Here is a 68,673-nt window from a genome sequence, read left to right on the forward strand (position 1 = left end):
CATTGGGAGAGCCCGCTGCTCCCCGTGGGAGCGCAGGGAAGCTGAGGCTTGGGCACCAGATGCCCGCCAGGGCCCTATCTGCAAAATGACTTCAGGAAATTCAACATGTGGGCTTGGGGAGAAAACCCGATGAAGCAATAAATGTAGAAGGCAGGCGAGCGAGAGTAACAGTACTCTAAGTGGTCATGGTGACACCAAGAGTTAATTTTTATAGATCCTGATGGGTGTCGTTTGCTGTCCTACACGCTTTACACGCAGTGAATTATAAAGTGCTGCTGTTAATAATGAGGATGATTAAGCAACTCAACAAAGATCATCCTAACCTTGTTCTGCGGGACTCAGAGGCCCCCACCCTGGGAGCAGAGACCAGGACCCAGACCCTGTATCCGATCTCCTCCCCCTCGGCAGGCGGAGACGTGTTTGAAATAAAGTTTATTGAAGTTTCTGTCGGTATTTACATATGATACACGGCAAATAACAGAGCCAGGCCCCCCCCACCCCTTCCCCACCCCCAAACCCCCCTCCCCCCAGCCTCGTTAAAAATCGCTGCGTAAAGACAGGTTAACTGCTGCGGTCCCCCTCCCCCCTCCCACCTAAGATGCAAACTAAAAGCCCCCGTCCCTCCCCTGCCCCCCTCCCCCCACCCCGGGGGCCTTTCTGGTTCCGTGTACAATACTGTGCTACCTCGCCCCCGCCCCCCTAACGGGGGGAAGGGCGAGTCTCTGGTGACCCCCCCAAATCTGTCCAAGGGGGCAGACGGACCCTTGAAAGAGGCCAGAGTTGGGGGGTCTGAGATGGGAAGAGGGACTTCAATGAGGGGGAGTGCCAGAAAATGGAAGACTTCGAGGTTTGGGGGGTTTCGACCCCCGCTACTGCCTCTCCCTCCCCCGACGGGGCCTCGAGGGGGAAGAGGCCGGCACAGGTGTGGAAATGGCACGGAGGAATTCCCTCCACCCTAGGGTCTCCAGCCCTGTCGTGTGGCGTGCGGGGCTAGATGCACCTAGGGGCTTTGGGTGAGCGGAAGGACGGAGGAAGGGAGACAGAGCTCGAGGAAGAGAAAGAAAAAGAAGCCAAGGGCAGCTGAGAAAGCAAAGAGATCCTTCCGACGGCGCCCCCGGAAAGGCAGGTGACCTTCAGGAGGCCGAGAAGAGCCCAGCTGGTGAGGAAGAACGGGACCTCCCAGTGGAGCCGAGAACTGAGTTGGGGGAGGGGGGACACCGGGTTGAGTACGCCCCGGCCTCCAGCCTCCCACCCCAACCCGCAGCTGCGGGCGCAGCAAGAAGACGGCTCGCCGCACCCGCGGGCCCAGAAGATCCGGAGATGAGATTGGGCGGGGAAATAGAGAAGTCGGGGCCGAGGCGAGAAGAGGCTGGTGGGCATTCCAGGCGGCTGCCCAACCTACTCTCCAGTCCAGCGCCCCTGCCGCGAGCCGGCAGGCTGCGGGGCTCAGGGTGGGTGGGCGCCTGCACCGCTGGCCCCCCGCGTGCAGTGCGCGGGGCAGGGAAATCCGCCGCCCGGAACTGGAGGGGAGGGGAGGGCCAGAGGGAGGGGGCGGGACCAGGGAGAAAGGGGGGGCCGTCTGCGAGTGGCTGGGACCGAGGAGGTCGAGAGACCCCGAAGGGGGGAGGAGCCCTTGGAAAGTATAAGGGACCAGCACGGAGGCGCGGGGCCACCGAGAAGAGGGCGGGGCTAAAGCGTGCGCAGCATCCTTGGGAGGGGGGGCAGGGTCCTGAAGTCCCGAGGGAGGGAGCCGAGCCCTGGAGCCCCGAGACCCCCAAGGGCGGAGGTGGAGCAGGAGGAGGAGGAGGGGAAGGAGAAGGGAGAGCCGAGGGGCGGGCCTCAGCAGGGCGAGGTGGAGATGTGCAGGTGGTCTGGGTACTTGATGGCGGGAGGGTAGTTCTGCGTCATCTGGATGGAGACGTCGCTGGAGATGTCGGAGGGGCTGCGGCCGCGGCGCCACGCCTCGGGCTGCAGAAACTGGCCCGAGTAGTCGGAGCAGTCGCTGAGGCGCGGGCGGTAGAAGGCCGGGTGCGGGCGGTACATCTCCTCCTCCGCATAGCGCTTGGTGAACAAGTACACGGACATCACGCCGGCCCCCTGTGGCAATGCAGGGTCAGGGTCCCAGAGGCCGGCCCCGAGCTCCCAAGGACCCCAAGACTCCAGACCCACCCCCCAGACCCTCCTCCCTCATTCCCTGGAGTCCAAAAGCCCAGCCCCCTCCTCCCTCAGACCAGGAGTCCAGACCCTCAGCCCCTCCTCCCTCAGACCCAGGAGTGAGCCCAGGCCCCCAGCCCCTCCCCCACACCAGGACCCCAGAAGTTGGGAGCTGCCAGACCCCTCCTCCAGGACCAGGGGTTAGGTCCTCAGTCACCACCTCCCTTTTAAATCCAGAGTCTATACCCCCAGTTTCCTCTTCCTCCTGGGTCCAGGAATGAGCCTCCCTCCCCCAGACCCGTCTCCATTCCTGTCTGGGCCCCACAGACATCACCTCTTTGAGGAGGAAGGAGGAAGCCGCAAAGGCAAAAGACCACCCGTAGCGATAGTGGAAATACTGCTCAGAGCTGCTGGGCCTGTTCATGACCTCGTCGTTGATGCTGGAAATGTAGAGAACCAAGCCCACCACCAAGGAGAGCCCTGGGGAGCAGAGGGCGCCCTTAGTATCTTAACGGAGGGTCCCTCTCTCCAGCCCCAGCCCCTCCCCCATCTCACCACCATCCCCTCCCCTTTCCTCTCTGCTCAGTCCTGAACTAAATCCATTTTTTGAAACCTTTTGTGTGCTGGGCCTTGGCCGGCTGCAGGGATTCCAGAGATGAATGAACTTTCTCTTCCCTCCTCCCCTAATCTACAGTCCAGGAGTTCACAGGCAATTGGGGAAAGCAACTAGGGACACTGGTGGGTAGTCACATAAATGGTGATATGCGCAGTCAGGGAAGTAGCAGCACAGAGTCCTGTGGGTCCAGGAGAGACACCAACCCACCTAGGGGACAGGCAGGGATGGTGGGGGTGGTGCAGGGGAAGTCAAGGAAAGCTTCCTGGAAGAAGGGCCTTTGCCCAAGTCCTAAAGGATGAGGCCTGGGGAGAAGAGTACACAGTTACACCACTCTAGCCAGAGGGAACAGCGTGGCCAAAGGGTTGGAGAGGGAGCACCGAACTGATCCATCCATATAGCCAAAACAGCGGCCCCAGCCACAAAATATGAGGCCAGAGAAAGGGGCAAAGACACGGCCATAATGGGCCTCAAATGCCAAGCTGTGGAGCTTGGCATCGATGCCAAGGGCACTAGGGAGCCATGGAAGGTCTGGAGCAGAGGAAGGGCAGGTTCAGTTCAGAGTGTTAGAAGAACCCTTGCAGGATGGTTGGCTCTGGGAAGAGACTGAAGAGAGAGACTAGTTGTGACATGCCAAGGGGACGAGGATGAGGCCCGAGTTGAAACTGTGTGGATAGTAATAGCCACGACATCAGTAATAATATTAATAAAACAATAGCAACTGCTCATGTAGGTCTTGCCCTGCACTGGGCACAGTTCTCAGTGCTGTGTACATATCAACTTCTTCAAACCTCCCAGCCACCCCTCCACATGGGTATCATTTTTATCAACACTGACAGCTGAGGGAACAGAGGCACACAGAGAAGGTGCAGAGGAGATGCCTGCATTGAGAAATCATTACAAGGCAACTACCACTTCTTCAAGCTGAACCTCTTTTAAGCAGCAGCCATACCAAGTGTGGCTTAAGGAGGCGATCAGGTGTCCTACCCTAAATCAATCCAAGTCATCCCCATCGGCATCGTCCTCCAGAATCTGACAAATAAACACTGGTGAGCCCCTGGCAATCTGTATTCCTCCCGCTGCCTACAACGGGGGTCAGCCAACGACCGCCCATGGGCTCCATCCAGCCCACCCCCTGCCTTTGTATGGCCTGCGAGCTAAGAATGTCTTTTCTGTGATTAAACTGTCGGAAAAAAATCAAAAGAAGAGTGGTATTTTGTGGCATGTAAAAAGTATATGAGTTTCATTTGGCAGTTCCTCCAAGTGTTAAAGATAGAATTACCACATGACCCAGCGATTCCCCTGCTAGGTATCTCCACCCAAGAGAATAGGAAACATATGTTCGCACAAAAACTTTGCATGAATGTTTGTAGCAGCATTCTTCATAATAGCGGAAAAGTGGAAACAACCCAAGTGTCTATCAACTAAATGGATAAACAAAATGTGGGATAGCCGTATAAAGGAATATTATTCAGCCAAAAAAAGGAATGCAATACTGATTTATACTGCCACATGGATGAACTCGGAAAATAAGCTCAAAGAAAGAAGGCAGATACATAGCGTATGATTCCATTTATATGCCGTGTCGAAAATAGGCGAATCCGTAGAGAGAGAAAGTAGAATAGTGGTTGCCAAGGAGCGGGGTGGAGGGGAGATTCCCACTGGCTGTCACTAAAGGGTATGAGGTTTCTTGCTGGGGTGATGAAAATGTTGTGAAGTCAGGCCTTGGGGGTGGTCCCAGGACTTGGCAAATAGACCACAACCACTGAATTCTGTGAACTTCATGTTTTGTCCATTGTAGTATCTTGGTTTGCAAAGTATATGGATTCCTCATGTCAGGGTGTGTAAATAAAATGTTACTGGGGGCCCCTGGGGGGGCTCAGTCACTAGGTGTCTGTCTTCCTGCCTTCGGCTCAGGTCATGATCTCAGGGTCCTGGGAGGGAGCCCCAAGGTGGGCTCCCTGCTTGGCAGGAAGCTTGCTTCTCCCTCTCTGCCTGCTGCTCCTCCTGCTTGTGCTCGCTCTCTCTCTCTCTCTCTGACAAATAAATAAGTAAAATCTTAAAAAAAAAAAAGTTTCACAGCATATTCTTTTGATGAGGCCTGGGCAATGAGGAAATGAGCTGTTATGCGTTGCTGGTGGAAATGCAAAATGACCCATCCCCAGTGGAAGGGCATCTGGCCATGCCTGCCAAAACTATGCAGGGGTCGGCCCTTCAACTCCGCCATCTAACCCATAGTAATTACCCTGGAGCTCTCTGTCCATCCACGCAAAAGGACACAGACGCATGCTAATCCATGTCATTACCCGGAACTACAAAACCCTTGGAATGACCTACAAGAACTTACATAGAGGATTAGTGGGATAGACTGGGAAACATCACGGAGTAGAGGACTGTGTCACTGTGAAATGAGAATGAGCAAGGTCCCTGGGAACTGGAGTGGAGTTCAATGATAGTTCCAGACTCTGTCACTCGGTTTAAAAAAAAAAAAAGTAACGCTCAAAAGAGTATACAGGATGCTAGCTTTTAAGCAAATAAATAAGTAAAATAAAATACAAATGGGCATCTGCTTATTTTTGCAAAAAGAGACACAGTAAGGACAGCAAACGAATGAGGCTGGTCACCTACAGGAGTTGGAAGGGAAGGGAGGGAGGAACACTCCTAGGAAGGGAGCGGCGCTCCTCCGATTACATATTTTTGCATGATTTGGACCCTTGGGAGAATGCTCATCGTTTATACATTTGGAAGCTAAGATCAACAAGGATGGGGACAGAAAGCCTAAAGTTGGATACAAACAAAAATAAACATAACTAACTTCCTATCAAATGATGGCACCACCCCAGGAAGGGGTAAAAGTAGCCTAGTAACTCTTGGATACAGTACTTTGATTACATTTCACTCTAAAGACAAAAGATCCGCAAAGAAACCTTGAACCTCACTTCTTTCTGGAGGAGTAGCTTAGAGGCAGCAGCCCTTAAGCAGTTGTAGGGCTGAGCACATTTGCAAATATACTGATATTTAGGGAGCTGGATTCTGGTGCCAAAAAAGGGAAGGCACAGATCAGAATGGCGCAAGATGAAGGAAACCCCGGGTGTCAGTAGCAATGAGCATACTTAGCGCCCAGTCTCTAACAGCATTCCCCACTAAATAAGAAGCAAGGGCTTCCAGAAGAAATCGCTCATTTGAAGCCTGGGGGAGAGGCAGTAAAATTGTACTTGGGCCACAGAGGAAGGAAAAACTCTAAAAATGAGAGGGACACGTCAGAAGAGACTGCAGGGACTAGTTTGAAAGGGGATCCCTGATCCAACTAGGGACAAGTGGAAGAACAAAAATAATAATGGAAGTGAGGCCCGTACCGGGGTACCTGCGTGGCTCGATTTTGGCTCAGGTCATGATCCCAGGGCTGTGGGATTGAGCCCCCCAGGATGGGCCCCAGGCTCAGCGGGGAGTCTGCTTTTCTCCCTCTCCCTCTGCCCATCCCACTCAGTGTGGATGCTCACGTTTGCACCACACTGTCTAAAACAAATCAATAGTGGCTCAGCAGGCTAAGTGGCTGCTTCTGGCTCAGGTCATGAGCCCAGGCTCCTGGGGTCAAGCCCCACATTGGGTTCTCTGCTCAGCAGGGAGCCTTCTTCTCCCTCTGCCTGGTGCTCCCCCGCTTGTGTGCGCTCTCTCTCTCTCTCTCTCTCTCTGGAAAATTAATAAATAAAATCTTAAAAAAAGAAAAGAAACTGCATAGAACATGCTGAATTTACAAAACACCATTTCGCAACCCTACAAGTAATCTTAGGATCCTAGCCAGCATCGTCAGTGGCTTTAAATCACATTAAATCTGTCTGTACGCCCGACAGAAACTTCCCCTGGAATATCTATTAATTATAAAGAGATTTTCTTTTAAACTCCCTTTATCACAAAGGAACCTAACATCCCATCTCAGGCAAGCGACTAAAACTAACGCCACCAAAAGCGGGGCAAACAGACACTGTTCACTCCTGATGCGAGCCTACCATGACTACATTTACGTAGGATTCCTGCTGAAAATGTGTAACCCGAATCCATTCCTAAGAAAACCACGGGCATTCTACTAGACGACTGGCTGCTCTCTTCAAAAAAAAAAGCCAACATCAAAGATATTTCTTTTTTAAAAAGGCACAGGCGCTCCACAAAAGATCAAAGGCCACAAAAGAGACAGGACAAAGACATACAAAGCATGATCCTAGATCGGATACTGAATGGGGGGAAAATGACTCTAAGAGACAACACTGGGATAATTGGTGAAATCTGAGTATGGACTGTGCTTTAGCTATAAGATTGGACAAATGTCAAAATTCCTGAATTTGATTATTACATCATGGTGAGAAGAGGGAATACACTTGTTTTTAGGAGATACTTGCTGAAGTATTCAGGAGTGAGGTGTTTGCAACTTATGTTCCAGTGTGGTTCATAAACTTATGTCTGTAAATATCTCAGATACGATATATACACTTACAGATACATAGAGAAAGAGAGAGAAAGCAAATGTGGCAAAATATTAAAATTTGGTCCAGATGAAGGGTATATGAGAGTTCACTGTTTTATTTTTGCAACTTTTCTGTAGGCTTAAAATTTTCCCCCCAAATTTCAGTAGAATGGGGGAGGGTTTTACCTTCCCAAGGTACCAAAGCATTACCTGGCAAACCACATATTAACTGGAAAGAGGAAAATGTGCCTTATCAGTGAACAGCCCCGATGGTCACCACTTTTATCAAGGGTTCCGACGTGATCTAGTTTCCACCTGACAGTCTTTGTCACCTGAAGGGCTGGGATATAAGGAACAGGCACCAGCTCTGCCTCTGTTTGCTTGCCAAACCTGTTTAACCCAAACCTAATAAAGCTTCTACTCTAGACAGAACTTCCAGGTTACAGAGAACACAAGGAAACAGGAGCAAATCAAATGATGCCTTGGGAAAACAGTCAAACCAACCTAGGATATGGGGCATTCTACATGATGCCCTGGCCTCCAGTCTTCAAAAGGACAGTGACGGGGGCCAAGCTGGTAACCCCTGAACCAGTGATCATCCTTAACATCTCAGGAAGAGAGCCAACTGGGCATTTTTATGTGTCTGCATGCAGTGTGGTAGGATGTAAACAGCATCCCCCATCTATGAAGTATTTTGGGCCCCAAAAAGCACCCCAAAATAGAAACAAAACCCCCAAATCTGGATTGGATCAACAGCAGTTTTATAAGAAAACAGAGGGATGACTGAGTACCTTACACCACAACAGGAGAGAGAGAGAGCACAGTGAGAAAACTCAGGGGTGTGGGCATTCCACAAGACAAACGACCAGATTTCTTCAACAAATAAATGGCAAGGAACCAATAGGGGAGAGACTATTATAAATTAAAAGAGGCTTCTGAGATCTATCAGCTAAATGCACAAGGGGAATTTGAAACCTGATTTGCAACAAACTAACTGTAAAAAAGCATTTATTTATGAGACAAGGGGGGAAGTTGAGCACTGACTAGGTATTAAATGATATTAAGTAGCTACTCTTAATTGTTTGGATGGCTATGTTAAATAACAAAGTACTTATTTCTCAGGGATATACTGGAATATTTGTGCATAAAATGATTTAATGGTTGAGTCTGCCTTAAAATAATGTACTAAAGTACAGAAGGGAGATACGGCAGTATGACTAAAAAAAGATTCGCCATATGTTGATAACTACTGAAACTGAGGGAAGGATACATGGGATTTCATTTATTTATACTATTCCTTCTATATTTTTGTAATGCAATTCATTTTAGAAGTCAGTGTTGTAAAAAAGAAAATAGTGGGGGAACTAGTCTAGAGTAAAGGAGACATGAACTAAATGCCGTGTGTGAACCAAGACTGAATCCCAGTGGTGGTGGTGGTGGGGAGCTATAAAAGGCATTCTTTAAACAATGGGACAGTCTGAAAATGGGATAAATTATACTATGGAACTATGGCAAAATTTCTTGGTATGATAATGGCGTTGTAGGAGAAGAATGTCCTTCCTCTTCAGAGATGCATACTACAGTGTTTATAAATGAACTGTCATGATGCCTGTGACTTATTTTGAAATAGTAAAGACCCAAAAAAGTATGTGTGGAGAGAAAGAGAAAGAGAAAGAGAAAGAGAGAAGGAGGGAGGGGTGCCTGGGTGGCTCAGTGGGTTAAAGCCTCTGCCTTTGGCTCAGGTCACGATCTCAGGGTCCTGGGATCGAGCCCCACATTGGGGCTTGTGCTCTCTGTCAAATAAATAAATAAAATATTTTTTAAAAAAGAGAGAGAGAAGGAGGGAGAATATGGCAAAAACATCAGCAAAATGCAGGATTTAGGTGGAGGAAGGTAGACTAGTGCTCATTGCACTATTCTATCAATTTCAAAGTTTTCATTAAAACACTGGAGTGATTGAGATAAAATAATGCCCCCCATCACTCTCTCCACCAGAATACTTGGAACTAGCCTATTATTTCCTCTTGCACCCCTACCATCTAGCACAAGATCCAACACGTACTAAACACCAGTTGAATGGATAAGTGTACCTGCCAAGCAACTGGGGCTTCTAGAAAAGATCGTTAATTGCTTCCCCTTTTTGAACCCATGCTAAATCCCACCATTCCTTCATTTCCTCTAAGAATTAACCTTGCCTTGCTCTGAACTTCCATAGCACTTTCAGTTTCTAGTATTCCATGATTTTGATATTCAAGAAGAGAGGGCCCACAAAGTATTACGTGATGGAGAAGCATCTGAGATAGGTCTAGAAAGATGAGCAGGTTTAAAGAAAAGAGATAGCAAAGGAATCCCACAGTCCACACTCACTCAGGTACCCTAGTCCAATGCAGGGGAGTCATCCTGATTTTAGTCTCTCTCTCATCCAGCAAAGATGTTCAGTCATCAGGTCAAGTCCATTTTACTTCCTCCATCTCATAAATCAACACCCTTCTCGCAAACACAAGTTTTCTCAACCAGTTAAAACTTACTTTATATGCTTTTACCATTACCCCTAAATCCTTGTCCCCCTGCTTTAGATCCTGATTCTTTCTAAAACCCACACAAACTCAATCCTTCTCTTATCAAAAGTCTTCCTTGGGGAGGGGGGGTGCCTGGCGGACTCAGTCAGTTAAGCATCTGCCTTTGGCTTAGGCCATGATCCCAGGATCCTGGAATCCAGCCCCACTTCAGGCTCCCTGCTCAGCGGGGAGACTACTTCTCCCTCTTCTTCTCCCACTGCCCCTGCTTGTGCCCTCTTGCTCTCTCTGTCAAATAAGTAAATAAAATCTTAAAAAAGAAAAAAAAATTCTTCCTTGGCTTCTTACTGACCAGAGGAGAAGGTTTTTCATTCTTCCGCCTCACATTCTAGATGCTGTGATCTGATTCCTGCTAACCACCCAAACATACACCTTAAGCTCCATGTTTCACATTGTAGTTCTGAGTAACAGTCTCTGCCAGGTGAGTCAGGGACAAGAGTTGATAAGGAAACAAATATTTCCAAAGAGAAAGAACATTTGCTGTTCTTTGTTGCTTTTGTTTTTATTTTTAGTAATTGAAAATCGCATGAAAACAATCATAAAAGGTAAGTTATTCTTGCCATTCTTTCTATTTTTTGGACATTTTATAGTGGCTCTGGTTCTCCAAAAATAATCTTCTTTCCCCCCTTTTCTCCTTTCCTCTTTTTCTCCCTCCTTTCTCCCTTCCTTTCTCTGTAATCCAACTCCTACTCCCTCTTCCCCCTCTCCCCACCTCTGTTTCAGAATTGCACAGTAGGCAAGAATCACCTACATTCCAGGCTGAATAGAAAGAGCCCAGCCTTAGAACAATGGGGTTTCAGCACCATGGAGAGCTGCACATGCGTCTACCTGTGTTCCATACTTTCTGGGGCATTAACAGATGCTGGAATTTCCACCTCCATACAAGGCACTATTCTTTCCTCGCTTGAAAAATTCTCCCTCACCCTTTCAGCTTCATCTACTCAGACGCCACCTCCTCTTGGAAGCCCTCCTAAGTCATTCCCCCCTCTCCACCACCTGACTGTGCCAAGCGAATGCATCCTCCCCTTTTCCAGAATGCCCTAAGTTGTCCTTATCATTCCTCTCTTATACAAATACTTCAGTTCATCTAGGCTCTGCAGACACAAATGCGAGCATGCTTGTAAAGGTCCATATTTGTCGGAGTTTACATTCTAGCAGGAGATGGAAAACGTGTAACATGACAATAACTATGAATCAAATACAAAGCGTGCAAAGTGACAAGGCAACATTACATACTGTGGTCACAGAAAGAAACCCTGAAGAGAGAAAGTTTGAGCCCTTTGAGTATCAGGGGGAAGAGACTTCCAGGCATGGAGGGCTAATGAGTGTAAAGTCCTCATGTGGGGCTGAGATGAGCGTTTTCAAGGAATAGAAGGAGGCCAGTGTGGCTGAGGTTGTAAGCAATGGAGAGAGTGTTAGTGGGTTAGAAAATGAGGTCAGAGATCTGAGCATTAACTAAATCCTAGAAAACCTTGTAAGCTAGCATGGAGAGTTTGCACACGTGCAGTGGGATTGAAGCAGGTGTGTAGTTTTGATGGACAGGTGGCTGGAGCTGTTCTGTCATCGATTGGATGTGAGCATTCACCTAGGATTCAGCCACATAGTCAGTGCTCAGTGCAGGGCCACACAATGTAGGATGTCTGTGTAAATGCTTGAGGAGCAAATGAAAGTGCACATGCAAAGGACGTGTTGAGGGGCAGAGGTTAGGACAGGCTTTGCATGGGAAACATGCTTCTTCTGACCTGGAAAAAGAGAGTCAATGTCATTCCAGCCTCCTCCCTGCTTCTCTCGCCAACCACATCCAGCCAGTCATCTGGTTCCATTGATTCTTCTGTCAATATCCTTCTCTGTCAAAGCTATCCACTTGCTTTTATCTTTCCAGCCCCAGCCCCAGCTACTCGTGCCCAGACCACTGCGTAAGCTTCCTCCTTGGTTTGCCCATTTCCCATCTCTTTCCTGCTTGTCCATCCCTGAAGATGCTTAAATCCCAGGTGTGACCCTGTTCCTCCTCTGCCCCAACCCTCCCACCGCTTTCTTCAGAACTGAATGCCAATGCCACTATTTACCAGCCCTTAGGCAACTCCTGTCTCTCTCTCCAAGTCTTGGGAACACGAACTGATTAGACTAGATTATTCTGTTCCCAGATCTAAGATGCAGGTACTGTCATCCTTCCCTTTCCTTTTAAATCTCCTTCATTTTTCAGGTGCCTGGGGGCTCAGTTGGTTAAGGGACTGCCTTCAGCTCAGGTCATGATCCTGGAGTCCCAGGATCAAGTTCCCACATGAGGCTCCCGGCTCAGCAGGAAGTCTGCTTCTCCCTCTGACCCTTCTCCCTCTCATGCTCTCACTCTCTCTCTCTCCCAAATAAATAAAATCCTGAAAATATAAATAAATCTCTTTCCTTTTTATGATTTTTTTTTAAGTAGGCCCCACGCCCAGCATGGAGCCCAATGCAGGGCTGGAACTCACGACACGAGATCAAGACCTGAGCTGAGATCAAGAGTTGGATGCTCAAAAGACTGAGCCATCCAGGTGCCCCCCCATTCTTATGATTTTTTAAAATTTTTTATTTCTTATTTACTATCCTATTTTTTAAGCAATCTCTACACCCAATGTCAGGGTCAAACTCATGACCCTGAGATCAAGAGTAGCATGCTCTACTGACTGAGCCAACCAGGCCCCCCATTTTTTGATGACATTTAATTGTGGTGGGACAGTATATTGCCACAGGGAAGGCCTGGGTGGGAATCCTCCTTCCACCTTGGAGCAACTTAACCTCTGGGTGCTTCTGCTTCCTCACCTGGAGAATGACAACAACGACATCTGCCTTATGAAATAAAGACAAAGACCTCACGTAAAGCATTTAGAGCTTCCCCCAACCATGGCACTCAACCAAGTGTGTATTATTTTGGTTGCTGTTGTCACTACAACTGTGAATGAACAAATGTACGTTTTTACTGAGCACGGGGTCAGCCCTTCACATCTGTGAGGAGACCAGGGGTCAGCAAACGACCACATATCCCGGCACCTGTTTTTGCACGGTTTTCGAACTAAGCATGGTTTTTACATCTGTAAAAGGTGCAGGGGGTTGGGGTGGAGGATGGAACAAAGGAAGAAGAACATTTCGTGGTCATGAAAATTACATGGAATTCAAATTCCAGGGCCCATAAGCAGGGTCACTGGGACACAGCCACACCCATCGCTGCACCTCTGCTTCCTTTCATGTTATAATCCTACAGCTCACAAAGCCTGAAATACTTACTCTTCGGCCCTACACAGGTCTGCCGACCCTAGACCAGGGTTTGTCCTCTAGACAACTCCACAAACGAAGGCTCATTTCCCCTCTCCTTTCTCTGTAATTCAACTTCCACTCCCTCTCCTTTCTCACCCCACCTCTGTCTCAGGACTGCACAGTAGGCAAGATTCACCTACTTGCTAGGCTGAATGGAAACAATCCGGCATTAGAAAAATAGGGTTTCAGGACCATGGAGAGACTATGCAGTTAAGGGGAAGAATTCGCACCCAGGTCTTTCTAGGTTCGCAATAGCATGAACCATCAATCACTATACCTCGGAACCACGAAAGCACATGACAGACTCCTTGAAGTGGGACGCACGGGCCATAGTCTATGACATGAACTCGAGGAAGGGCTTCCGGAAGTAGGGTTCAATCCCCCTAAATTTCTCTATCGTTACATCAGAGGCCTGACATCCAGTCCCGACAGCACCATTGATCCTCAGTGTGGCCCTGGGAAGTCAGGGCCTAGAGGATCGCGGGAGCGTGAGTTTGGGTTTTGGGATGGGAACACCCTCTGGGCCAACAGCCCCTCCTCCACGGAGCTATGTTGCCCCTTCTGCGAACAGCAAACAATGGGATCTTCCTTCTAGTGTTTTGGGTGGATTGAATTAGAGTCTCCCTGCTTCCTACCCTTGTCCCACTTTCTCTCTCTCTAGGCCACTATTTTTCCGTATGAAAAATGATGAGACCTTTCCAGTCCGACGCTCTGGGATGGTGATATCGTACGTGTCTTATTTTAGCTCCACACACCACGATTCAAGTTTACTGGGAGGTTGCACCCTCGTTTCTCTAGAAAAGGTCTCGTCAGGTTAGGCTGGAGATGCAGGGGAGGTTTAGCTGGCTGAGGAGCAGGGACGTTCAACCCTTTGCCAATTCTAGAGAGGGACCTGGGTGCAGGCCCCAAGGGACAGTATGGAAGCCAGCTGGAAGCGGGGTTTGTTCATAAAATATCAACTGGATGAAGAGGACGTGACCGGAGTTTGATGAAATGATGTTGAATTAATTTGAACGGAGTCAGAATGGACCGGATGGATGAGTTAAATGTGTTAGGCCTAGGCTGACCTGGCCTGACCTGAGCCGAGAGGGACCGAATTGGACCAGATAGTGCTGATACTGGAGGGGGGTGACGCCTGAGAAAGAACTCTGCTCGGGAGCTCAGGACACTCGGTCCCCCCCACTTACTCCCCCCCGCCCCTCCAGCTCAGGCTGGTGTCTTGGGCAACTCCCTGCACAACTGTGGGCCTCGGTGCCCCCGTTTTATCAAGTGAGTTCTAATAATAACTCAGCAGCAGAGATGTTACGGGAAGGTGTGAGATCGCTCACGCACAAGAGCTTCATCTCTCAAAAGATAAAAGAAAAGACAAAGACTGAAAAGTAGCTAATGACACACAAGGTGACATATTCAGGGTGAAGCGTATGACACAACTCACACTGAACCACATAAAGACGTAATAATAAGGTGGGCTGGAATACGGACAGATGGACAGACACAGGACACAGCCAGTCTAGTCACAGGGTAAGGGTACATGGGAGCGGTGGGTACATGGGAGCTCACTCCAAAATGCTTTCCACTTTTCTGTTTGAAAATTTTTCAAATAAAATCTCGCGCAGGAAATAAAGAGCTTTGATGTACGTTAACTGCTAAAATATCAGGAGGGGTGAATGGCAAGTGTGTGAGCCCAGCTCTGTGTCTCTGTGGTTGCGCGGCCCTGAGCCAGTGACTGTTTGTACATCCGCACAATGGGACTGTAAGAGCATTCCCCTCACAGGGCTGTGGTATCAGAACGGAGCCTAATAAGCACCTAATAAATATTCGCTAGAATGGGGTCCCCCCAGCAAGCTGTGAGATGGGTACTGCTATCTCCATTTCACAGAGAAGACAAGTGGGGCTCAGAGAGGTTGGGCAAACCCTCCAGGGTCACACAGCAAAGAAGTGGCTTTCTTAGTGGAGGAGGGACCGCAGGTTCCCAGAACCGAAAACAGTCTCCGGGCCCTAAGTCCTTTCCTTGAGCTCACCGGATAGGATGAAGAAGATGCCAGAAACGAAGGCCAGAATGGTCCTCTGCGGGCGGATGTGGCCGATGTTACTGATGACGAAGGCCGTGAACACTAGGAAGAGACTGACCATGGGGAATGGGGTGGCCGTGCGCACTGTCTCTGAAGGAAGGGTAAAGAGAGACAAGGGGTGAGGGGGGACTGGGAGGGGTGTGTGACACCTGCCACGCCCCTTGCACGGCCTCGCCCCTTTGTGTGGCTCCTCCCCTTCCGATACTTCATTGCTGACCCTTTCACCCAGGCCACACCCTTTAAATTGACCCCACCCCGTTCCTGTGGACTCCACCCACTGCCCAGGCCCGGCTCCTTCAACCTGGCTCCTCCTCCTCATCCAACCACTGCACTTCCTCCCCTCCACCCCACCCCTTTCCTGGTGCTGCCCTTTCTCCCAGGACTCCCCCCTTTGTCGAGGCCCCCTGCTTCCCCTCACTCAGAATATTCTCCGTGTTTTCCGTCACCAAGTTGATCTCCGGTTCAAGGAAATACTCCGAGGCCACACAGCGACCCTTCTCCCGGCCTGGGGGTAAGAATCGAAAGCAAAGCTGGATGAGGGGCAGATGGCACCGTGGGGAGACCCCGGGATGGGTATATGAGGCTTGATCCAGGAATTACTGTCTATACTATTCTTGGGGGGGGGGGGTCACAGAAGGTCTGGGAGCTCCTCTTCTGAGCTTCCCTGGAGACCCATGGATGGAGGACAGGGCTGGAACCCCGGGTCCCAATGAGGAGTGGCTGTGGGCCAGGACTTCTGAATCCCTAAAGAGGATTGGCCGGAGGGGGGTTCCAAGGAGGAGGGTCTCTGTGGTCGCTGGAGGGCATGGATTCTTTATTCTGCCCATTCAACACTGGAACTATTCAGGGGACAAGCTCTGATGCTAGACTTTTGCTTCTAAGTGGGGACTCTCCAGGGATTAGGGGCTTGGCATGGGGGCTCTTAGATCCAGGAAATAAAGGGCTAGAAATTGGGTCTCCGGGTAGAAATTTGCCTCCCCAGGAGAGGAAACAGGGTCAGTTTCTGGATTTCCAGAACCCGAGGGATGTAAGTGTGAATAAGGACCCTCGGGTCCCAGGCAAGTCAAGGACAGCTGAATGGAGGACAGGTAGGGACTGTACCTGCGAAGAAGCAGACTCGCCAGAGGCCAGCATGCAGCGCCATCTTGACCTCCGTGGTCTGGTTCTGCGGCAGCACCGTTCCCTCCTCCATGTACAGCCAGTAATCAGTGCTGACCGCGATGCCCACTAGCAGCAGGCCACACGCACCAAACACGCTGCTCAGCAGGGTCAGGGCGCGGCTGCTGCAGTGACTCATCCTCAGCGGCGGGGGGCGCCCTGCGGGGCCTGAGACACGAGAAGAAGCTGCGGCCTTGGAGAGCCCTGCTGGGACTAACTAGAGTCCCCAACTCCATGCAGCCACCTGGGACACCGACCCCAAGCCAGAGACACCATTTCTAAAAACTAAAAACTTCTCAAATCTGACCTCTGTGCCCTGACCCATGACCCTATTTCTGGATTTGAACCGGTGACATCAGCTGTTGACCCTCAACCCCAGAACTGGTCTTCCCAAATCTGACACTTGTGTTCTGGCTCTTGGTCCTGATGAGAGGCACCACACTGGATCCCCGACCCCAGGTTCAGCCTTCCAACCCTAACCTGCAGCCCAGACCCACAGACTGAACCTTAGCTCCAACCATGTGCTGGACCTGGGTCCCAAACTTCATAACTATGAATAGGAACTCAGTTTCCATATTCTCAATGCCAGAAGTAGGCCCTCCAGACCTCACCTTGCACCCTGACCAGAGACCTTAACCCTAGACACCAGACCTCCCCAGAATCCTTAACCTTGAGCCTGGGCTCAAAAACTATTACACCGATCAGGCATTTCAATACTGGAACCAAGCAGATTTCCCCAATCCTGCCTCCTGGCACCCTGGCCCCTTTCTTTTGGACTCTGCTAAATAACTATCAGAAATCCCCTAAGTAGGTCACTAACCAGAACCCTAAGGGTCCTACTAATCAAGGACCTACTAACCAAGACCTGAGCAGAGGTCTAAACCTAGGTGTAAACCCTTGGACTCTCATCTTGACCTTTAATAGTTAAGCCTAACACCAGGACTGTGACCCATGACCTTCTAACTTTGATCCTGTGCCTTGACCTTAATTTGGTACCTCAATCTGAGATCGTGGCTCATGACTCAGATCTCAGGTTTCAGAACCTGAATTCCCCCCATCCCAGATCCAGGCAGGGCCCTGATGCTGGGACTGTCCTGGATCCCAGGACACTGGGACCCTGAGACCTGGAGCCTGGATTTTGGCTAGAGATTCCAGAAAGTCAAAACCATGATCTGGGATCCCCTTCCCCTCTAACTCAGCACTCTAACCAGAGTACCCTAGGCCATCCTTGAAACTAGGGATCAGGGCTCTGAACCCTAAAATCCCAAATCAGGAAGCCCAGGATCCTCATCCTCCTCATCCCCCTTGGCCATCACAAGATCCCCAAATTCCCTATCAGAGATTTTGGACTCCAACTTACATGCTAGGACTCCCAATTACAAAACTATTTTCAACATCTAGCCTGGAACTCTGACCCCTTTAACACTAGGCCCTCAAAACAAGAGAACCCCAGTTCATAGCTGTGGCCTTGCGAATTCCAGTCAAATATCTAGAGATTCTAACCCGGGAGCTCCTAATCTCTTATCTACCACCCTGACCCCCCCCCAACTTTTCCCCAAACTGCACAATTCCAATTTGCGGGACTCAACTTGGCATCTCCATTCTATCTCATCTTATCTCAGCCAAAGACCATCCCTGAATACCAGTAATCCCCATCATCTTTTCTAACTATGAAGGTTAAGACCCGAAAACACTCCCCAAAAATGCAGCCAAGACTTGACACCTGACTAATCGGAATTCTCAGAGCCTTAAACTCTGCCCCATGCCAGTAAGGATCTTGGAGTCAGACAACTTTCATCACCCCCGCCCCTCCCCCACCCCTCAGCATCGAGAGCCCCCATCCCACCAGGCCCCACCCCCCAGCCTCCTGGAGGAGTCAGGGATCCGAGTCTGGCAGAGCTCTGACCAGCTTTTCCTCCCATCCCCCGTCCCAAGGCTTGACCGCCAGCTGCCTCCCGTTCCAGCCCGCTCAGCTCGGAAACAAGCATCGAAAACCCAGTCACCCCGATTGCCTGGTCCCAAGTAGCTGACCTCAGCTCCCCCCGCACCCGCCCCCCCCCCCCGGGGGGCTCCTTGGACTCCCAGCTGGGACCTTGCCCCTTGACACCTTTCTACTTCCCCTTTGAAACCCCCTCCTTCTTCGTTCCGATTCCTTCTCACTCCAAATGGCCCGCCCAGATCTCCTCATTCTCCTCCAGCCCTTCCTCCTTTGGGACCCTCCCCCAGGCCTGGAGCCACCTTCTGACCCTTCTTTATCTAATGCAACCTCTCCTGATTCAGGGATTCGGATCCCAGGAGTCCCATTCTCCAAGCCTCCAAACTCCGTCTCCCTCCAATCTCTTCGGGAACGTATTCCCCGTTTCTGGGGACCCCTTCTCAGACATGTCCTGCTCTCACCGGGCCCGGGCCCTCCCCCCTTCCTCCAGGACCGCCTCCCTCAAGGACCTGGCCGGCACCCTCCTCAGGGCCCACGGTCCCTAAGACTCGGACATGAAGAGTCTTGGAGCCCCACTCCAGGACTCTAGGACCCCGTCCTCCCGGATTCCCTAGGCCCAATGTCCCCTCACCCCCCCCCCCCCCCCCCCCCCCCCCCCCCCGGCCCCCGCCCCCCCGGCCCCCGCCCCCCCGGATCCCCCCGCCCCACTGCCCCCCCCCCCCCCCCCCACTGCCTCCCGAACTCGGGCGTCCTGACCGCCAGAATCCCACACCCCGGGGCCCTCAGACCCCTTTTAGCCCCAACCCCCGGCTCCCAGCCACCTCAAGAGGAGCCCCCACTCCTTCCAGGACCCTCCCCTCGCGCTCACCTCGCTCAGGGCTGGGCGCACGCTCCGGGCCGCGGGCCCCGCAGCCGCATGACCGGCCCCGCGGCTTCCCCCGGCCGCCGCCGCCGCCACCGGGGTCGCCGGTGCCCGCGCCCCCCGCCCCCGCCCCGGAGCCCGGCGTCCCGGCCCCCTCCCGGCCTCCCACCCCCCACCCCCCGCGCCCGCGGCCTCACTCGGCGGACAGCGCCGGGAGCTGGGACCCGCGGCCGCTCATTGGCTACTGCGGAGGAGGGGAGGGGCGGGGAGGAGGGGAGGGGCGGAGAGGGAGGGGGAGGCTGCAAGGAGGGAGGGAGATGGGCCTTGAGAATGGGGGAGGCAGGGAGGGAAGGAGAATAGAAACAGAGGCAGAGAGCCCGAGAGGGGCAGGGGCACCCAGAGAGGCAGACAGACAGAGCCGAGGATCTAGACTCCCACCGAGACCTCGAGGCTGAGGAATGCTGAGACTCGCAGGTCTGGCGACTGGGGGAAACACAGAGGGGGCCTGAAAGAGACAGAGAGAGAGAAGGAGAGGCAGAGATCAGGTCTAAGACCCCGCTGTCCTCGGGCTCAGAGCTTCTGGGGCTCTGGAAGTGGACAGGTCAGAGAGAGACAGACAGAGAGACAGGGAGACGCTCACAGGCCCTGGGCTGAGAGATGCTGAGACCCAGACACCTTGAGCTAGGGAAAGAGACAGACACAGAGAGAGACAGGGGGAGAGAGACACCCTGAGAAGGAGAGAGAGCAGGGGCAATCCTGGGGCTCCCCTGATAAGGACTGGGGCTCTGGCCAGGTCTGGGGCGGAGCCTGGGGTCTGGGCGGCTGGAGGAGGCGGGAGGGGGCGTCCCGGGCCGGGGTCCCCAGAGCAGCAGGCGGGCGCAGAGCGGAGCCGGGTCCTGCAGCAGCCGCGGAGCCGGGAGCCGGGCCAGCCCCCCCCCCCCGCCGTGATGTCAGCGGGGCCACTCTTAAAGGGGCAGGCCGCCCGCCGAGGGTCGGAGCGGGGGCTGGGGGCGGCGGGCAGAGCACGGGGGTTACTGCTACGGTGCTGTGGGATCCAAGGGGAGCCCCAGCATCCAACTGGGCTGAGTCCCGGAAACCCAAGAGCCTGCAGAGACGAAAAGATGCCGGGGCTCCCCGAGGGAGCCTGCGAATCTTTGGGGCTCAGTCCCCTCCAAACACACAGACACAGACACACCATTCAACTGGCCTGCCAGGGTCCGGGACTACATTTTCCATCAGCCCTGGCGGTGAGGGGCCGCACTTGGGGGGGAAGGGTCCGCCGCGGTGTCTGCTGGGAACTGTAGTCTGTTGGGACTGTTCTTTGCGCGCACACCCCCCACCCCCACCCCCGCAACTGGGTCAAGGCGAAGAGGCCCGTCTTCTGGCTCGCTGGCTGACTCTTAAGTTCGTGGGCTCTGCTTGTCTGGTTTCTCTGTCGTGGAGTCTCCAGGTCTCTCAATAGGAGGCCAGCCTTTGATCTCCCCTCTCAGGACTGCGCCCTCCCCCGCCCCAGTCTCTGGGTCTCAGTGTGGGTCTGGGAGCTTGGGTAGGGCTCTGGGTGAGTAGGTGCATGCCTGTGTCTCTGGGCCGGGGGTCTCTCCCTGACACTCCCCGTGGTCTGTGTGTTCACCTCTACCTCCTTGTGCACGTGCCCACTTGGGTCCTCGCGGCTGCACTCACGCCTCCCCCCACGCCCGGCCTCTGCTCTTTCTCTCCGGCGCTGTGGCTACCTTCTCCCCACTTTCTGGGTCTCTGTGCTTTCCCTCGCTCGCTGCCGCCCCGCCCCGCAGCCTCTGTGTGTGTGTTTCCGTGTACAGTCACCGGCCCACCTCCACACCCCCTTCATTCTGCGCGCTTAGAAGAAAACATCCAAACACTTCAGCATCAGCATCCCAAATTTATTCTCCGGCAGCTGTGGCCGGGTGGGAGAGCCAGAGAAGAGTGGGCGCAGGGAGGAGGAGAGAGTCCCGGAGAGTGGCAGGCACGGGGTGGGGCGGGGGGAGAGCAGGAGGGAGGAGGGGTTCCGAGCAGGACTGGAGCCATGCACCTGGCAGGCGAGCAGCGATGGGTTTAGGGTGGGGGCGTCTAGAACAAAAGCTGATTGAGAACAGCTGGGGTAAGAATCCTTCACACATCCCAGGAATCCCTAGAGTGTAGAAGAGGAGTACTGGAGCATGGGGGCACAGCCTCCCACTTACTCCAGAATGGGCTGGGGGAGTTCGGAGGTGGGGGGTTATTCTGGAATCCAAGTCTGGAACAGCCCACCCCTTGAGACTATTTCCCAGAAAGGAAAATAAATAAATAAATAAATAAATAAATAAATAAATAAATAAGAAAAAGAAAGGAAGAAGGAAAAGAAGAGGAAAGAAAAAGAAAAACGAGAGGCACAGATTCTACCCAAATGGAGTCTAGAACCCCGTGGAACTGGGAGAGTGGTGGCCTTTCTGGAACCTGGTGGAGCAGAGTCCCGAACACTGAGGTGCGGGAGAACCCAGGGCTCAGCACAGCAGAATCTAGAACGCGGTGCGGCTCTAGAGGCTGTACGGAGGTTAGAACGCCAGGAGCGCTGGGGAGGGGCGCCTGGCCCCCGCAGGGCAGAGGCGAGAATGCTGGGGAGCAGATCTAGAGTGGGAAGGGGGTGAACAGGGGGCTAAGGCCGGCCTGGGGAGGGAGCGGTGGGGACACCTAGTGGCGGCAGGAGAGATTACATGACTGGCACAGGCGGTGGGCTGACGGGGCTGCGGGCGTCGGGGTGCACGAAATCCGGGTTCACGTAGGTGAAGCCTTGGAAGTCGGCCTGGTCGATGCTGGCCAAAACTAGGCGGTCCGGCGGGGTCAGCGCGGGCGCCGCCCGCGTGAAGAATTTGTCGAAGTTCTCGCCGCTGCGTCCACACTTGGGGGGAGCACAGGGAGGGAAAGATGAAATTCTCTCCGCTCCTTGGGTGTCCCTCCGGGTCCCCCTCCGTCCATCTCCTGTCTCGCTTGGGACCTCTGCACATCCTTCATGGCCTCTGCATACCCCGTGAGGGCGTCTCCACAGAGGGACCCCCACCCCACCTCCACATATAGGAACTGGAGCTCTTGGGTACCACCCCAACCCCCTCCAACCCGAAGGGCCAAGAATGTTCCCGCAAGGTGGCTGACCGGACGGGGTCTGAAAGGAGGCGCTATCTCCAGCCGTTCCAGGCGCTCCCAGTCCATCCAGCGGAAAAAGCCATGAGCACGGATGGCGGGCTCCCCGTCGGGCCCTGAGCCCAGGCGTTTCGCTGGGTGCTTAGTTAGGAACTGTGGGAAATACAGAGACAGACAGACAGACAGAGTCCCAGACAGGGAGGCACAGAGAACGAGCAAGAGAGAAAGACAAAAACAGAAGAACAGAGACACAGCATAGAGACCCAGAGAGAGGAGAGCAAGGGGGAACAGAGTGGGGGAGGTGGGGGGAAAGAGGAGTGGGGGAGAATAAATGAGAATGAGATGGATGAACTCCAAACCCAGAGACCCGGGGACAGACAGAGAAAGAGGAAAATCATAACATCAAGGTATGAGGGGCAAGAAACCCAGAAAGAGGAAGGGCACAGCAAAGAATCCCCGAAAGAGAAGTTGGAGGGAAAGAGAGAAGGAGAGGAAGAGGGAGAGATGAAGGGAGGGAGAGGGAGAGAGACAGCAGTTGGAGACCCAGAGCAAAGGGCGAATAGAGAGCCCGAGGGGGAGATAGAGACCCAGGGGACCGGCAGAGACCCAGAGAAGGTGGGAGATAAGACGCAGAAAGAAAAGATGGAGATTCAGCAGACAAACCCCCAGAGAGAGGGGAAAAGACACAATGTGAAGGCGGAGACTCAGAAAGAGAGGAGGAGAGTTCCAGAAAGAGGACAGAGATTCAGAGCATGTGTGTATGGGAGTTGGGGGTAGGAGGGAAATAGACACCCAGAGAGAGGGGCACAAAGATGCGAGAGGTCGATGGAGATCCCCAGGGACACAGAGAAAAGGTGCAGACACAGGAAGCCCCATCGAATGTAGATGGAGGCAGAGGTAGGAGACAGAAGCCAGAGAGTGACAGTCAGAGAGAATGGAGACAGGAGCCGGAAGCAGAAGGGTGCTAATGCTTGTTGAAAAGCTGCCACGGGCTAGGCTCTTTCTCCTGCACTAACTCCATAACCCTGGGAGAGGAGGCAGGCTCCCGGAGTTTGGGTGGCTGGCCCAAGATCCCACAGGAAGAGAAGTGGCAAGAGTTAGGTTCACCTGACCCACCCGGTTCTGGAGAAGAAGGCCCTGGCCTTCCAGCACTGCCCGCAGTGAGCTGGGGAGTGGGTGCTGCAGGGGGAGGAGGCTAGAGGCCATCCTTGGACCAGAGGTGACAGCAGGGCAGTCCATCAGTGTTCTAATGACATCTCTGTATGATACAAACTTTTCCAGCAGATGGAAGGGCAGTAACTTCAGGGGTGGGAGCCTTTTTCTAATGAGCACAGAGCCACTGTATGGGAAGCCCAGGATGGTGGTGGTGGGGCACAGGGGTTGTCTGGAGACTCTGGGGGTCAGGGGGCTCTCACCCCCTTGCAGATCGCCACGGCTTCTCGGGAAAGCGACTTGGGGTAAGTGACAGTTTGTTCCATGATGGCCTGAAACAGCTCTTCCTCATCCTCCCCATCAAAAGGGGGCTGAGAAAATAGAGGCATAGAGTCAGAGACTTGACAAACTGGCCCTCCCCAGCTTCCACACCCTCATCACCCAGCATGAACACGAACACCCCCCTCCAACATCCTAGGGAAAAATTGGACCAAGCGACCAAAGATTTCTCTCTTTTCTCTCAGACTCTCCGCTTTCCTATCTCAGATGCACCAGTTCTCTGCACCTCCTTGCTGTTCTGTCTTTCTCTGCTATGCAAATCAGCAGGACATTAATTAGACAATATGTCGCTTAAATAGAAGAGAGATAAAAAATACAGGTAAAAAAAAAACTGTAGGGGCACCTGGGTGGCTCAGTGGTTAAGCCTCTGCCTTCGGCTCAGGTCATGATCTCAGGGTGCTGGGATCAAGCCCCGCATCGGGCTCTCTGCTCGGCGGGGAGCCTGCTTCCCCCTCTCTCTGCCTGCCTCTCTGCCTACTTGTGATCTCTGTAAAATAAATAAAAGTCTTAAAAAAAAAAAAAAACTGTAAAATCATTCTCTGGGTTGAATGAGTTGCTTCCAGTCTTCTGGGATTAGGAAAAGCAAAGCCAAGGGAAGGATTCTTTTCTTTCTTTCTTTCCTTCTTTTTCTTTCTTTTTTTGTTTTTAAGAGCCTGCAGGAGCAGGGGAGGGGAGGACTGAGGAGCAGGGAGAGAGAGAGAGAGAGAGAGAGAGAAACCCAAGCAGGCTCCATGCCCAGCATGGAGCCCAACACAGGACCCTGAGATCATGATCTGAACTGAAATCAAGAGTCGGATGCTTAACCAAATGAGCCACCCAGGCGCCTCCCAAGGCAAGGATTCTTCATGTGGGGTCTAGGAAGTCTGTTTATACAACTGAGGGGGTCCCTGAGCTTGAACAGGGAAAAAAGTACATCCTTATTTTTTAAAAATCTCTAACTGAAATTTAACATTCCTGTATAAATGTAGGCAAAAACCACAGTGTTAGTACTTGTGACTTCATCACCAACAGAAATCACAGATATTTTCTTAGCACATTAGATTTGCAGATTTCTCAAAATGTTAGTCATCTCAACTTCAAGATTACTGGTAGACCTTCCTGGTTATATCCCGTCACTGTGAGATAATAGTATTTAGTTCATTAACAGGAAATCACATACGTGTCCACATCCCAGTGCTTAATATTTACTTAACTGTATACTTTTAAATTAAATTTATCTAGCTGGCTGAACTGTTAAATTAAAATTTTTGTTTTGATAGCCATTTCAATGCGATTGGTTTCCTTTGTAATCCTATTAATTTATTTCATGTATTTAAACACTTTGTTCTGAGAAGGGGTCCTTGGCGCCAAGAAACTTTTAAGAACCTCTGGCCTGTGAGAAAATAATGCTTCAGGACCAAGGACAGCACAATCCAGGCAGGGCAGACATCCCTTCCTAACCTGCTCCTTTGAGATAAAGGCCCTGGGACAGGGGGCGTCCCACGTGGTGCTGCCTTTAGCCAAGCCAGCCTCTCCGCCCCCCCCCTTCGCTTACCTGTCCTGCCAGCATCTCATACAGCAGAACCCCAAAGGACCACCAATCCACAGACTTCCCATAGGGCTGGTAGGCAATGATCTGGTGAGGAAGGGTGGGAGTCAAGGAATCATGGTTTGGGCTTCAAGAAGCCTAAGACCCCTTCTGGCCTCGCCCCCTGGGAACCCTACCCACGTTAAGTGTTTTCAACACAAACTTTCCCACTCAGAACACTTAGGCCAGAGCTCCATCTTTTTGGAAAATTCAGATATAAAATTTACCTATGTAGAACATTCCTTTGGTCCCCAAAATAAAGACTATCTAAGGACCAAGTCAAAAGTTCCAATCAGCTCGAATATTTAGGTAACCAGACCTTCTTCTTAAGGGGAGGGTAACTAAGGGCTAAATTTCAGAGACCAGAGAGTTTTAAATCTGATGCACTTAAATCTAGGAGGCTGTTCCTAGCCCTAAGACTTCCAGCCTCAATAGGTCAGTCAGAAATATGTGTGTGTTTTTCAAAATCTCCACAGGTCCTGAAACCATCGACACTGATTACCTGGGCATTAGCGCTGAATCACCCTGAGAAATTAAGAATGGCACCACCAATACCACTTCCTCCCTCAACTGAGAAAAGTCAGGACCCTCTGTCTCCTTATACATGGTCAGATCACTAGCTCCAGTCCCTTAACAAAGTCAGAGTATACTCCCCGGATGTGAAATATTCAGAGGACAGCTCAGGGCTCTGGGGGGATGGCCCCCACCCACTCAGAGTACACTGGAAGTTGTCTCCACCCTCTAGAATAGTCTAGAATAGTCCTGTATCAGGTCCTGCTCTCTGAGAATTCTTAGGAGCTCAGCGGGTCCCACTCTGTTAGCACACTCACCTACCTGGCCACCCACATTGCCAGCTCAGAGACCCAGCTCTGCCCACTGGGAATGTGGGGCACACGGGCCCCTCTGCGTTGCCTGCTGCTAGACCCCCCAAGACTCAGGTAAAGACCGCAGGGGCAGGACCCCCACATTCTGAGTGGTAACCAACCAGCCACCCCCAGCGGGCAATGGAGGGCAGCAAGAGTGACAGAGGGAGGCTACCTCAGGGGCTATGTAGTCTGGGGTCCCACAGAAGGTGCGGGTCGTGGTCCCCGGGAAGACGTTCTCCTTACACATGCCGAAGTCAGTGATTTTGATGTGTCCTTCGGCATCCAGCATGACGTTGTCTAGTTTCAGGTCCCTGGGGGTGGGAGGCAGGACGGGGAGGAGTTGAGGGAAGGGTGGAGTCCCAGAAGCTGGGGCGGCAAGCGTTTATGTGTTTTCTTTTAAAGTAAGCTCTTCGCCCAAGGCGGGACTTGAACTCACGATTGACCGCGAGATCACCCGTCCCTCGCTCTACCCACTGGGCAGCCAGGTGCCCCTGGAGCCGCCTGTTGGATCCCTTTCCCTCTTGGGGACCTGCTGGCCTCCAGTGAAAGGCCAGACCACTCACCGGTAGATGATGCCCTGATTGTGAAGGAAGAAGAGGCCGATGGCGATTTCCGCTGCGTAGAACCTGGAGAAGGGGTCGGGGAGCCAGAGGTCAAAGGCTGGGGCCCTCTTTCCCCCACCCCTCCTCGTCTCTTGGCCAAGACTCACGCGGCATGGGGCTCCTTAAACTTGCCCAGCTGCTGAATGTGGTACATCAAGTCGCCCCCGGTGACATACTCCATCACGAAATACAGGCGATCCTGGGGCGGGCGGAGGGGTGTGGCTCAGTGGAGGGGACACGCGGACCGGAGGGTAGGACGGATCCGTTCCCGCCCACTCCAGACAAACTTGCATCGGAAACCCAGAGCGGCTGGGCGGTCTGAGGACTCAAGCCTGCCCCCCAGAATCTCCACCTGCCCCTCCACCCGCCACTCCGAACTGGCCCCGCCCTCTGCGAATGGAGACCGAGGCCCGCCATTCCCCGGAAATCCCAGGGGCGCCGCCGCCTCTCCGCGCACCTCCGCGTGCAAACGCGACCCCGACCATCTGTTAGGGAACCAGCGGTGTTTCGGCCCCGCTTGCAATGCACGATAACGATTCTCGAAATCCAAGAAGCTGGCTACGTCTCTCCAGAGCTTTTTGAAGGAGTCGCGCCCTCTCCAACTCGGGCGGTTCTCACTCCCTGCCCCACCCCACGAACTGGAGGGAGCGCCCCGTGTCTGACGAGACCTTCCCTCAGTATCCGAGCGGGACGACCTCGTTCCGTGGAGCCAGCTGCTGGCAGCCGCTCGGAAGCCATCCTCCTCCCGCGCTCCCTCTACTCCAAACTCCTCGGCTCAGACCACACCCACCCGAGACCCCTCGGGTGCAGGCCACGCCCACCAGACCCCCAGCCCTCTGGCCACGCCCACTCAGCGTGCGGAAGGTTCTTGGCGTCGCGTAGTCTCAGAATCCCGGCGCGGAAGTCTGACCCGAGCCAGCCTCTCCACCCCTCCTTTCTTACCGGGGTCTGGAAGGTGGAGTGCAGCTGGGTGAGAAAGTGGGGCCGGCCCCCCGGGCCTCGGCCCCCCAGGGCCAGCACTCGCTTCTCCACGAGGGTGCAGTCCACGTCGTCGTCCTGGACAATCACGTCTTTCTTCAAGATCTTGATGGCATAGAGCTCATCGGAGCCCCTGCGCTCAGCCAGCATCACCTAGGGACAGAGGTCCAAAAGGCCCAGTCCATCTTGGGAAGGAACCCAGAGATGCAGATTCCTGCCCCTCCCCTTCAGGGACACAGAGAAAGGGAATCCCCGGTCCTTCCTCTCTCTCTCTCTCAGGGGACCGGGTACTCTGGTTTTGCTGAGCACTCCCTCCTGAAAGCATCCCAGTCTTTATGCCCGACCTCTCAGGGGCACTCAGGGGTCCCATCAAGCCCTCTTTGGCGACTCAGTTGCCTAGTGTTCCTCCCCAAAGACCAGGAATCTGATGTCCCCCCAAGACATCCTCCCCTTTCCCCCCAGAACCCGAGGAATCCAACCTTCCCAAAACTGCCTTTTCCTAGAACCATGAGGAAGCTGAAGTCAGAGATGTGGAGACGTCCGGGGCTCGTCCCAAAGAAACAGCGCTTGGAGTCGGTGGGACTGGGGGATGGGGAAGGGATGGGAGAAGAAGAGGGACCCATCCGCACGCGCTGTGAGAAAGGGGAGAGATCCGGAGGTAATCAGACTCCAGATGGGGAAAAGGAGATGCCCCTGAGAGAGACAGCATCCAAGAATGAAAGGGATGGGGAGAGACAGAAAAAGAAAGTTGTCTCTGCCACCCCCCACCCCCGCCTCTTGGCGTAAGACCTTGCACCGATTTTCCACAGCCTGGAGGGCTGATCATTAAAATAACACTTAGACAGATTACTATATGCCATTAGATAAGCTGTTAGCACCCCCCATTTTATTTTTTATTTTTTAAGTACTCTCTAAACCTATCGTGGGGCTCCAACTCACAACCTCAAGATCAAGAGTCTCACACTCTACGGACAGAGCCCACCAGGTGCCCCTACCCCACCCCCACTTTGAGAAGAGGAAACTGGCACAGAGATATCAAATACCTTGCCCAATGTCACACAGATTAAAGAGCAGAGCCAGAATTCAAAATCCATGAAAGCCAGAGACTGTCTGCCTCCTTTTTGTGTCTTCAGCATCACCCAGCGCAGAGAGCGCTGAATGGATGAAAGGCTTCCACGATGCGCATGCATTTCCTATTGTGCAACCTTGAGAGCACACCCAGAGTCTGAACACCTTTCCCACCACTGCTTCCAGCTCTTCCCACCCGAGTCTCCACAGAGCCTCCTCCCCACTTCCCCTTCCGCCTCTTTTTCTATTCTCCACACAGAGCCTTGTCCTGTTCAGACGGAAACCACCTCTGGCCACCTTTGATGCTCCCACCCTCCCACCCCATCTCACCCAGTTTAAAAGCTACAATCCTTCCAGTGAATGACAAGTCACACCCCTTCCCTCTCTGATTTAATTTCCTACTTTTCCACACCCTGTCCCCCTTCAGCCCGTTGTCCTCCTTGCTGTAATACTCCCAGCCTGCTCCTACCACAGGGCCTTTGTGCCTGCTCTTCCCTCTGCCTGGAAGGTTTTCCATCCTTCAGCCTGGAAATCTGGTCTCCCCCTCCTGTGCCTGGAAAATCCTACACTTCCTACTGGATTCACCACCCCCCTAAGAAGCTGTCTCTGGCTCTCCCAGGCTGTGCTTCCAGTACTCCCCAGGGCCTGAGGCTACTACCTCCATTACCAAACCCATTCGTTCCTGGTGGATGTCTCTCTATGTAACTTTCTCCTACTTTAAAGTTGGAGCTCCCCAGGGAATGGACTGATTCTACCCCCAGAACAGGTTTTAGCTTCTGCGACACCTCAGGAAATAGGTGTGAGTGAGTGAGAAAACAAATGGAAGAGAGAAGGCCGCAGAGATAAACAGAAAAACTCAAGGATCAGTCAGGTGTAGCTTCCTCAGGGAAGTCCCTCCCTAGCCATCCCCATACCCCAGGCTGGCTTGGTGCCTCCTCTAGGCTTCTCTGTGGCCTGGGGCACCTCTGATACAGTACATCATCCTGGAATTTAAGTATCTGTCACTGTGGGACTTGCTTAAGGGTCAGGTTCCCCTTTGGGGTGCTAGGTTTAACTCAGCAAGCACGACACCAGCCGCCAAGTCTGTGCCCGGCCAGATTCCAGGGGAGGGAGACGTGGGAAGAGACAAGCAGACCACAGGAATGAAACTGTCTCCGTTCCAGGCCTGAGCTCTACTCACCTCATAGAGTTCCAGGGGGTAGTTACAGGCCTGGGGGAGAAGAAAGCCAGAGTCAGAGGCCCCAGAGAGGTAGGAGGTTGCCCTAAAACAGAGGGTGGGGACTCCAAAGCCCCAAGCCATGGGAATGGATAGGAACTCTAATTCCCATCATACCCTGGGGCAAGAGTCCCCTAGAAAAGCAGGAGAAGGATCCCCAGGGCCTTCTGGGAATTGTAGTCCCAGGACCCCTGGGCACCCAGCCGCTCTGAACTGTGTGTGCAGGGCTGGACTCCCCCTGGGGGAAGTGGGGCCCGAGTACCTCAAACTTCTGGAGGAGGCTGCAGTTGTCAGCGTCAGCCACCGGCACATTGTAATATTCGCCCTCCTCCTGGTTCAGTAACTTGTACCTGACACACAGAAGGAGACCAGAGCGGGCCGGAGGTGGGATGGGGGTGGGGGCGCGGTTGAGGGTTGGTGGGGATGCACCCGAGGGGGAAAAGAGACACAGAAAGAAAGACACAGAGATGGAGAGAGAAAGAGTGAACTAAGGAGAGAGAGATGGGATGCGGGGAGACGGGGTTTGGGGGGGTGGCGACAGGGGAGGAGGGAGAGAGAAGGGCAGGGAGGCAGAAGGCGGCTGTCCAGAGGAGAGAGACCACACACAGACCTAGATGCAGAGGCACCCCTGCGACCCTGCCCCACCCTCACCAGCCATCCACCGGGGCCTTGAGCAGCTCTGAGACCCCGAAGGACATGGCACCCATGAAGTCGTTGCGGGAAGTCCGGTCCCAGTCCCACACCTCCACGCTGAGCCGGCGCTCCACGTCCCCTGGCTTCAGGTTGCTGCGGGAAGGGTGGGGCGGAGTGAGGGTCCAGCTCCCCGCTCCTCTGCTTCCCTATCCTTGGTCCTGGAGAAGGACACAAGTCCTTCTGGGGTGAGCTAGGGTCTACTCCTGCTCCCTAAACTGCCCTGTCATCTTGGACCCTCCCAAAGGGGGTCTTCCCCAATAGCGGGACCCTGAGTACATCTAGACAGCGCTCAGTCTCTCTCCCTTCCTCCCACATTCTTGGCTCCTTCCCATCCCTGCGTCCTGTCCTTTCTTTCCAGATCTCTCTCCTGAGTCTCTGTGGCCGCTCCTTCCTCTGGGTCTCTGTCCTTCTGTCTTTCTATTAATTGGCTTCTCTTTCCCTTCCTGCCACCCCCCCCCCCCCCCCCTGCTTACACCCACCCCCCTGCATTCTGTCTGTGTGTCTCTCTGGGTTTGTGTCTCTTCTTTGGAACCCTCCATATCTGTCTCACTCTAAAGTTGTGGGCTTTGATGGATATTAAATGCACAGATCTCTCTCTATTGGCTTCTATAACTCCATCCCTCTCTGTCAGTCACTCCATTCCCTCTCCCACCACCTTTCTCTGCCCTTTTCTCAGGTTCCCTCTATCCTAACACCTCCCACCATCTGCTCTCTGGGGTCTTGTGGGCCACCAAGACCCTCAGATCCTCTCTACCAGCCATCACAGCATCCCCTGCACCCGAGGCTCACAACACAAAGGTCTCGTTCCACACAGGGTTTAGTGTGGCTTTCACCGTCCGGGTCTTCTGTTTTGTCAAGTTCCGAGGGTCTGGGATAAGCTTCAGCTTCACATAGGGATCCGACAGACCATTGGGATCCATTGGGATGAGATTACGGGCCTCACCAACTGAGAGGAGAAGTGAAGGAGGGTAGACAGGGTTACAGATCCAGGAAGAGGCCCCAAAGTCTCCCCAGTTGGCCATCAAAAATCCAAGCTCTCTGCCTTTCTCACGACCCAGGTGTCTTTGGCCTGACCTCTCCAGTATCCAGAAGACAGCCTAAAGACCTGTCCCCAGCCAGGGACCCAGAACTCAGACTCAGAGCCCCCTCCTCCCTGAGGTCCAGGAATGAGGACCCTGGCCTGGGCATATCACCAATAGTAACCCCAAACCTCCCTCCGAATCAGGTTCTCTCTCCTCCCTCCCTCTCAAGGACCTTGATTTAGAGTGGCCATTAAGAGACGCTGAAAGGGGGTGCCTGGGTGGCTCAGTCGGTTGGCCATCGGCCTTCAGGTCATGCCTGGAGTTCGAGCCCCCACATCGGACTCCCTGCTTAGCAGGGAGTCTGCTTCTCTCTCTCTCTGTCCTTCTCTCTGCTTGTGTGCTCTCTTTCTCATTCTCTCTCAAATAATTTTTTAAAATATTTTATTTATTTGTTTGAGAGAGAAGGAGAGGGAGAAGCAGACTCCCCGTAGAGCAGAGAGCTGGATGTAGGCCTCCATCCCAGGACCCTGAGATCGTGACCGGAGCCGAAGGCAGACGCCCAACCGACTGAGCCACCCAGGCGCCCTAATAGATAAAATCTTAAAACAAACAAAAAGGCTCAAAGTTTCAAGAGTCAACTTGCAAGGAGCATTTGGAAGGGACTGGCGCGGCCGGGGCGGTGCTCAGCCTTTGCAGGTGGGGTCAGGAGTGTGGGCGTGACCCGCAGGGGGCGTGGCCCTCCCTGGAGGGTTGGGCGGGCACAGTTGGAACCCCTTGGGCCCTTCCTCCTGGGGCAGAAGGGTGGGACCAGACCCAGGAGCCGGGCTTCACCTGTGACGTGGATCTCATCTGCCGTCGGTGCTCGGATCTCTAGCTGCAGCCGCCCACGGCGCTCCGTGTGGTCCACCCCGCACAGAGAGGGCACGCTGCGCACACAGCGCCGGTGCACGTTCATCTCGCAGCCTGCGGGGACAGAACCGGAGGTAGGGCATCCGGCCCCGCCCAACTCCAGACTCCATCCTCCAGCCCCACCCGGAGAAACCCAGACACTGCGCTCTGAAAGAGGCCCCGGAGCGCCAGGTTCCGGCAGGAGCCCCAAGCATAGACTCACAGGAGCATTTCATGCCCTGGTGCACCAGCCCGTAGAGAAGGGAGCCGCAGTGGTCACAGAAGGTGGGGCTGCTGTAGCTGTGCAGACGGAACTTGTGCTTGTTTCGGGGGTCCTGGGGGCAGAGAGGAGACATCAGACGGGGCCAGGAGCGGGGGTACCCTAGAAGGGGCCGGGAAGTGGGGCGCCCTAGACCCTGGGAGGGAAGCCCTTTGAACTCTGCCTCCTCTGCCTTGCGCTCTCAGTCTTCATTCACTCTACTGCATTTATGGAGTGCCTGCTGTGTGCCGGGCACTGTTCTTGGTGCCAGGACCAGCTGTGGACAAACAACGAAAAACTCCCGCCCCCATGGAGTTTACTTTCTAGTGCGGGGGGGGGGGGCAGAAAATAAACGCTGAATAAGTAAAACAGTGATGGATGGTAGCAGGTGCTGCGGAGGAAAATGAAGCAGGAAAGGGGACTGCCAGGGCCGGGGACTGAAATTTGCAGAGACTGATAAGAGAGGCTTCACTGACAAGGTGGCATGTGGGCAGAGCCTGAAGGAGGTGGGGCTCCTAACGCTCCACAGTCCCTGCGCTCGGCCCACCTCCCCAAACATGCTCTCCAAGGACGTGTGGGCCACGTTGAACTCCAGATGGCTCACTGTCAGCCTCTGTCAAGGTCTGCCCACTGTTGATCTGCCTTCTCTGAGCCCCTTGTGAGATGGACAATATGACCTCTCAGTTAACGAAGGACCAAGTGTAGGGGTGCCAGGCTGGCTCAGTCGAGGCAGCATGTGAGTCTTGGTCTTGAGGGTGTGAGTTCAAGTCCCATATTGGGTGCGGAGATTATTTAGAAAGGAAGGAAGGAAAGTCGAGTGTAAAGTGCATAGCAGGGCCTGGCATGCTCACTGCGCCCAGTACTGTCATTTGGGTTGCTGTGGTTACTATCCATGATTTTATTGCCATGTCCACAGAGCCCTGGGTTTAAATAAGAGCTGGGCCATTTACCAGCTGTGTGATTTGGGGCAAGATAGTGCCCAGTTTAGAGCCTCGGGGTCCTCTTCTGCCCAGTGGAAATCAACAGTCCATATCTTGAAGCAGTGCCCAATGTCCAGAGTCCAATTAAGCATGAATTTAGGGCACCGACAAAGCATTCCTTCCCTGCCCCTGGCAATGTCTGAGTGCTCAGTAGTTTGGTATCTGCCTTTTCCTAGGCATGCATCGTGAGCTAGGGTGAAAATTCAGGATATTCTTGGGCTTTTATTTATTTTTGCAGTTTAGCGGGGATCCTATTTTGAGCGACACTTGGGGGGGGGTAGGGTGTGATGATATCTTTCAACGCGGGGCCTCTAAAGATCTTCCGCTGACCCTAACTCAGAGGGTACCCGCTGCTCTAAGCGCTCCACTATGTCAGGTCCCAGCAGGATGCCGGACTCGCAAGCTCCACCGCTCCACGGAGGTAAGCTGCTCTCATTCTCAAGAAATCACAACCAAAAAGGAGACAGAGCTGCAGCTCTAAGTACACAGACCTGCGTCCCCACTGGACTCTGCCCCCTCCCCAGCTCTGTGCCCCGCCCCTGGACACCGCCCCCTTGAGGAGTCTCAGCCTTCCTTCCTGTAAAATGGGACCACGAGGCCTCCCTGAAAGGGGCCGAATGGAAATCATGCTCGCCAAGCCCTTGCCATTTCTTTAGCCCTTGATCCATGTGACGGCCAACAAGATCCAAAGCATTAAGAAAGAAAAAAATAAAAGAGTGAAGACCCCTTCCTCTGTTTCATCAGTGACAGCAACAGTTGTACAAGGATAATAACCCATATGAACCCAGCTATCATCCCGAGCATTTGACTCATTTAGTCCTCAAAACCGTCCTGTAAGGTAGGCGTGGTCGTCATCCCCATTGTGCAGATGAGAACAAGAGGTACAGAGAAGTAAAGCAACTTTTGGAAGGTCAGAGAACCTCTATGTGGGCGAACTGGGAGTCAGGCCCAGGGCTTCGGCTCAGATGGGGACAGGGACAACACCTCACCTCCTGCTTTGTGTGGACTCATTCCTGGACCGCCTGAAAGACACCTGCTGAGTGCGTGCAGTGAGCCCTGGACAATTCAGAAGTCGCGTGGGGGATGCAGGCGGGCAGGTGAGGCGGCCAACCAGTGACATACATGGCGGCCAGTAGACAGTGGTGCTCAATGTATGTGCTACGCCATCACATCCTCTACATAAACGTCAACTTTCATCACCTAACCAGCTGGCAAAATGTCCCAAGGACTTCTGGAGAGCTCTCTGTCCCTTTTTCTCTCTCTCTCAGCTTCTCATTCTGTCCCTTTCTTCATCGGCTAATCATAAAGCGGGCTCGAACGCTATGTCAAACCCTGGGCTAGGCCCTCAAGCCTCGGGGCTTTGTTGGACTATCAAAACAAGCCGGGGTAGGTGGGGGTGTTTGCTGTCCCAGCCCGTAGCCACTAACCACATGTGGCTATTTAAATTTCCATCAGTTCAAATTAAATGGAATTTAGATTTCCCTTGCTCAGTCCTGGTAGCCCCTCCCAAGGGCGCCTCCAGCTAGCTGGGCGTGGCTGGCGGCTGCCATACTGGATAGAGGGGAAATGGAGGCTCAGAGAGAAGAGCCCTAAGGCCAGACAGAAAGCGAAGGAGGGATCGGGAATGGGCCACAGCGTCAGCTGTTCTTGGAAGCCCACCTGACATCCCCCGGATGGGAAGCAAAGGGAGAGAGAGACAGAGGTGGTGTGGATCTGTGTGTGCGCACGAGGGAAGCTGTATGTGCACCTGTGTGTGCTCCTGGGGGTTTTGTGCGTGTGTGCACTGCAGGTCCCCTGGGCCTCCCTCTTGGCATCTCAGAAACCATTCTCGGTATCTGCCATCTTCTACCTTAGTGGGTCTCTCTGGGTGTCTGCAGCTCTGCTTTTCTGAGTTTCTTGTCTCTGTCTGTCTCAGTCCCTGTGGCTCCTGGTTTCCTCCCTCCTGGGTTGCTGTCTCTGTTCCATTCCTCTTTCTCTGTCTCACTCTCTCTGGGTCTCTTTTTCTGCATTTCTGAGATTCTCTCTCTGCCTTACCTCCGTGCCTGCATCAATGGTTGTCTCTCTCTCTGTCCCTCTACTCTCTGTTTTTTTAATCTCTTGACCCCTGGATGACAGCCCACCCCCTCCAATGCTCATCTTCAGTCCCCTTCCCACTGCCTCTTCTCTGTCCCCCACCTGTGTCCCCAGCCTTTCTCAGCCCCCTCTCATTTCCCCTTTCCAGGCCAAGGGCAGGGAATCTGGGCCAGACTAGCTCCCCCTATCTCTCCAGCCCCCCTCCCCTCCCAGCCTTAAAAATAGCAGGAGAAATTGGGACGGACGCCGAGGGGGTGAGGGCGGGGGCGTGGCCCAAGGAGGAAGAATCAGGTGTCCGGGCACTCACATCCGTCTGGGGGCCCTTCCCAGCGCCTGGACACTCGAAGGTCACAAATTCGTGGCATCGTCGATGAACCACAAAGCTGCAGACTGAAGGTGAGAATCATAGAGACACAGAGACAGAGAGAGAGAGCCCAATGGACAGAAATTCAGAAAGAGAGAGACCCCAACAGAAGGAAAACCACAGAGAAGGGGACCCCAAAGTCAAGAGAGTTTAATAGAAAATCAAAGGAGAGGCCCCAACATGGAGTGGGGGAGGGAAACCAGGAGATAGAAATTCGGGGGTTGAACCCAAAGACAGAAACAGAGACACAGAGCATCACAGAGCAGAGAGACCCCAGTGCCTACACACAGCCAGAGGGAGACACAGAGAAAGACGGAGAAAGACCGAGACCCAGGGACACAGAGAGAAAACAGGATCCCATGGACAGACGAGCCCACCGAGGTGAGGCAAGAAAGCAAGGAAAGAGGCAGGCTGCGGAGAGCAAACAGCAATGTCCTCCGACCGCACAGAGAGAGCAGCGACTTGGGCAGAAGTGAGTCTGGGGGCCGCGGGAGGCCTCCCCCTCCCTGACTCACTCTGTTCTCAGCAGTAGCAGCTGGTGCTTCAGGACTCGCCCCCCTCTCCCACCCCGCATAACTGTCAGCCCCGCCTGGCCCCCACCCGCCCATTGGTGACCCCACCCGGCCTGCCCCTGCCTAGGACTGTTGGTGTTGTCATGGCGACAACAGCTTGGGGGGGGGCCTCTGACTCCGCATCTCCAGCCCCCCCCTTCAGCTCCCCTTTTCCAAATCTCCCTGTTGCCATGGCAACAGATTCTCCAAATATCTGTCCCCACCTGGAGCCGGCCGAGGGAGGGGCCCCCAGCACCACCTCCGCGGTGGCCCCACCATCAGAGCTCCCTCCCCACAGCAGGCTGTGTCTCTGCCACACCCCCCGCCCCGGGCTCCCCCGCGCCTCTCTGGGGACCAAAGAACACGTGTGTCAAGCCTCCTGGGCTGTGGGGCCCCAGCCTCCACCCTCCTGAGGGTCCCAGGAGTCCAGGTCCCCAGGTCTTACCTTGACATTGCAGGCCCTGTTTTCCAATCCCCCTGCAAGATCAAGGATCCGAGGTCAGTGCAGAAAAGGGTACGGGGCCTCCCACCTCTGCCAGCTTTACTGCGCCTTCCTCCCTCCATGAGCAGGACCCCAGCTGCCTCTTGTTCTAGAGCCCAGAAATTCTGGCCCTCAGTCTTTCTTCTCTCAGTGCCAGGAGTCCAGGCCCCCAGTCTCCTCCTCCCTCAGACCCAGGAGTCCAGGCCCCCAGCCCCCTCCTCCCTCAGACTCAGGAGCCCAGGCGCACAGCCCCTTCTCCCACGGACTCAGGAGTCCAGACCCCCAGCCTCCTCCTCCCCCAGACCCTGGAGTCCAGGTCCCCAGCCCCTCCTCCCTCAGACCCAGGAGTCCAGGTCCCCAGCCCCCTCCTCCTTCAGACCCAGGAGTCCAGGCCCCCAGGCCCTCCTCCCTCAAATTCAGAGGTCCAGTCCCCAGCCCCTTCCTACCCTAGGACCAGAAGCCAGGGCTGCAGGCCTCTCCCTCTCCATCCCTCAGGGGCCTGGGGAGACATGAGTCTCCATCCCTCCTTCCATCTTCCCTCAAGCCCCCAGCCCCTTCCCTCACCAGATGAAGTCGGTGCAGTGGCTGCAGAAGGTTGGCTGCTTGAAGAAGCGGGCGGTGAACTTGTGGCTCTTGACTTCGTGGACCACCTTCTGCCTCAGAGCCCCCTTTCTGCAAAACAGGGGCCGGGGTCCCCCCTCTGAATCGCCTCCGCCGGGGCCCAGGCCTGCCATGGCCCCAGGAACGTAGCAGGGACCAGGATCCTGCCTTTCTGGGGAAACAGGTGGAAAGGCGAGGAGCCGGAGACTCGGGAGAGCACTGAGCCACGGGGAGATTGCGAGGAGGAAAGGAGAGGGGCGAGGCACCTCCAGGCGCGGAGCGCAGGGCAGGGAGCGGCACCCCGGGGCGCGCCGGCTCCACCAGGGGGAGCGGGCGGGCAGGGCAGAGAGCCGAGGGCAGGGGCGCCGAGGAGCCGGAGGCAAGGGCGGCGGCGGCGGCGGGAGCTCCGGCTCAGGCACCTGCTGAAATGTGGGAGCCCCTGCTGGGGGGAGGCGTTGCCATGACGACCGAGGGGCGGGGTTTCAGCTTAAAGGCGTCCCCCCCTCCCTGAGACTCGGGACAAACGCCCTGCCCCCGACACACACGTGCGCACACCCACTCTGGGGGCTGGCTGGAGGGAGGGGGCATCCTCTGAGCAGTGCCCTGCCTCCACCTCCATCTGTCGCCCCGGCCGGGCGTCCTTCCCCACTTGGGACCTCGGTGGGTCCCGTGAGCCCGCTGAGACTGCACTCGGATCCCTGGGTTTCTGACGGTGTCACTCTGCTTCATTACACAAACTTTGTATTCAGTGCTGGGGACCCAGTGGTGGACGCGGAGACCTGCTGTCTCTGCTGCTCTTCAAGTCTTGATTTCTCTCTGGGAGTGGGTGAAATTTCTATGTCCGTGTCTCCCTCTGGGGTTGCCCCTGGCTCTCTCAGTCTCTGTCCCTGTCCAGTGTTGCCGGCTCCCGGTCCTGTGTCCCCGTCCCAGTGTCCCCACCTCCCTGTCCCGTGTCTCTGTCCCTGTCCAGTGTTCCCAGCTCTCTGTCCTGTGTCCCTGTCCCAGTGTTGCTAGCTCCCCGTCCTGTGTCCCTGTCCCAGTGTTCCCGCCTCCCTGTGCCGTGTCTCTGTCCCTGTCCCTGTCCAGTGTTGCTGGCTCCCTGTCCTGTGTCCCTGTGTTCCGGGCTACCTGTCCCGTGTCTCTGTCCCTGGCCAGTGTTACTGGCTCCCTGTCCCATGTCTCTGTCCCTGTCCCTTGCCTCTATTTCTCTGTTTTGTTTTGTTTTGTTTTGCTCTGTGTCTCCATCTATGCCCGTGGCCATCCTGTGACCCTCTCGGGGTCTTGGCGTCGCTCTTTCTGTGGCGTCTGTCTCACTGGGAATCAGTGTCCCTCGGCCTCTCGGCGGCGGAGGTCTCATACGTCCCGTCTTCGGCCTCTCTTTGTCTATCTCTGGGCTCTCTCTCGGCCGCTCTCCGCCGGGCTGTGACTGTGGGCCTCCGTGTCCCCTCCCTCTGCGTCTTCCTCTCTGAGAGCCAGTCTCTGTGTCCCCCCACCCCTCCGCCCTCCTTCTCCCCGGCTGTGTCCGCGAACCTCCCTGTGCTCGTCGCTCTCTCTGACCCACTCCCTGGCTCTGCCAGCCGCTCCCTCCGTCGCCGGGGGTCTCCGAAGGTCCGAGCTCATCGGCCCCCAGCTTGATCCCTCTCTCACCCTCTCTGGCTAGGAACCTCTCCCCGTGCCTGGGGGTCTCCCCGGCCCTCCCCGGGCCTCCCTGACCCTGGAAAACCCTGTGCACTCCGGCCCTCCGCACGTCGGCCCAGTGGGGCTCCCGTTCCGGCTCCGTCGCTCCGCCCGCGCCCCTGCCCCTCTCCGCCCGGCCCTCCCCCGACACGCGACGATACGGGTTCCCGGCGCCCGGGCCCCGCTCTGTTGCCAAGGGCAACCACGGCCCGCCGCGGGCCGCGGAGTGCGGTGCATCCTGGGACTTGGAGTCTGAGCCTGCCGACCACCTGTTGTGGCGACGCGGTCGGGAACTTCCTCTCCCGGCGAGCCCCGCGAGCGGGGGCGGGGCGCCGCCGCGGCGCCTGGGGACCCCGCCCGCCGCACCTTCTTTGGGAATTCTGGAGGTCCCGGGCCGGTTTCCCGAAGCAGAAGGGGAGGTGAGGGAATCAGGCTCTTCTCCAAGCCCCTCGGAAGTGGGGTGCTGTTGCCTGCCACCCACCTCCAGGTGCCCGGCCTTCCCAAGGGCAGGGATATGGTGGGGGGGGGGGGCGGCCCTGGAAACGGACCTAAGGATCCCACCTTTCCCTGCTTGGCTGCTTTTCCCGCATCACCAACACATCACCCCCGGGTCCTAGAGCTGTTCTCTCTGGTCCCTTCCAGAAGGGGTTCAAGCATGGGGTGGAGAGGCGGGGCTAGGCGCCCTTGCTGGAGGCAGGCTTTGGTGTGGGTCAGAATTCCGGGGTGGACGCCGCAGAGCTCAGAAGAAGGCCTCTCCTGGAAAAGGAGTGCGCCTGCTCCCGGTGGCCCTTCCTTCTCTCCGGGGAACCTCCCTGGACGTAGCGCTCGCCAACTGCTCTTGCGGGTGTAAGTGCAGAGGATGGGTTGCTTGATCCTGGGATTTTTGCGGATTTATGTTTATGTATTTGTGACTCTCCTCAGGCAACAGGGCCTTCTGTAGGACAGAGACTCATTGTAAGAGTAATTCGTTTGCTCTTTATCGAGGTCTTCTGTGGACCGGTTGTGTCAGGGAGCTTAGAACTGAGGGTAAGATGGAGCTGGTGGGAATGCAGGCAGGGCCAGATCCTCAAGTCCCAGAGGAGCTCTGGTATCACCTGTAGGCACATACAGGATTGGAGCCGGGAAGGGCAGTGTCAGAGGTTAGAAGCATCCCCCCTGGGCCAGAGTGGGCAGGAGGGAGCCTGGGGTACTAGCTCAGGACAAAATGATACCTGAGCTGGGTCAGGAGCTGGCATTGGGGACAGTTGAGGAAGACTAGACAGTGTCTGGTGAGCAACAGATAGAGTGGATGGGAAGAACCAGAGCCTGGGTTTGCAGGCTGGGGAGCCTATTACTGAGAAGCGGAACCTGAGGAGTTGATTTTGGGGGGAAAAATGTTGCACTCAGATGGGGACACTGTTTCTGGAGTTGCTCATGGGATTCCAAGGAGGGACCAATCTCATTCATTTCAATCCTAACTAATTCTCCTGGCTTTGGGAGATCCAAAGGCCAAAGTTGTCTTGGCCTGGTCCCAGGCCCCCTCTCCCACCAGACCCAAGAATCTGGACCTTGCCCTCTCTCCTGGAGTCCTCCCCAGCAATAAAGCAAGCACAGTTTTTCTTTTATCTTTATATTGATGTAAAAAAAAACAAAAAAACAAAACATGGATGTGGGCGTGAGGGAATGGACAAGTCTTCCCTCTGTAGTTGATGGCAGGGACTGATGGGAACCAGAAGCTCCAGGGAATTAAAAAAAAATAAAAAATATATATTTATACATTTATATATATGACGTTGCACATGTGAGTCCCAGAGAAGCAGGAAGCAGCTACAGGAAGCAACTAGCATGCAGAAACACACGTGTGTGTGTGTGTGTGTGTGTGTGTGTGCGTGCATGCACCACACTTGAGCAAGCAATTCCTCTATGGCGATGGCACCCCCACCTACCCAACCCACCCACCCCCAAGAAAAACACATTGAAAAGAAACTTCCCTTTTAGAAGAGGGCCACCCAGGACGTTTTGCCCTTGTGACCAGAAAAGGAAAACAAACCAACCAACCAACCCAGGTTCACACTGCCTGCCTTTAAGGCGGGCAGGTAGCCAACCTCTTCTCCCAGCAAAGGCAGTATATGCTGTTTTTAACACTGAGATGGGAGGGCCATATCCCTGCCCTCCCCCTCCACTAACACTTAGACAGTCGTCCTTAAGACCATATGGTTCTTTGCTGGCCACCACTTTTTCAATAACCCAGAGAGCAGTTGGGTGGGAGGCTTCCACCCTTTACTTCCTGTAAGATGGCCTCCAGGCAGTGGGATGTTAGTAAGCCTGGCCAAAGTTCTGGAGCCAGTCTCAGGCGAGGCTGGGGGCCAGGCAAGGCCCATGGACCCGGGCCCTGTGCTTGAAGCCTCATGCCCGCTGGAGATCATTGGCCTCCAGAGATGAAAGGGGGCATGCACTGTACGCACCCCCTACACTGGGAGAAAGGGAGCCCCATTCTCAAGCTGCCCACCCCACCCCCACAAACACACATGTACACACCAACTAAGGCACAGCCAGGGCGGGTAGGCATGCTTTGGCAATGAGGCCCCTTGGGAGGCCCAGGGGGGGAACAGCTGCAGGAGAGGGAAGTGGGACACGGAGCTCAGCACCTTTGGAAGTGGGGGGCAGTGGGGTGGAGGCAGAGAAGAGAGAAGTCTCAGAGCTCCCAAGGAAATTTGAAGAAAGAGACTGGGAAAGAGGCGGCTGGGACAGAACAGGGAGGAAAGAAGAGGTGAAAACAGAAAGAGGCAAACAAGCAAAACAGAATGTGGGCAACCCAACAAAACAGGAAGGAAAGGCGAGAGCAACAGGAGAGAGGCAGGAAGCTAAAGGAATGGTGAAGAGCAGGATGGATGGGGAAGGAAACAGGAAAGGCAGGAGAGAGGCAGCCAGGAAGAGGAAAGGAGGACTTGGGAAAAGAAACCTCGGCCAACAAATGGGACTTGAGAGCGCCGGTCATGGTCAGAGCCTCAGACCCTGACGAACACCAGGCGGGCCGAATACACCAGGTCGGCCAGGTAAGCCAGCAGGTTGATGGCCGTGAGGACGGCCACGGCCAGTCGGCGGTCCCAGTCGCACACGTAGTAGGCGTGCCGGTGGCTGCAGCCCACGTCGGAATAGCGGCGGGGTTGGCCTCCGTGCCTCTCGCTGAACTGGTAGAGCGGCCAGAGCACAATAGCCGTGGCATACAGAAGGACGGAAAGCAGCGCCAGTCCCGACAGGAAACTGGGGAAGGAGATGGGCAGAATGTTGGTGCAGTCGCCCAGGTTCAGCAGGATGGCGACGGCCGCCAGGATGAAGCAGATGGAGTACACAGCCACACACCACTCCAGGGCTGGCTTGTCCTGGTACAGGGAGGGGCCGCCGATGAAGGCGAAGATGACGCAGGCCACAAAGGTCTCCAGCACCTTGAGCAGGCCTGGCACAGTGGCCATGTAGCCGGTGATCTCCCCGGGGCGGGCCCGGGTCCAAGCTACTTCAGTGGCATAAGCCACGCAAGCGATGCAGGAGAAGGTGGTGGCAGCGATGGCGTGGTCCCGGGAGCGGCCGTGGGGCAGGAACTGGACGTAGGTGGTGGGGTAGATGATGGAGGCCGACAAGCAGAAGAGGGCGGCGTAGCAGGCGTAGGTGATGGGGAAATTTCTCCAGGACAGGGGGAACCGGGTCTGGAGCCCACATAACTCAACTATGAGGATGATGAGGGTCACAGAGAAGCAGAAGCACCAAGTGAACATGGACCAGTTACCCATGGGCCCTGTCCAGGCGCCCACGCTGGCCACCAGGGAGAAGGCCACACAGGTGGACAGCAGCTGCAGCAGGCGGAGGAGGCCCAGGGGCTGGGTCAGTGCTCGAGGGGACCCCACGATGGTTGGGGAGCCCAGGCCTGAGGATAACGACGTGGTGGTCGTGATGGTCGTGCGGGTCACGGTCACCGGCATGGCTGGGATGGAGGGAAAGGAAGTGTCCTAAGAAGGTTCCAAATGTGGGAATCCAGGCCCTCGGCCTTTCCTCCCCCCAGGGGCACAAAGTAACCTGGAGGCTAGCTGGGGGGCACCGAGAGTGCAGGCTTTTCAAAGTGGTACAGTTGCGGGCCTATGGGGATCAGCTGGTCACCCAGGTCCCAGACCCCTCTCCACTCTGGACTTGGATTCCCCACCTCCCCTGTCAGAACCCAGGAGTCTAGGCTGCCTCTCTCCTCTCTCTGCAACCCAACGATTGTAAAACCATCTATCTTTCAACGCCCCCCCCCCCAGACACTCAGAGCTGCCATCAGTCCCCCAGGGATCAGCCACCCAGCCACTCAGGACTCTGTTCTAAAACATCTTCAACCATGCATCAGAACAAGAGGCCCTGCTTTGTGTGCTCTACCTCCTCCCTCTGAGTACCCAGGGCTCCGCATACCTGCTCCTGCGCACACCTGCCTTCCTTCACCTAACAGGCATTTCCAGCCTCCAGACATCCAAGAGTCCAACCTCCATGTGGGAACCTTCTCAGGGACCCACATGTGATCAGAGCTCCTGAACTCCCAGCCTGTCTCTGGAACTGGGGCTCAGCTCTCGGGAACATGCCCTCTCAAGTCCACCCTCTACCAAAGAGATCAAGGGTCTGTGACCTCCGTCGCAACCCACCTGGGATATCGGGCTGGAGTACTACCCCCAAGGACACTGAGCTTCCTTCTGCCTATGCCCCTCCCCCACATGGAGTCCAATCTCCAAGTTCCCTAACTTCCAAGAAACTCAAGCACTCCGGATTCTCTACTGTCTGGTGCCGCAGCCCCTTCCACTGAAATCCCCAGGCCTCTCACGTCTGGTTACAGAGCTTCAGACCTCAGGACTCTGGGCCATGGGCCTTGAGTTCACCAGACACCTGCAGTCTAGAAGATCAGCTTCTTTTTTCTGTCTCTCCAGAACCTACAACTTCTATCTCCTTGTCCTAGAGACCCTCAGGGAGAGAGGGCCCAGTGTGTTGGGGACCTGGTGTCCAAATCCTCCCTCAGGCCTCTGACATCTACCCTCTTACCCTCCACCCCTAAAAAGCTCAGAAGGCTTCTCTCAGCTGCAGGGAAATAAAACTTCCTCCTTCCATGGGCAGGCACGGGAGGGCCTATAGGACAGTAGAACAGGTTCTAGCTTGCCCAGCTGTCCCTGCAAGAGGTCCCAAGGACCTGGGAGCCCATTTCCTGGATACACTGTTTTCCCAGGTAAACAGGTGTCTGGGTCTCTTTCCATGGAAACCCAGCTCCAAGGTCCTTCTCTCGGAATCTCAGAGTCCAGGCCCCAGATGCCACTCCCTCCGACACAGAGTCTAGGTGGGAAGCTCCCTCCTCTCTCAGACCCAGGAGTCCGGGCCCCCAGCCCCTCTCCCCTCCGACGCGGAGTCCAGGCTCACTCACCTGCGGTCTCTGCGGAGAACCCCGATGGCTAAAGATCCGGCTCTGGAGTTGGATTACGTCCGACACCTGGAAAAGGCTGGTCAGAACACAGGAGGGAGGGGGAGAGAGAGAGTCAGCGCCCAGCTCCCTATGGCTCCGCCCCGCCGGGACCCAGGCCACCAGCCCGCCCGCCGCTGGGGCTTGCCCAGAACGCGCAGCCAGGCTCCGCAGGCCGGGCGCCCTCCCAGCCGAGGCGGGGATCTGGCCGCGAGCCGGGAGAGGTCCCGGAGGTGACCGCAGCGAGCCCCACCCCCTTCTCCCTCCCCAGTCCCCAAACTGCGTGGGCGGGAATGGAGGGAAACCGGAGAAAGTGCACGCCCGCGGGCGGGCGGGGGTTGTGAGTGATCTGAACCCGGCCGCAGCCCAGGAAGGCCGCGGGGCGGACGGGCGGGAGGGCCCTGGGCGGTGGCTGCGGGGGCGGACGGCCAGGCCCCGCGCAGCGTCTCCGGGCCTTATAAGGGCTTCAAGTCAGCCCAGCCATCTGGAATGTGGCGGGGACCTGGGCGGAGGGAGGCGGGGCGGTGCTGGGACCTCCGCACCCCCGCCGGCCTCGGGAGGGCCCGCCCCACTCGTGGATCTTGGGAGAGGAAGGTCCACCTAGGACGTGAGGCCCGAAGCCTGAATTTCTGGGTCCTTCAAAATGTGAGTTCTGGGTCCCCAGAGCAGGGGCTGGGAGCCTGGACCCAAGAGGGTCTGTGAGAGACCACTGGCTGGGAAGCCGGACCCCTGGGATTTGCTTAGCTGACCCCCCTACCGCACCCGCCCCGCCAGCCCCTCGAAGCCGGAACTGCGGTGTCGGAATCCGGGCCAGAGATTGGTAGCCACACCTCCCACCACCCCTCGGAAGTCAGGTCTATGGGTAGGGGCTGGGCCTCCCGGGCCACCTGGGAGGTGCTACCCGGGGCTCGGCCGCCTCCTGCTCCCCCGACACGCCCTTCGAAAACCCGTTAGGAGGAAGTCAGGACTGGCCTACACTCTGGCGTTCTAGAAAGCGGGTACTGCCGGGTCCCAAGCAGGCAAGGAGGAAGAGCGCGAGCCACAACAACACAGAAGTGCCCCAAGGAAGGAGGTGGGTAGCGCAGGGACCGCGCGGAGGGGAGGGGTCCGTCGCCTTCCGCCCGGCGGCCGCCGCCTGAGGTCAGAACTCAGGAATGCACAGCCGGAGACAGCCGGAGAGAGAGGAAACACCCCTTCGGCTTCTCCGGGCCGGTTCAGGACTTCCCCCCGGCCACGCCCATCCCCTCTCGCTACCTCCACGCCAAACACCACACCCCGTCGCTCAAAATGAGAATCGCGTCCCTAAACCCTAGCCTGCTCCACTGTCAGTAACCCAAGGACGCTGGCCTCAGCCTTGGCTTCTCTCCGGCTTAGGACACCAGCTTCCCAGTCCTCCCTTTTTGGCGTTTGGGGCCCAAAGTTCGAATTCTGTCCCCAGAACGGAGGGGTGGGGAGCGTGGAAGGCCATTCTCTTTCCCAAACCCAAACTTCCAACTCCAAGCTCCTCCCCTCCTGAAGACCTTGTACTAGATATCAACCCCCTTCAGCCAGGGCACATAGGGGTCCCCATCCCTCTCAGACCCAGGAGTCCAGACACCCACGTCCCTCCTCCATCAGACCCAGGAGTCCAGACACCCACGTCCCTCCTCCATCAGACCCGGGAGTCTAGGCCCCAGCCCCTCCTCCCTCAGACCCAGGAGTCCAGGTTCCCAGACCCTCCTCCCTCAGACCCAGGAATCACGGCCCCAGCCCCTCCTCCCTCAGATTCTGGAGTCCAGGCCCCCAGTTGCTCCTTCCTCAGACGCAGGAGTCAGGGCCTCCCGTTCCCCTCCTCTTTCGTATGGATGACCTGTATGAGTGCAGGTCTCAAGCCCTGTCGTCTCCAGAACCCGAGTCCTGATCCATGCCCCACTCTGCCTAGAGACTCAGACACTCGGGACCCCAGCCCCTTCCTCCCTGAGCACCCAGGAATCCTGACCGCAGTTTCCACGCCGGGGGGTCCCTGCAGCCTCACCTCTCAGGCAGCGGCAGCAGCAGCAGCAGCAGTCTGTAAGGGTTTGCTTACTGGGTGGGGTTGGCGGGCTGGGGCGGGGGCGGGGCCGGGGGCGGGGCCGGGGACCCTGCGGGAGCGCGGGTTTCGGGCTGAGAAAGGGACTCCCGGAACCAGGAGGGATATCCCAGCCCCACCCCCCGAGGCGGGGCCAATACAAGACCACGCCCCTCCCCGCGTAAAATGGACCGAGACTCCCCCGCCAAGCCAGTGGTGGGGGTGGAGGGCTGAGGTCACTGTTGCCGTGGTGACAAAACAGGAAGACACAACAGCTGGCGGTGTGGGGGCTCCTGGGGGCCGCCCTCCCCGACTCGGCCTTAGCGCGGTCTCCAGGCGCGGCCCGGGAAGGCCGTTGCCATGGCAACCCGCCTGTTTAGCGTCTGTTTAGGACGGAGCCCCCAGCCCAGGTCCCCACCCCAGTCTCACCTCACTCCACTCTCCCTCTCCCTTCCGGCCCCCTCCCATCCCCGTCTGCTCCAGCCCCGCTCTTCCAGGACGGATGGAATCTTGGACATCTGGGTGGCGGCGGGCTGGGAGACCAGGCCTCTCCGTTTAATGGGATCTGTGGGATACGGTCTCTGTCTCCTGCGTCTCTGAAAGGCGAAATAGTTGAGGCTGCCGATCCCTAGGGTTTGAGGGGCTTCTGGGCTGAGATCCCCGACTCCTGGGTTCCCAAATCCTCATTTATACTGGGGCTCGCGGTGTTAGGGATTGGTGGGCGGGACTCCTGGGTCCCAGATGTCACAGTCGATGGGGGCAGGGGAAAGGCTGCTGATAGCAAAACGCCTGGATCTAGGGCGGTGGGAGTGGAACGCACGGCCTCCCAGGTTCCAAAGGACGCCTAGGCTGGGGGCCTAGATTCTTGGAGCAAAAAGCAATGGAAGCTCCGACTCCCGGGTCTTCATCTGCTCCGCTGTGGTTGCAAGCCGAGCCTCCCAGGACTGGAACCCAAGGATATTTTTGGCCTGCATTCCTGGCGCCCGGATTGAGGGAGGGGCTCGGGAGCTCCTGGAGGACCGGGCTGGGGGGCAAGGGGCGTCAGATTCCCGGCTTGGGCAAAAAGGGAGGGGCCCGAGGCGCCGGACTGCCAGAGGCCCAGAACAGGGAGGGGCTGTGGGGTCCTTTCTTAGGCCGGCTCTGGGGCCCTGAAACGGAGTGACGGAATGGGGAAGCAAGCTGAAGCTGAAGGTCGGGATGCCTGCCCGGGGTAGGGGCGGGGACCGGGACGCCTGGGTCCCTCCCCGCTGGCCCTGCTCACTCACCGCGCTCTGCAGTCGTCCCTGGCTCGGCCTCGCTCGCGGCTGCCTCTGGGCGGGGCCTGGTGGCGGCTGCGGCTGCGGCGGCTCCACCACGCCGAGCTAACGGGGCGCTGCTGCCGCTGGGTGCCTTCCAGAAGGGCAGCTAAGCTAGCAAGGCAGCCGCGCAAGTCGCGGCGGGGTGGGGTGGTCGGACGGGGTCCGGGAGCCTGTCTGGCAGACTGCACGCCCTGCCGAGGTGGGAGGGGCGGGCGGGCGCCAGGAAGCGGCGAGCGCGGCGGTATGGCGGGGGATGAGGAGCTTGCCTGCCCACGTCTGTGCCCCCGCAAAGGGGATAGGCACAGACCCTCCTTGTCATTCTGGGTCCTGCATAGGGGAAGGGGTCTCCGTGCCCCAGGCATCCGGCCCTGCCTGAGGGGTCAGGACCCGGTGCGAGCTGCCACTCACACACCTCCAGGTTCCACTCACACACCTCCCTGGCCCCCGGTGCAGAGGCGTCTCTCCCTCCTTCCTGCCCCAGTCAGTCACCCTCTTTGCCTGACCCCATAGCCGCACTCCTCAGATACCACAAATAGTCCAGGGGCGGCCTCCAGTCCCACAATTTTACTATGTTGTGCTCTCTGGGGGAAGTGTTTTCCTTTAGGCACGAAAACCCCAAAACAGCAGAGTTCAGGGTGGCAGGAAGAGGAAACAAACATTGAAAGAATGAGTCACCGGGTGTGATCTTGAGAAGTGATACCTTAGGGCTCCTGGATGGTATAATTTGGCACCATGCATGTGCCCCTGGTTCCGAGTGTTTGTCCATCCTGTAGCCCCCCCACACACACACACCAAGGACGTTGTCTCCCATCTGGCACTGTGATGCTTTCCCAAATGGGCTGTACCTCTGTTTTGTGAAGCTCACTTTGGGGTGATGGGGTACATGGGCTGCCCACTGACTTCCTAATAATAAATGGGGTTCCTTGATCAGAAGCAGTAACGTGTGAGTCAACGTGACAGCGAATAGGGCCGTTCAGTGGGCGCACAGATGCTGCTGTTGGCAGGAGTGAGTAAGGCCAAGAAAGCAAGTAACAACCCAGATTTAATTATTCCAGGGAGGAAAAAGTCATTGCTCAATTCATGATGGAGAGAGCCCAACATAATTCTCAAGTGACCAGGTATTTGGCTGGTCTCCCTAGGAAACCTACCATGTAGGGGGCTCAGCACTGGTCAAGAAAGCACTTTACAGGCGCACCTGGGTGGCTCAGTGGGTTAAGCCTCTGCCTTCGGCTCAGGTCATGATCCCAGGGTCCTTGGATCCAGCCCCGCATAGAGCTCTCTGCTCAGCAAGGAGTCTGCTCTTCCTCTCTCTCTGCCTACTTGTGATCTCTTTCTGTCAAATAAATAAATAAAATCTTTAAAAAAAAAAGGAAAGAAAGCACTTTACTTAGTATTACTGACTTATTACAAAGGATACAACTCGAGAGAACAGCCAAAGAGACTTGTAGGGCAACGTATGGGAGGAGAGATGCTGAGCCTCCATATAGACATACCACCTCCCAGCTCCCTGATGCCTTTACCAACCTGGAAGGTCTCTGAGCCCTGCTGTTTAGGAATTTTATGGAAGTTCCGTTACATGGGATGGTTGATTAAATCATTGGCTTTCCACAATCAAGTTCCAATCAAGTTCCTGGGGGGTGGGGCTGAAAATTCCAACCTTCCAATCACAGGCTTGGTTTCTCAGGCAGTCAGCCCCATCCTGAGCCACCTAAGGGCTCACCTAGACTCATCTCATGAGCATAAACTCAGGTATGATTGAAAGGGGCTTATATTGCACAGAGGAGTCTCCTCTCCCCCCCACCACTCAGGATTTACAAGGCTCTTAGGGAGCCCTGTTGTATCAATATCACACGGATCTTTCCCTACATACTCCAGGTCCAATTTGAAACTTGAAGTCATTGTCAACAAATACAAGTGCCTCCTGTGTGAGCACAAAGCAGCCTAAGGAATGCCTCCTCCCGTGGAGATTTTATCTCATTTGTTAGTAGTGAAGTTAGCTTCATCTGAATGGGATGTTCCCACTGTCCTCAGACAGCCTGATTCTCAGGAACCTCCTTGAGGCGACAGGCTCCCCGGTTTTCAGGGTGTTTATCTCCCATGCTCTGGCATGTGTGTGTTAAGAGAGACATGCAGTGTACCTGTCTGCTCCTTCCTGCTCTACAGGTCTCAGCATTGCGTCATATATGCGGTTCCATTATCTCAAAGAATAGTCAGAGAATTAGTGTGACCCCCGGGGAAGGTGTGACTTGTGGCGGTTTACTGGGGCTACAGGAACACTACCATAATCCTGGTGACTCAGGAGGCAGAAACTTACTCTCTTGTGGTCCTGGAGGCCAGAAGTCTGAAATCGAATTATCAACAGGGCCTCACTCTGGAGGCTTTTCTTCTCTTCAGTCTGTCTCAAATATCCCCCCACCCCCCACCTCCGTTTTTAGGATATTAGGACTTTTACCACTGGGTTTTCTTTCCTTTCCCTTTTTTTCTCTGCAAGATCCCTAAGTTCATCACATCAGCAAAGACCCTTTTCACAAGTAAGACACCATTTATAGGTTCCAGAAATTTGGATGTAGATGTATCTCTGGGGCTAAACCTACACCATCCCTAGTGAAAGCAAACCGCTTCGAGTTCCTCTGTCTACTGTGAGAGAGAGGAATGGATTTGCCATTCTGGATGCGAAGGGCTGGGTTGATTTCATCCAGCAGGGAGCTCACACCTGGAATAGTCGTTGTGGTTGGGGTTACCCTGCCGGTGTCCTGTATTTCCAGTAGTGAACGTCATGGAAGTGGGGAAGAATTAGGGTCCTGTGTGTCCAGATCTCAGTTTTCCCCAGGGAGGTTGGGTTTCTTGAGATGATGGAAACCCATGACTTGGGCACCATCTAGGAGGGAAACTCTTAGACAGTGGCTCTCTCAGTCACCACCACCCCGCTCCAGCACCTCCCTCCTCAAGTTGTCAGAAACCCTTGCTTTAAGTCCTCTAGAAGTTCTCCACAATCAGCAAACCAAATTCCCCTATCAAAGCAAATTCAACAACAACTTCAACAACTTCTCCTCCTCCTCCTCCTTCTTCTTCTCCTTCATCCTCTTCTTCTTTCCCTCCTCCTCCTTTTTTTCCCCTACACCCAACATGGGGCTTGAACTCCTAACTTTGAGATTGAGAGTCACATATTCTACCACTGAGGCAGTCAGGCACCCCAAAGCAACAACTTTAAGTGTTCTTCTTTTGCCTCCAATGAAACAAACACACCCCTGGGGCACCTGGGTGGCTCAGTTGGTTAAGCGTCTGCCTTTGGCTCCGGTCGTGATCTTGGGATCCCAGGATGGAGCCCCACATGGAGCTCCCTGCTCAGCCGGGGACTGCTTCTCCCTCTCCCTCTGCCCTTCCTCCTGCCCACCCCACTGCTGGTGCTCTCTCTCTCTCTCTCCCAATAAGTAAAATAAATAAAATCTTAAAAGACAGAAAGAAATACCCCCTAGCGTGTTCTCTGGACATACCACCTTTTTGTCACCTCCTGGTCACTTGCCCTCCTTTTCCACATGGTTTCCTGACATTCTCTAAAGAGCTTCCTGACTGATGTGCCAAGAGCAGGTCACAGGTGGGCTGGGGGACATTGATTTCCTCAGCCTTCAGAGTGCCTGCGTGCCCCTGTCTGTGGCAGGCTTATCTGTTTACCTCAATGAGCTGTAAAAATATCATTGTGTTTCTGTTTGTCCCATGATGGGAGGGTGTTGATGGTGCTCCCATCTCCATTTGCTCAGTTTTGCACACCCCTTGGACCTTAACCACTTCTCCTTCCACCTTGCTTTCTCAGCAGCGCCCACCGTGATCTTTCCTTAGCTTGATAGGAACCCGCATCTTGCCAACCCTCTCTTTCCTCTGGATATGATTCCAGGGCCCATCATTTCAATAATACTTTTGCCACGTTAGGCATCTAACACTCCTTTGCCCTTCTGTCTTTGCTTCGTTTTATTTGTTAAGATTGATTGATTGATTGATTGATTTTAGAGGGTGGGGAGGGGTAGAGGGAGAGGGAGATAATCTCGAGCAGACTCCCCACTGAGTTCAGAGCCCCATGTGGGGCTCGATCTCACCACCCTGAGATCATGACCTGAGCTAAAACCAAGAGTTGGACACTTAACTGACTGAGCCACCTAAGCGCCCCTTCCCTTCTACCTTTGTAAGGCCCCAGTCTTGGAGAAGAAATAGCCCATCCACCAGGAGTTTTGTTTCTCCAAGTTTGTCCCAAGGCAACTGAGCGTCACTGAAGAAAGTCACCTTACAGGGCAGAACAGTTCCACTGTGAGTAAGTGATGGCTGAACTCCATGAGCTCTCAACATGGCCCTCAGTCCCACTGCTGTCACCCAGTCAACTCGTTCTCATTTCCATGGTGACAAGTGCACTATTTTTATCCTCTTTAATCTCCGACACACTTTCTGCCTCCAGCCCTTCCCACACCACCATTCTCAGCCTATGACCTGCCTCCTTTATTTAGGAGATGTTAGAAGCCATCGGCTGGGAATCCCTCAGACTCCTAAAACCACAGAGCTGACTCTATTTCCATCCCAGTCCTTCCTAGCTTTGTGATTTTTAAGTACATCCTTCTCATATCCTTGCTGTTGCTGTTGCTATTCTGCCTCTTTTTGGATAGTCAGTATCTCCCACTCAAAGAATCTTTCACTGACTTTTCAAGAAATGATAGTTCTTTTTAATTGTGGTAAAAGTGCATGTAGCATAACGTTTACCATTTATTTATTTAAAGATTTTTATTTATTATTTGACGGAGAGAGAAACAGTGAGAGGGATCACAAGCAGGGGGATTGGGAGAGGGAGAAGCAGGCTCCCCGCCGCAGAGCAGGGAGCCTGATGTGGGGCTCGATCCCAGGACTCTGGGATCATGACCTAAGCCAAAGGCAGACGCTTAATGACTGAGCCACCCAGGCGTGCCTAAGGTTTACCTTTTAAACTATCTTTAAGTGTATAGTTCAATGGCTTTAGGTAAAGCCACGCTGTGACCACGTGAAGACACAGGCAAAAGATGGTGGTCTACAATCCAAGGAGAGGAACCTCCGGAAATAACCAACCCAGACAACATGTTGATCTGGGGTTTCTAACTTGCAGAACTGTGAGAAAGTAAATTTCTGCTTACTTCTATAAATTCTGTAAATCTCTGTCTCACGCTGTCCACGGTACTTTCTTATGCACCCCCCTCAGCGAACTAATACGGTTTCCCATCACTCTGAACAATTTTTTTTTTTCCCAGTTTTTAACTTTCTGATCTCTCAGGGAACTGAAGCTTCTGGTATTTCCTTCCAACCTGAAACTGTTCTCAGGGATCTCGTAGCACATCATTCTCCTGGTTTTCCTTTTGCTTCTTTGGGCTCCTTCTCTGGCTTCTTTGCAAGCTCATGCTCCTTTGAGTCCCTCAAGACTCTCCCCGAGCCCCTGCTCTTCTCATGACCCACTCTTGCTAGGGGATCCTGTACACACCAGACTTCGGGTGGCACCAGTGGGTACACAAGCCGTGCACGGCTGAAGACTCTAGTTCAGCAAAGGCAGAAGGCAAAGGCTCACACAGGGGCTGACGAATAACAACAATAATGGGAGCTGTGTGTGCAATTTTAAATTTTCTGGTAACCACATTAAAATGAAATAGAAGGAAAGCGTTAATTTTAAGAACATATTTTATACAATCTAGTCCATCTAAAATTTCGGCATATGATGCTAGCCACGTTTCCAGGGTTCAGTAGCCCCATGTGGCCAACGGCTGCCATATGAGACAGTGCAGACCCAGGCAAGGTAATGATGTACTTCTCTCTCTTCTAGCAGTCCAAGAGTTAGCAATCCAGGGTTGACATGATACCTCCACCGTCTCAAGGAACCGTCTCCCTCGTTGCTCTGTCCTCTTCAACAAGGGCTTCTGTCTGGGATGCAGCATGTGACCCAATCATACCACTGTGTTGGCATTGCCCCCAGCAGGAAGAGGGGAAGGGGAGAGGTTGGCATGCTTCCTTCTTTTCGAGGGAGTATTCCTGAAATTGAACACATGCCATTGTCCAGAACTTCGCTGCATGACCATGCAGAGCTCTAACGGAGACTTGGGGGATCTAGTCTTCATTTGGGGAGATACATGTCTAGATAAACCTTCATTACAAGGAAGGAAATTGGGGGAAACCACTGGATAGGAACAGACCGCAACTCATAGGATTAGACCACAACCCAGATCTTTACTCTGCGCTCCAAATGTATGTATCAGAGTGCTCGCTGTGCCTCCGTTTGGAGGACACCAAAGTCCAAACTCAAAACATCTATAGCGCACAGATGACCTTTCCTTCAAACCTTGTGGTTCCCAGGGCAGCACACACTGCCAGCGAGCAGAAGCCAGAATTCGAGGGCATCACTGATTATCTCAGCTCCCACATCCAGGACACCAAGTCCTGCCTTGTTTTCTTCCCATATTCCCTCTCGGATTCATCAATTTCTCTACATCTTGGTACTAGTCACACATTGCTGGATAATAAATTTCTCCAGAACTCAAAAACTTTGTTTTGTTTGTCTTTTATAGATGTTGTTTTAACAGCGAGAGAGTGGAGAAGGGCAGAGGGAGAGGAGAGAGGGAATCCTAAACAGACTCCACACCCACCATGCTGCCGGACTCAGGGCTCCATCCCAGGACCCTGAGATCGTGACCTGAGCTGAACCCAAGAGTCGGGCGCTTCACGGACGGAGCCACCCAAGCACCCCCAAACTCAGTGTTTCAAAGGAAAGAAATTTAGACATCTGCTACAACACAGATCACAAAAGGACAAATACGGAGGGATTCCACCTGTATGAGTCCCCTCCAGTAGTCAAATGTACGGATACAGAAAGTGGAGTCGTAGTTACCAGCCAGGGGCGAGAGGCAGGGAGGAGTGGGAGTTCGTGTGTAAGGGATACAGAGTTTCAGTTTGGGATGTTAAAAAGTTCTGGAAATGTGGAGTGGTGAAGGTTGCGTGACCACAAGAATGCAGAGGCTCCTGGCTGGCTCAGCCGAAAGAGTGTGCGACTCTTGATCTCAGGGTCATGAGTTTGAGCCCCATGTTGGGGGTAGAAATTACTTGAATAAACTTGAAAAAAAAAAAAAAAAGACTTGCTTATGAAACCACATGCTTGAGCGAGTGTGGTTTCGGTACAAAGCGAGATGAAGAGGACAATGGAACAGACCGCAGCATTCAGAACAGAAGAAAATGGAAAAAAGGAAGCTCTCTGAACCTCTCTCCCCACCCTTTTTTAAAAAGGAATGTTTGAGTATTGCAGTGTGATTTGTAAGAAATCTATATCTAGTCCCTCTGATGACCGAATACGTATTTCTCCCATCATCCACAGTTTCCAGATCACAGCTCCTGAAACCCTTGGGATTTCCCGTGATAAGGATGATAAATGCATCTTTTGTTAAGTTAAGGAGGTGATTTTTGGATGCCACCCAAGGGCGGGCGCTGGTGGCCTGGAGGACCAACCGTGGGATGGGAGGGCTGGAACTCTCCCTTCCCCGGACCTCGGGGAGAGGAGAGGCTGCAGGTGGAACCAGCCAGTGGCCAATGAGTCAGTCAATCAAGTCGATGTAATGAAGCCTGCAGGAGCCCCTAGAGGGCTGGTTGGCTTCAGAGAGAGCTCCCGGGTTGGTGAGCTAGGGCCGTCCTGGGAGGGTGGTGGTCCAGAGAGTGGCACAGAAGCCCTAGGCCCTTTCCCCACACCTGGCCGTATGCATGTCTTCCATCTAGCTACTGGTAAATATCCTTTATCATATCCTTTGAACCTAAGTGTTCCCTTGAGTTCTGTGAGCTGTTCTAGCAATTTCAAAGAACCTAAGGGGGCACCTGGATGGCTCATTTAAGCGTCTGCCTTTGGCTCAGGTCATGATCTCAGGGACCTGGGGTCGAGCCTGCATTGGACTCCTTGCTCAGCAGGGAGTCTGTTTCTCCCTCTCCCACTCCCCCGGTTGGATTCCCTCTCTCAACGTCTCTCTGTCAAATAAAATCATAAAAAATATATATATATTTCTCAATAAGACCTAGTTATTTGCCATGATAAAGATGCTGGCCTGTACTCCCTTCAAAATTCAAGGGCTATTTTGCATTTCTTTTAAAAAAAGTTACTTATTTATTTGAGAGAGAGAGTACAAGCATGGGGGGAGGAGCAAAGGGAGAAGGAGAAGCAAATTCCCCCTGAGCAGGGAGCTGGATCCGAGGACCCTGGGATCATGGCTGAGCAGAAGGCAGACCCTTAACCGACTGAGCCACCCAGGCGCCCCACTATTTTGCATTTAGAACACATCTCAAACCGGATGCTAAAATTTTTAAGGGAAATGCTTCCTCTGTAGGTAGAATTCATAAAACAGCTGAAAAAGTAAATCCCTATGCCCAAGTTGCCCAAACATACTTCCGAGTTATCTAACCGAATCAAGTATCAGCCTTTAGCTTAAATTAAACATCAGTAAAATGTTAAATCCAGTTCTATAGCCCCACAGGCCACCAGTCAAGACACTCAGTGAGGCTCTCGGATTGGGAAGCTCATCCTTAAAACGTCACTGCTTTGTGCTCAGAGTGGAACTCTCCATTTTTTTTCGGAGTGTGCCAACCTAAACCAGCAAACGGATTCCAGCAGCATTTTAAAAAATAATATATTGTGTCCAAGTGGAGTTTACTCTCGAAATGCAGTAGATAACGGCTAAATGTAGAAATGGCTCAAGTTCAGAGACTGTTCATGAGAGGTTTCACGCTCGCAGAGCAGGTAGGAAGAAAATCATATGATGATGCCATCTATGCAGAGAGTATCTGGCAAAACTGAATATCTATTAGTGCTTAAAACAAAACAACAACAACAAAAAAAACACCCAAACACCGATTAAGTAGGAAGTTGCAGTTGCCAGAGCTCTTAGACATCTGTGGCCCTCCAAGGCTGCTGTGCCGTGAAGGGGTTTTCCTGGTCCCTGGTATCAAGGCCCGAGTCTACGGCCCCTATAAACGCTATAGACGACACCAGATATTTTGGGGGCTTCCCAGTATCTAGGCCCCAACCCTATTTTGGATGTAGTTCCCCACCTTGGGTACTATGGTGGGGGCTGGTGTCTGATTTTTTAGGAAGCCTAGGGGACCAGACCTGCCTTCCTCCTATCCCTGGGAGGTAGGTAGGGGTCATGAAATGGTTCCTGCTGGGACTCTGATTAGGCGGGAAAGAGGCTAGGACGTGGGGAAATTCAGAGTGCAGGGGGAAGTGAGAAGGCTTCGTCCATTGGTCAAGAATGGGGAGGAGGCAGTGTCCAGTGGAGACAGTGGTGGCCCCGGGGCAGCTTCCGGGCTGGCTGCGGTTTCGCATGACTTTAGGGACACTCTGCTGGTCTGTTTTTGGCTTCCCGCCAAATTCCCAAGCTTGATTGTCTAGCCTTCCCATGCAGCATGTGATTTACTCAGGGTCCTTCCCTTAAATGCCTCCCCTGCTTCTTAGACCCAGAAAGATGGCATTTGCAAAACAGGACCTCAGTGGGGAGGAGCTCTGGATGCCAGTGCTACCTTGGAGGAGACCCTCAGGAACTACCCTCCGTGGGATCTGAAAGGAGATGTCATGCCCATGAGACGATTTTCCTTTTCCTCCACAACGCAGATTGAATTAACAGATGGTGACTTTCATCCTCCTTAAGTAAAACAGACTGGAGTCCTCTGTTTTGAAGACGTAGGTGGCATTTGTGTGTGGGGAGGAGGTGAGGAAGGAAATCTAGTCGATTTGTAAAACTCCCCTGCTAAATGTTCCTATCAGATGGGAAACAGATCAAGTCCCCAGCTAGAGAGGAACGGACAGACAAATGCGGATGCCTCCTGATAATGCAGCCCTGTGCATATCTTTAAAAGAAAAAAGTAAATAAAGGAATTAGAAGAGCTCTGTTTACCTAAATGGAAAATTTTCCAGGGTATGGACTTAATGAAGAAGGCAAGACGCAGAATGGTATAAGAGGATTTAACCTTTTGTGTGGGAATACTTAAAATTAGAATAGGTCTATTTGCTGTTTTTGTTTTTTTTTTTTTTTCTTAAGATTTTATGTATTTGACAGAGAGAGAGCACAAGCAGGGGTTGCTGCAGAGGGAGAGTGAGAGGCAGACTCCCCGCTGAACAGGGAGCCTGACATGCGGGGCTCAGTCTGAGGACCCCAGGATCAGACCTGAGCCCAAGGCAGACGCTTCACCCATGGACCCACCCAGGCACCCCTATTTGCTGGTGTTTGTTTAAACACTGTGAGGAGACACAAGGGTCTGCAAGGGCAGGCAGAAAGTCAGATGGGGGCATGGGGGTGGAAATGAAACTTCTCCGCGTCTATGGATACATTTTAAATTTTAAACCTATTACCCTATTATTTCCTATTATATCTAAGCGTAGATTACACGACTCAACGCGCGTGAAATGCTTAGAAGGATGGCTCCACAGCAGTAGACTCTAATTACGTACAGTACAATACCTAACACATCCCAATATCATCTACAATACACCCGTGGAAAGTTCTGGAAAGATATAACAGAAATCCGGTCGGACCAGAGGGACAGGAGAACGGGGCAGCTGGCACGCGGGCATGGGCAAGAGACTTATTTTTCAGTATCCACCCCTTTTCTGTATTTTCTGAATCCTCTGCGGGGGTAAATATATTACCAAGTCAAAAACGTGTAAGTACGCATGCATGCATTTTAACGGGCTATTTTTAATCTTCCAGGCAAGGAGCCTTATGATGATAAATGAATACAGATTCCTTTTCCTTACTGAGCTCCCTTTCTCCGATTAAAATAGTGGGGATCAAATGCACACAGTTGGAAGGCTGGGAGGCCAGGGCGGATTTATCCCAGTGCCCGTGACCTGCAGGCCTGAGATGCCTCCCGTAACTACTGTAGGACCCCAGGGCTCTGCGTGCCAGGCTATGGCCCCGGGGGCCTGGGGTCACCCCCACCGTGATGGCTATCTGGCCACATTAACCTCTGCATGCCCTCGGGGGGACCGAGCTTGGGGCCTAAGAATTACTCCTCTCGGGTCACCTAGCGCTGAATGAACCTTGGCTTCCAGCTCTTGTCTCTCTTTCTAAATCTGTAGCGAAAAGGCGCAGTTCAGGGAAAACTCACAAAAACAACTCCAGACGGCCTGCCGGCCGGGCCCTGGGGACGCATCCACGGTAGGCCGCCCTCTAGGGGACTGTGAAGATGGAATGCAGACTTCAGGATGTGGAAGAGGCACCTTTTCCTTCTCGCTCATTCCAAGCGGAGTCACCGCCCTGAGGGGCGCAGGGCGCGGGAACAAGTCACGGGTTCCTCACGGCTCTGGACACACAGTCGAGGGAGAGACGGCGAAGATACAAAGACAGACAGAGGTGGTGTCTGCGAAGAGACTCAAATATGCGGAGGACACCGGGGTCTGTTCCAGACAGAGAGGTCAGAGAAGGGGGTGGCATGAGCGCAGCCCTGAAGGGCCAGGAGAAGCGGCCTCCGGAGGAGTCTGAGGGAGGAGGCGCCAGGCAGAGCCGCAGCACACGCCCAGAGGAGGCGGGAAGGGCACACGGTGAGGGGCTGGTGGGAAGGCATGGGAGGGGTCGCTAAGGTGGCATTCTCACCGAGACAGGCACAGGGGGATGAAACACACACTCCCAGGAAGTCACTTGGGCAGCCTGGGGGGCTCAGGCGGTGAAGCGTCTGCCTTCAACTCAGATCACTATCCCTGGGTCCTGGGATCGAGTACCGAGTCCCCCATCGGGCCTCCCTGTTCAGCGGGGAGCCTGCTTCTCCCTCTCCCTCCACTGCTCCCTCTGCTTGTGCTCTTTCTCTGACAAATGAATAAATAAAATCTTAAAAAAAAAAAGAAAAGAAAAGAAAAGAAAAGAAACTCACTTGACTCAGGAACAAATATACCTCGCATTGCAGTGGAGAAAGGAACCACTCCAGAAACATATTGCCCAGAAGGATTATGTGTTCATGGATTATTTTGCCCCACCTCAGGAGCACAGGAAGTCATGACCATTTATATTCTAAAACAGACCTGTTTACTTTCATAGGACATCTGATGTGTTCAGATAGGAATACCCTTGAGAGATGATTCTGCTTTCTACCCTCCACCACAGATGCTCTGGGTTCTCCATAGGAACAAGAGGGAGCAACTACGTTCTGAGCCCTCTTCAGTGACCTCTCCTTGTCTCCCTCCTACAACACTAAGGCTCCCCTCTCAGAGGAAGTCATCTTGTTTTTGCCTCATTGCATGACACAACCCCTCCCCCCAACCTATCCCTGTGTACACTTGCGCACACACAAAATAAGCCAGACAGATGGCACGTTGGTTTTCCTTTTTTAGAAAAAAAAAATGGGAAAAACATTTTTCAAAAGTCCTCCTGACCCAACCATATTTAATATTCCTCTAATTTTAATTCCTCTAAATATTCCTTTAATATTTGGGGGTTTGGATATTCTTGTTGTTGTTTGACTCTTACTGAGCTAATGGCTCTGAACAGGTTCAGACCAGGTCTCCCCAAAAAGTCCCACTTTGCCACGTGGACTGTTTGGGGCTGAAGGCGGTCGAGACCCTGTAGGCCCCAGAGAAACTTTTGCCCTTCACTTAAATCTAAAATGGGAGTCTTTTCCAAAATTAGAAGACTCTAAACTGGGGGTCTTTTCCAGAATTAGAGCTATTACCCAAGACGGGTTTTATCTGAGGGCCCCATCTGCACGGCAGGGCAGACATCTATTACCACACGTGTGTTCTTAGTGCTCTGCTCCCCTCTGAGGCCCCGGCCCCCAACCCCATCCTCAGCTCCACATGGCACGGAGACCTGCCTCAGTCTTCCTCTCTGTCTTGGAACCTCTCGTGTATGTGGGGATCCTGCATGTGCAGAATTAAATTTGGTTTTCCCCTGTGCATCTGTCCCGTGTCAGTTTAATTCTTAGGCCATCCAGAAAACCCTCGGAAGGGTAGAGAATTTACCCCAAACAACCCCCACTCCTACCACACCTGCAAATACATTTCCAGATGACTTGAGCTAACTGTGAAATATAAAACAATAAGTATTCAAGGGGGCACCTGGCTGGCTCAGTCAGAGGAGCACGTGACTCTTGATCTCAGGGTTGTGAGTTCGAGGCCCTCGCTGGGCGTGGAGATTACATAAATGAATGAATGAATGAATGAACTTTAAGAAAAGATTAAGGCATTGGAAAGCATCTTTGGAATACTGGGATTGACAGAGATTTCTTTTCTTTTTTAAGCTTTTATTTATTTATTTGACAGAGATCACAAGTAGGCAGAGAAGCAGGCAGAAAGAGAGAGGAGGGGAAGCAGGCTCCCTGCTGAGCAGAGAGCCCGATGCGGGGCTCAATCCCAGGACCCTGAGACCATGACCCGAGTGGACCCTGAGCCACCCAGGCACCCCTTGCCAGAGATTTCTTAACAGGACACAGATCATTGTGTAGAAACAGAAACAGAGTTACCTAAAACAGGACTTTTCTTGCTATAGATTGAATGTTTGTGCTTCCCCGCCCAATAATGAAACCCCCAGTGGGATGATTTGGGGAGGTTTGGATCATGAGGGTAGAACCCTGGTGAATGGGATTGATGCCCTTATAAAAGAGACCCCAGGGGCGCCTGGGTGGCTCAGTGGGTTAAGCCTCTGCTTTTAGCTCAGGTCATGATCTCAGGGTCCTAGGATTGAACCCCGCATCAATGTCTCTGCTCAGCAGGGAGCCTGCTTCCCCCCCTCCTCTGCCTGCCTCTCTGCCTCCTTGTGATCTTTCTCCCTCTGTCAAATAAATAAATAAAATTTTTAAAAAACAGTTTTAAAAAGGAGACCCCAGGGATCCCTCCTTGCCCCTTCCTCCATGCAGGGACACAGGGAAGAGACAGACAGCCCTCTCGGAGCCAGGACGCGAGCCCTTGCCGAGGCAGAATCAGCCCACACTTTGATCTGGCTTCTGGCCTCCAAAAGTGTGACAAGTAAATTTAGGCTGTTCATAACCCATAAGCCATCCGGTCCGCGGGTATTTTGTTATAGGGCCTGAGTGGACTAAGGCATCCGCTCATCAAAAGCTACCTTTGAGGGGCACCTGGGGGGCTCAGTCACATAAGTGTCTGCCTTCAGCTCAGGTCATGATCTCAGAGTCCTGGGATCGAGTGCTGCTTGGGGCTCCCAGCTCAGCGGGGAGACTGCTCCGCCCTCTGCCCCTCTCCCTGCTCATGATCTCTCTCTCTGTCTCTCAAATAAATAATTTTTTTTTAAACTGCCTTTGAGGGCACCTGGGTGGCTCAGTGGGTTAAGCCTCTGCCTTCTGCTCAGGTCATGATCCCAGGGTCCTGGGATCGAGCCCCGCATCGGGCTCTCTGCTCAGCGGGGAGCCTGCATCCCCGCCACCCCCGCCTGCCTCTCTGCCTACTTGTGATCTCTCTTTCTCTGTCAAATAAATAAATAAAATCTTAAAAAATAAATAAATAAAATTTAAAAAAAACTACCTTTGATAAGGGTCTGGCCCCCAAAGTATCCATATCCCACATCCCCATAATGCCCTTCCACACTCCAGGGCTTTTCAGACATGTCGGCGTACTGGGCACCTTTGGAGTAGGGAACCACAAAACTCTAATGGGTAACTGGAGGAGAATTTAATAATTCGCAAAGGTGTGAGGGTATTAAAATGGGGACTGCAGGCCCCAGATGGAGTCACTTGTATTAAAACCCCACATCAGCAAACCAAGACTTAACACCTAACCTAAATGTAATTTAGAAAGTGACTTCTGGGGTGCCTGGGTGGCTCAGTGGGTTAAGCCTCTGCCTTCGGCTCAGGTCATGATCCCAGGGTCCTGGAATCAAGTCCCGCATCGGGCTCTTTGCTCAGCAGGGAGCCTGCTTCCTCCTCTCTCGCTCTGCCTCTCTGCCTACTTGTGGTCTCTGTCTGTCAAATAAATAAATAAAGTCTTAAAAAAAAAAAAAGAAGTCACCTTTTTTTTTTAAAGATTTTATTTATTTATTTGACGGACAGAGATCACAAGTAGTCAGACAGGCAGAGAGGGGGGGAAGCAGACTCCCCGCTGAGCCGAAAGCCTGATGGGGGGCTCAATCCAAGGACCCTGGGATCATGACCTGAGCCGAAGACAGAGGCTTTAACTCACTGAGCCATCCAGGCGCCCCAAGAAAGTGACTTCTAATCAGTCAACTTGGAATCCTCTGGTAGGCACCAGTGTGGTTGGGACGGCTCCTCGGTTTCCCTCAGGGGAATGCCCTCAGGCAAATGCATTGCCTAATGCAATGCATTCTTTGCTAATAATTTACTTTTTTTCTGCGTTTAAAAACCTATCCTTTTCTGGGGAATCTGGGTGACTCCGCCGGTTAAGCTTCTGCCTTCACCCTGGGCCCTGACCCCAGGATCCTGGGATAGAGCTCCTCATGGGGCTGCCTGCTCGGTGGGGAGCCTGCTTCTTCCTCTCCCTCTGCTGTTTCCACCTGCTCGTGCTCTCTCCCTCTCTCTGTCAAACAAATATATAAAATCTTTAAAAAAATAAACTTACTCAGTCGAGCTTTTGTTTCTATTTTTTGAAATTCTTTTTAAAGCTATCTCTACATCCAGATGGGGTTTGAACTCATGACCCTGAGATCAAGAGACATGTTCTACTAACTGAGCCAGACAGGTGATCCTACTTAGCTGAGCTACGGTTATTTAACTGGATGGAGCATAGGAAAATCTCCAGAATCTATTTTCTAGTAAGATAAGCAAGGACAGACCAGGATTACGTCATCATTTGTGTGAGGAAAGGTTTAAAAATGGGAATATATTTTCCTATCTTCTGGGTTTTGCATAAACACTGGAGGGTTGCATAAGAAACTCGTCAGCGTGGTGGCCTGTAAGGGAAGGATGCCTGGCAAGTGATTAGGTATGACAGCACGGGTAAGACTTTTTGATGTGTACATTTTTGCATTTCTTAAACCCACAAATGTGTTTCCTTCCCATCTAACAGTTATGTATTAATGATGAAGCTCAAAGCAAGGAGAACATTTAGGACAGTGCCTCCAGATCGTGGCATCTTGTCACTCGCTAACCATGAAATACATTTTTGTAGATGTCGTGAATTTCTGGAGAAGATAATGAAATGGTTAAGGGGCAGAGGGATTGAGAAACTGGAAAACGGGGATGGGTGGGGGACTATTGGACTTAAAATTTTTATCTTTATTGAGATATAACTGACATATAACATTGTGTAAGTTTATCTTTTTTTAAAAATTCATTTGAGAGAGAGACAAAGACAGAGAGCACACAGGGGGAGAGGCAGAGGGAGAGGGAGAAGCAAACTCCCCACTGAGCAGGGAGCATGACATGGGGCTCAATCCCAGGACCTGGAGACCATGACCCGAGCCAAAGGCAGATGCTTAACTATGTGAGCCAGCCAGGCGCCCCAACATTGTGTAAGTTCAAGTTGTACACCAGTTGATTTGATTGGTTTTTGTTTTTGTTTTTTAATTTTTTTAATATTTTTTATTTATTTGACAGAGAGATCACAAGTAGGCAGAGAGGCAGGCAGAGAGAGAGAGAGGGAAGCAGGCTCCCCAATGAGGGATCGAGGAGGAACTTGATCCCAGGATCCTAAGATCATGACCCGAGCCGAAGGCAGAGGCCCAACTCACTGAGCCACCCAGGTGCCCCTTGGTTTTTGTTTTTAAGCAGACTCCCAGTGTGGAGCTCAATATGAGCTTGAACTCAGGAGATCAAGACCTGCACTGAGATCAAGAGTCCAGTGCTTAACCGACTGAGCCACCCAGGCACCACTGATACACTTATATATTGCCACAGTGTTCCCTGATTTGATACATTTATATATCCCAATAGTGTTCCGATTTGATACACATATGTTGCAACAGTTTCCCTTGATTTGATACAGTTATATATACCAATAGTGTCCTGATTAGATACATTTATATATTGCAACAGTGTTCCCCGACTTGTTACATTTATACACTTGTTACATTTTGTTACATTTATACATACTTGTTACATTTATACATTGCAACATTGTCACCTTAGCATTAGCTAACATCTCCATCATGACATACACTTACCATTTTGCTACAGTGAGAATAATTAAGATCTAGTCTCTTAGCAACTCTGAAGTTTATGATACAGCATTGTGAACTGTAATCACAATGCTGTGGGTTACATCTCTAAGACTGATTTATCTACCAGTTGTAAGTTCGTACCCTTTGACCAACATCTCCCCACTTTCCCCACCCCCTGGTAACTGCCATTCTACTCTGAGGTCTAGGAGGTCAGCTTCTTCAGATTCCACATGTGCTATCCCATGGCATTTGTCTTTTTCTCTGGCTTCCCTCATCTTGCATAATGCCCTCCAGGTCCATGGATGTTGTTGCAATCTTCTGTTCTTAGAGGTTGCATCTCGTCCTTCGTACAGAAGTACTTTATGCTCTGCAGTTTTTTTTTTTTTTAAGATTTTATTTATTTATTTGTCAGAGAGAGAGAGAGGGAGAGAGAGCAAGCACAGGCAGACAGAATGGCAGGCAGAGGCAGAGGGAGAAGCAGGCTCCCTGATGAGCAAAGAGCCCGATGTGGGACTCGATCCCAGGACGCTGGGATCATGACCTGAGCTGAAGGCAGCTGCTTAACCAACTGAGCCACCCAGGCGTCCCTATGCTCTGCAGTTTACCGTGTAAAAGGATTCCTGAGTCAAAGCTGGGCACAAAATAGGATCTGGCCAAAAGGGAGCCTTGTGCTGGAGAAGGAGTGTTTCTGGAAGGAGACTGTGGTGGATTTGTCCCTGGGGAGAAGACACCTGGCTTGTGGCAAAGGTAGAAATAGTGATAAGTAGTAGCAGCTGGTAAGTCCCCAAACAGACGGCTGGAAGCAAGGCCAGAATTTGACCCCAAGGGTCCATGATCTCCAGACTGGGGCTCTGCCCCAATACTTAGTGCTAGGACCCGTGTTTTAGGAGCCAGGCTGCGACCACCCCAGCAAATGGGATCGGTTCCAGGGCTGGCACAAGGGTCTGAGGTGGTTTCCAGAACCATGCCTTGTTTCCCAGACAAACATAGGCCTGGAGAGTGAGAGACCAGGCGGGCCCAGGGCTCTCTCCCCACCTGAGGTCTCCTGCTATATTCTTAGACATGAGTCTGGGGTGGGGGTGTTTCAGGAAAGCAAGTAGGTGGACTGGGCAAATCTGGTCCCGAGAGGGTTCCTGTATGCTGAGATCTTGCTCTAGGAATTGTGATGAGAGAGTTCATTTATCCCCATGCATTGATGAAGACCACAAAGGTTCTTTTCTTCTTTCCTTCAGCAAGAATTGGTTGGCTGCATGGGACAGGGAAGATGGCCATAGATGAGACAGATGTGGCCCATCCAGGGCACACGATCTGGGGAGAGAGGCAGACAAGACAGATGGAAGAGATGTGGATCAGATCCCTTCAAACACGAAAGGTGCGGTGTGACCATGCCCAAGGATCGCGACCTGGTGGGAGAGGCCACTTGGAGTTGGTGACTTCGGAGCCAGAATGGAGGGATTAGGAGAAGCCAGCCACGTAGGGAGTGGAAGAGGGAGAGTCTGGACATTTCAAGCACCGGGAGGAACCAGCTTCAGGACCCTGCATCAAAGGGATCCAGTCGCCTATGGCAAAGAGCTTCTAGGCTGATGCGGTGTGGGACAGAGCTGGCCGGCAGGAGGCAGGAAATGAAGCGGCTGAGGTGAGCGGGAGCCGGATGGTGGAAGGTGTTTGAGGACATGATAGAGACTCTGTCTGGCTTTTGTTCAAAGTGGAAAAGGAAGCAATTCGAGTCTTTTAAAACTGCAAATGACATAATCTGATTGCTCTGCTTAAAACCACCGTGCTGGGTGGAGAAAAGCCAGCAAGGTGGCTGCCGTAGAGATGAGAAGGGAAGTGAGGAGGCCAGAGCAGGCAGGGGCCCTGGGGAAAGATGCCAGCGTGGGTGCCGGGTGGCTGCAGGGCAGCGGGGTCAGTGTGCTGACTGGGGTGACGCCCACCCAGCGGTATTGACAGAGACCCCTGTGCCTGTTACAGGTCCTGCAGGTGAGGCCGTGAGGTCCACGTGATGGGGGTGACCAGGTGGCGCTCCAAGGCAGGCGATCCGAGAGGGCCTCTCTGCTTGGGGCCTGAATGTCTTAGAGCCGAGCATTCCTGGGAGTGGGAGGAGGACATTAAAGAGTGTGTGTGTGTGTGTGTGTGTGTGTGTGTGTGTGTGTGTGTGTGTGTGTTGGGGAGTGGGAGTGTGTTTGCTTGTTCTGAAATGAGTCAAATGGGGGCCCCTCACTGGCTCAGTCTGTTAGGCATCTGCCTTCGGCTTAGGTCATGATCTCAGGGTCCTGGGATCAAGTCCTGCATCGGGCTCCCTGCTCACGGGGGAGTTGGCTTCTCCCTCTCCCTCTGCCCTCTCCCTGCTCATGCTCTGTCTCAAACACAGAAATAAAATCTTTTAAAAAATAAAATAAAATGAGTAAGATGAATGGAGTGGGGTCTAAGAATGAGCAGAGTCTGAGGGAGCTACAGCTGAAAAACAGGTCCTCAGGGAGCTGGTCTGGGTCTGTCTACAGGGAGGGAGATGCACACACACTCGAGGATAGATAGTCTTGTCAGAGGGGACGAGGACTAGGATTATAGATTCACGCCGTAATGCTACATCCATCCAGGGCTGGTGGGTGAGATGATCAAAGGGATCCCCCAGCTCCAGGAAATGCTGATTCAGTGTCTTGATGACTGAGTGGCATCCATTCCCGACCAGGTGGCCCAGTCATCCCGCCAGGTACATAGGGCCATGTTGCTGGGAGAGGCTGTCGGTGCCAGGATACACAGCCCTCCACTGCCCATCTGGCCACTTCTCAGGGGCTGAGTTTGCCACAAGCAGCCTTTGTGGGTGAGGGGCTGTCTCCTTCTGGGACAAAGAGCAGAGAGAGGCGCGCTCTATCAGAGACAGACCCCCAAGCTGGCGTTCTTCAGCTTCGATGACACGACTGCATGGGCATAGCCCGCCTGTGCCCCTCTGCATTGCCTGGGCGGGACCCGGGGGAAACCAGCACAAGCATCGGGGGGGGTCCTCCTGCCTGCTGTGCCCTGGGAATAAATCCTTTGTGACTTGGGAGTGCAAGAGTGCAAGTCTTCTGCCGGCATCCGTGAAACAGGGACGAGATAGCACATGAGTGTGTAGGAATTACAAAGTCCCAGGCCTTGACAGACATGTTCTTGAGGAACGAGCTGCCAATCCCTC

The 68,673-nt window shown here is 53.6% G+C and overlaps 3 protein-coding genes and 1 long non-coding RNA gene across 6 annotated transcripts; 1 reads left to right on the plus strand and 3 right to left on the minus strand.

The window, feature by feature from the left end:
- Nucleotides 1-1,799: 1,799 nt before the first annotated feature.
- Nucleotides 1,800-19,136, minus strand: LOC111139627 (calcium voltage-gated channel auxiliary subunit gamma 7). Its single transcript, XM_022491956.1, has 6 exons — nucleotides 19,128-19,136; nucleotides 16,267-16,491; nucleotides 15,584-15,670; nucleotides 15,115-15,255; nucleotides 2,489-2,634; nucleotides 1,800-2,097 (listed from the first exon to the last, which is right to left on the minus strand). Exons 2-6 carry the CDS (start codon nucleotides 16,460-16,462, stop codon nucleotides 1,840-1,842), a joined length of 828 nt encoding a protein of 275 aa, XP_022347664.1. The 5' UTR covers nucleotides 16,463-16,491; nucleotides 19,128-19,136; the 3' UTR covers nucleotides 1,800-1,839.
- A 2,689-nt stretch (nucleotides 19,137-21,825) lies between these two features.
- LOC111139613 (protein kinase C gamma) lies at nucleotides 21,826-38,086 on the minus strand. The gene is made up of 18 exons (XM_022491939.1): nucleotides 37,917-38,086; nucleotides 37,317-37,348; nucleotides 36,264-36,346; nucleotides 32,868-32,979; nucleotides 32,588-32,719; nucleotides 31,524-31,680; nucleotides 30,693-30,827; nucleotides 30,304-30,391; nucleotides 30,006-30,035; nucleotides 28,237-28,389; nucleotides 27,722-27,910; nucleotides 26,887-26,978; nucleotides 26,741-26,803; nucleotides 26,350-26,488; nucleotides 25,279-25,359; nucleotides 23,669-23,776; nucleotides 22,266-22,406; nucleotides 21,826-22,014 (listed from the first exon to the last, which is right to left on the minus strand). The coding sequence occupies exons 1-18, from the start codon at nucleotides 38,084-38,086 to the stop codon at nucleotides 21,826-21,828; spliced, it is 2,094 nt and encodes a 697-aa protein (XP_022347647.1).
- A 3,144-nt stretch (nucleotides 38,087-41,230) lies between these two features.
- On the minus strand, nucleotides 41,231-48,563 carry LOC111139611 (myeloid associated differentiation marker). Of its 3 annotated transcripts, none has more exons than XM_022491937.1 (3): nucleotides 48,388-48,563; nucleotides 45,040-45,115; nucleotides 41,231-43,587 (listed from the first exon to the last, which is right to left on the minus strand). In XM_022491937.1, exon 3 carries the CDS (start codon nucleotides 43,583-43,585, stop codon nucleotides 42,617-42,619), a length of 969 nt encoding a protein of 322 aa, XP_022347645.1. In that variant the 5' UTR covers nucleotides 43,586-43,587; nucleotides 45,040-45,115; nucleotides 48,388-48,563; the 3' UTR covers nucleotides 41,231-42,616. The 3 variants fall into 3 exon arrangements, with proteins under 3 accessions (XP_022347645.1, XP_022347644.1, XP_022347646.1); XM_022491936.1 differs by lacking the exon at nucleotides 48,388-48,563 and adding an exon at nucleotides 46,052-46,117; XM_022491938.1 differs by lacking the exon at nucleotides 48,388-48,563 and adding an exon at nucleotides 43,955-43,957 and having other exon boundaries at nucleotides 41,231-43,592; nucleotides 45,030-45,472.
- LOC111139612 lies at nucleotides 45,682-55,033 on the plus strand. The gene is made up of 3 exons (XR_002640103.1): nucleotides 45,682-45,720; nucleotides 46,030-46,147; nucleotides 54,984-55,033. It is a non-coding gene; the product is annotated as an uncharacterized LOC111139612 (long non-coding RNA).
- Nucleotides 55,034-68,673: the final 13,640 nt, after the last annotated feature.

Source organism: Enhydra lutris, unplaced genomic scaffold (assembly GCF_002288905.1).
Source record: "Enhydra lutris kenyoni isolate GAN:26980312 unplaced genomic scaffold, ASM228890v2 scaffoldscaffold111, whole genome shotgun sequence".
Taxonomy (NCBI): domain Eukaryota; kingdom Metazoa; phylum Chordata; class Mammalia; order Carnivora; family Mustelidae; genus Enhydra; species Enhydra lutris.

What these genes read in the sequence shown, in the direction of transcription:
- LOC111139627 (XM_022491956.1), bottom strand. Translation starts at nt 16,462, where the DNA reads ATGAGTCACTGCAGCAGCCGCGCCCTGACCCTGCTGAGCAGCGTGTTT. An exon ending in AAACACGGAGAATATTCTGA is followed by an intron (nt 15,256 to 15,583) that starts GTGAGGGGAAGC and finishes CCCTTCCTTCAG; the next exon opens with AGACAGTGCGCACGGCCACC. An exon ending in CATCTTCTTCATCCTATCCG is followed by an intron (nt 2,635 to 15,114) that starts GTGAGCTCAAGG and finishes TCTGCTCCCCAG; the next exon opens with GGCTCTCCTTGGTGGTGGGC.
- LOC111139613 (XM_022491939.1), bottom strand. Translation starts at nt 38,086, where the DNA reads ATGGCAGGCCTGGGCCCCGGCGGAGGCGATTCAGAGGGGGGACCCCGG. An exon ending in GGAAGGGCCCCCAGACGGAT is followed by an intron (nt 32,980 to 36,263) that starts GTGAGTGCCCGG and finishes CTCTGCCCCCAG; the next exon opens with GACCCCCGAAACAAGCACAA. An exon ending in TGGAACGAGACCTTTGTGTT is followed by an intron (nt 30,828 to 31,523) that starts GTGAGCCTCGGG and finishes CCCTTCCCGCAG; the next exon opens with CAACCTGAAGCCAGGGGACG.
- LOC111139611 (XM_022491937.1), bottom strand. Translation starts at nt 43,585, where the DNA reads ATGCCGGTGACCGTGACCCGCACGACCATCACGACCACCACGTCGTTA.